The sequence below is a fragment of the Anguilla rostrata genome, chromosome 18 (assembly GCF_018555375.3).
Source record: "Anguilla rostrata isolate EN2019 chromosome 18, ASM1855537v3, whole genome shotgun sequence".
Classification (NCBI taxonomy): domain Eukaryota; kingdom Metazoa; phylum Chordata; class Actinopteri; order Anguilliformes; family Anguillidae; genus Anguilla; species Anguilla rostrata.
Window position 1 is genome coordinate 28,643,309 of NC_057950.1, and position 72,089 is coordinate 28,715,397.

The window sequence follows — 72,089 nt, forward strand, 5'->3', positions numbered from 1 at the left end:
TGATGTAATGTAATGATGTGAGGTCCTACTGAATAAAGTAATGTGTGAACACAGGGCTCATACTATTAGCCACTGTAACCAGCCCAACAACCCTCTGCGGCAGATTGGGGGTGGAAACCCAGTCAAACCTTGCCTAATTGTTACTGAATGACTATCTGCATCTGGTCACCTAATAATCCCCTTTATCTGACTGCCTATGCAATCCCTTGCTTTACCTGTTTTACCTGCACATTGATTCCCTAGGTTGGCATTCAAAAAGAGAATGGAGTCCTCAGAACACCTACCTGGGTAAAAAAAAGGGTCAAAACAGGGATAATTCATAACTACAGTGAATAACAAAAAAATAGCAAACAGGATACAGGAGAGGCAGTCTTAATTTCTCATTCTCTGCACTTGAAGTTCCTGTCTTTTCCTTTGAAATGGAGGGGAACTCTGCCGCATCGTACTGCGCGGTGCGTGTTTGGGATGCTGCGCCTTGTGGGAACAGGCCTTCCCGCTCCTGTATGAGCAGTGGTTATTTTGGTTTTATTTGCTCTGTAAGTGATATTTGCAGAGCGGGATGACTCCTCAGATAGGAGTCATGTGATATCTCCAGCAGGCCCCTGCCTTTCTGCAGTACACTGGTGCCCGAGAGCTGCAGAGTGCTGCTTTATTATTTCTCTAATGATACAGCAATGCTGGCACAAGCACTTTCATAACAAGCAGCCCAGGCCACCTCTGATTTTTAATCACTTTTTGTAAACCGAAACAGAAAACTTCCACTGTGTGTGTGTGTGTGCGTGCGTGCGTGTGATAAATGAGACTGTGGTGGGCGTGCAGCCCAAACACACCCAGGCTCTGAGTTTGCCATAATGCAGGAAAATGTTTTGAATTTCATTGAATGAAATCAAAATTCATCAAAAAAATTAGAAAAATTTTAACTCCTAGGTTCAAATGTAGGTGAAGGTATGTTTGCTGGTCAAGAATGGTCTGGGTGCAATCAGGATTTTCCCACTGTGCATAACAATGAAAATGAAGTGTAAATATTTATTGATTTATTTACTTACTTATGCACAATTATTATTATTATTACGAGAATTAGTATGATTATTTTATTATTATTAGTATTATTATTATTATTATTATTATTATTATTATTATTGTGTGTCAGTTGGGTGTGCGAGCACAAGCAGTAACAAACAAAAACAGAAATTAGCTGTGAATTGAAGGAAGACAGCAGAAAATGGTGGATGGTGGTTCCTGAGTGGTGCTGAGCATTCATCCTCATTTTTGTTGCCTTGATTAGCCCAAGGCCTGTACCACAGAGCAGTGAAGGTCTTTACCACAGAGCAGTGCACACATAGGCCTGTACCACAGAGTAGTGCGCACATAGGCCTGTACCACATGCCTCTTTTCCACCAAGGCGAACCTAGTTCTGGTTCTGGGCTGGTTCTAGTGCCGGTTCGCAGTTGGTTCAACTTGCGAACCTTCTAAGACCCGGTTTGCTTTTCCACAGGTTAGAGAGCCACGTCATTACGTCACTGTATACCTCTGTATACACCTCCGCTTTCCCAGCAACATCGTTACCTATTAAAATGTATGTCCTGTAGAAATACACATAATAAACTGTCTAAATGTAAAAAAAAAAAAAAAAAAAAAAAAAAAAACAACTTCATACATATACATTTGGTTATATTATTACAGCCTTATTTAGTCGCTCCAGTTTTTCGCGATTCGGAGTTTTCTGAATTCAACACAACATCGAAATGCCGCATTTTCCCCAAGGCTGCATGATTCGTAAAAATAATTTGCCCTTTTATGAATTATGCAGCGTCGGGAAAATGCGGCATTTTGTTTAAGTTGTGTTGAATTCCGAAAATTTTGAATCGCAAAAAACTGGAGGGACCTCTTATTTACTATATCAACTTTAAGACAAGCAACGCGCTCGGAATTATCTCATTCGCGACCGATTAAATCCAATGGCACAGACGTTGCTTCATAATTTAAAACTGCTTTCCTGACGGCTATTTTGCATCCTGCGACTTGGGTTACAACATTGAATATCAGATTCCTAGACGTACTGATAGGGACCACGTCGCAAGACAGGACACTTAAACTGTATGCTAGCAAATTTATGTAAAGTTCAATTCATTTATATGGGGAGGTCGATAAACGTCCCCTTAGCAACCAAAAGCCTGTCCAATCGGGGCTGGAGTGTACCACCTGACCTCTGCACAGTCAGGGGAGGAGCTGAAAAATAAACAAATTCAGTTATAGTCTATAGTATAGAGTCCAGTTTTCGGTGGTCTTCATGTCTTCGGTATTCAAGCATTTTTGACTCAGTGGTGTTTTTCATTCATTCAGTCTTGTAAAGGGTAACACTGAGAGCACATCGAATGGGTCGCACAATGGCATCCAATGGCACAGACGTAGCTTCATAATTTAAAACTGCTTTCCTAACGGTTATTTTGCATCCTGCGACTTGGGTTACAACAGTGAATATCAGATTCCTAGACGTACTGATAGGGACCACGTCGCAAGACAGGACACTTAAACTGTATGCTAGCAAATTTATGTAAAGTTCCATTCATTTATATGGGGAGGTCGATAAACGTCCCCTTAGCAACCAAAAGCTAGCGCTGGACCACCTCTGACTTATTTGCCGCACAGAAAAAAATTGCGAAAGTACTGAAAAAATAATCACTGGAGGATAACAAGGACATTTTTTCCTACATAACTAGGTCCAGGTTGTTACCAATATTTTGCCTATTTCATATATAGTTGCAAATCAGTTTACGTTTTCCTGTCTGTCGGTCTCACTCTACCTGGCGGTCACAAAGCTGCGTTTCCACCCAAAGTACCGGGAACTTTTAGTCCCAGGAACTACTTTTCAAGGAACTAAAAGGTTCCTTCAGCCCACTGTTGTCTGCGTTTCCATCGCGGTCTAAAGACCCCAGACGATTAGACAAATTAGTCCGCTGACGTATGTAAAAGCGACGTTGTCGTCGGTCCATCTGTCCTATGATTTCTTCTGTAACCCCATACCACCGAAGTACATTATTTTCCAATAACCGGGACAACCGGAGGGGTTTATTCCACTTATACAACAGGTTGCCAACAATTACTATATATGGTTACTTTAGTATTTATTGATTTTTATCGACTTAATCACCTGAAATTGAAATATTCTTCCACGGCCGTTTGGGCATATTATTTTACCGTTGTCAAGCAAAAAGCTCTCGTTGGTAGTTTGACTTGGACCGTTGTTATGCAACAAACAGGATATAACAGGCCAATATACAGATTGTAATTGTTTTATATATATTCTCAAACACATTCATTATGTTTTTATGCGAACATTCACTTTCATGTCTTGACATCCAAGACGACAGAATGAATTCACATTCCACAAATAACTGGTAACAACAGCAGAAATCATGCACACGTCGTAAACAATGTGTTGTTGAATTGATTCGACTCTTATCGTCATTTCCAATATCGGCTAATCGCAAAATGACAAGAATAAACAGAATGACAACTCGGACTTTAAAATTTAAATTAATATTGCAGTGGTACAGCCACCGTTTGCTTTCCTTGAAAGTTACTGCTAGCGAAGCAGCGAAGTGTGCCCTCCAGATGCAAAACATGCACCATAAATACAGTCCATTGTCTAGTCTTCCTGGTCTTTTTGTGGAATTGAAGAATCGCAGAGTGAAATTATGGCAGTCTGAAAAAGCAAAAGGGACGATTACCAGAATTAACCTGTTATTTTACCCTGACAAAAAGTGCGGAAGCTGATTTCTAGTTTGCTTTTACTGCATCCCCAATGTAAATTACGCAGAACTACCGCATACCTCACATAACTGTGCAAAACGTTTTGAGACAAATATAACGGACTAACAAAGAAAATCCGGAAGAAAATATTCAGCAACCGAATTAAACCGTTTGAATGTTTTGGGAAGTAATATGCTGCCCCAGCACGAATGCTTAACATTTTATAAACGAATACTAAAGCAAGAAAAGAACAGAAGAGCACACGTTATAATCCTCAATCTTAATTTCTTATTTGTTCCAAGACGTTGACAGGCCATAACCAAAAGTAGGCAACTGCGCTGCATAACATACAAGTTTGAATTCAAGTTATTATTATGAAAATAAATCGGTTTTTAAAAATGGCGATTGAAGTAAAATACTGCGAGTAGTCGACCAATCAGAAATATTCAGCGCTTGCACCCCACCCCAAAAGTTCCGGTACTTTTGGAAAGTACTACCCCCCGAGCAGGGACTTTTTTGGGGGTAAAATAAAGTCCCCGGAACTTTTAGACCCTGGTTCCTGCGGTGAAAACGCACTCAGTTCCTCAAAAGGTTCCTAGTTCCTGCGGTGGAAACACGGCTATGTATTCACCTCATTCAACTCCTGCTGGATTTTATCATTCACAACACGTTTGTATGAAAGGCCTAGTTTGTATGCCAGAAGCTGTGCTTTCATTGTATATGGACTTTTACAGCTTGTGTTTTATATTTAGTGCAAACCTCTACAGATTATTACTGTTTTGACCAAGATCTGGCCGTTGTTAGTTCTACATATACTTCTTTTGTTAATAATATACTCCATCTTGGTGGTGATGGTTGGTGATCTTAAATGCGTTTCCTTCCCATATGCCGCTTTGGAACCAGTTTTCCCGGCCAAGAGCCAGTTTTTTTGCTGTTGAAAACTTAAGAACTGGTTTGCGATTAGGCACCGGCTCCGAACCAGCCCTCGAAATGCCTTGGTGGAAAAGGGGCAACAGAGCAGTGCAACTCTTTTCCACTGAGCAGCGCAGGTCTTTACCACAGAGTAGTGCGCACACAGGCCTGTACCACAGAGCAGTGCAGGTCTTCACTACAGAGTAGTGCACACACAGGCCTGTACCACAGAGCAGTGCAGGTCTTTACCACAGAGTAGTGCGCACACAGGCCTGTACCACAGAGCAGTGCAGGTCTTCACTACAGAGTAGTGCACACACAGGCCTGTACCACAGAGCAGTGGACACACAGGCCTGTACCACAGAGCAGTGCACGCATAGGCCTGTACCACAGAGCAGTGCACGCATAGGCCTGTACCACAGAGCAGTGCACACACAGGCATGTATCACAGAGCAGTACATGCATAGGCCTGTACCACAGAGCAGTGCACACACAGGCCTGTACCACAGAGCAGTGCACGCATAGGCCTGTACCACAGAGCAGTGCACGCATAGGCCTGTACCACAGAGCTGTGCACACATAGGCCTGTACCACAGAGCAGTGCACACACAGGCCTGTACCACAGAGCAGTGCACGCATAGGCCTGTACCACAGAGCAGTGCACACACAGGCCTGTACCACAGAGCAGTGCACGCATAGGCCTGTACCACAGAGCAGTACATGCCTGTACCACAGAGCAGTGCACGCATAGGCCTGTACCACAGACCAGTACATGCCTGTACCACAGAGCAGTGCACACACAGACCTGTACCACAGACCAGTACATGCCTGTACCATAGAGCAGTGCACACACAGGCCTGTACCACAGACCAGTACATGCCTGTACCACAGAGCTGTGCACACATAGGCCTGTACCACAGAGCTGTGCACACATAAGCCTGTACCACAGAGCAGTGCACATATGGGCCTGCACCACAGACCAGTACAGGTGTTCCTCCAAGCTAAATGCTGTGTTGGATTTTGAGCTGGTGCAGATGGATGGATCTTAAGAGAGTAAGCTGAGGTGCAGTTTGAGTGGGTAGAGTGGGTCTGGCAAACTGCTGGCACACTTCTGGGACCTGGGCACATAGTCCTCTCCGCAGGGCATGTATTCAAAATCAAACTGTCTGTCCTGACTGTCTCACAGGCTCTGCGCAGTAATGTTTAAGTGTTTGTTTAAGATACCTGTACGGTAGAGCCTAGGGGTGTATAATATGATACTCAGCATTCATACATATCCACACACATTAATTTACCCAGAAATACTAGTCTCAATATGTAATGAGTACATTAGAAGTAACATGTTGATGCAAGAGAACGTGTTCCGTTGAGTTTACACTAATGAAAATATATTTTTATTAGCCTATGTTTTTTTCCTGTCCGCTCATATCTTATCTTATCATATCTGATCTTCTATGTCTTATTTAAGAAGTTGCACATAACGGTAGTAAAGCTTTGTAAATTCACTTAGCTAATTGATTTCAGCTCCTTCCCTCAGAATCACGCTGCCTACCGTCATGTGATTACACGGGTCTTGCCTGTTAATCGGAGTGGGCGAGTATTTCCTATTAGGCGGAAACTACTGTGAAAGTGTACGACTCGAATGCCGCGCGGGTCGTCCCTGCGCGTCACGTTAGCGAGTGTGTTCAAAATCCGCTGGCTACGTCTGCCTTCTGAAAGTACTGGTAACCAGAATGTACTAAAAAAAAGTTTAATCGAGAAGACATCTTCCTCTTTTTTATTTAATCGATTGTACGGGAACATCTGTTATAAGATAATTCCTTAAATGGCGGAAGAAGTGTTATTAACGGCCCCAGGGAAAATTACGTCGGTAAGTATTATTTACTGAATAGTCTGTAACGTATGGTTTGTACACCAGTTGGAAGAAAGTACTGAGATGGGGGAAATAATGCACATCATATCATGATTGACAGCTTAAAAAGCAACTGTTCTTTATGAGTAATATACAATTATTTAACTGCCGCTGATTCCTGAATTTTTTGTACACTTACAAACATTGCGTTTGCAGGTTTACTTCTGCCTCTTAATAATCGCCTTTGTATATCCCCAGAAGTTGGTTTTCAGTTTATGATTCTCGTTCTGTATGAGGTGCTGAATGTACAAGTATGTTAATATGACAGCTTGTTTTAACTGTGATACTGACGTAGTATGATTGATCAATCTCAAATGGAGAGAGTGTACTCTCTATGATATACAACGCTTAATGTGTTAGGGCTATGGCCTTTGCAAATAAAGAGGTTTCTGTGCTCCAAATAGCTACGTAACTGGAAAATAGTGAATTGATCAGCATGTTTCTTAAATTCCATGACTTGTTGTGATGGCATTACTTGGTTTAAAAATACAACCAGGAAATGTAACACCATTGTTGTTGTTATTATTATTATTATTATTATTATTATTATTATATTTATTATTATTATTAACAAGATTACAGCTTGTTTAAATAAAATTAGCGGTAGCCTATATACGAAGAGCTATTTAACCAGGGCCAGAGTTTCTGTTTACATAACTACTACAAATTACAATAACTGCTTTATCAGGGTCATGCTGAGCTCTGAATGCCAACAGGGGGTAAATGTCTGGAATGTTTTTAAATATAACATTTTCTTAATAATTCACTGGATGTCATGTTGCAGCAAAATTATGAAAACTGGAAAACTGACCTGGTAAAGTGTATTTTATGAAAATTGTGGGGTGCTTACTTTTTGGTGACCTTTTCAAGCAGAAGCTCAAGCAGTTGTCAGTGAATTTTGGCCTGTGCAGCCATCTTCTAAAGATTCCATTTACATTGAGTGGATGACTATCATTGAGTGGAAGTCACAAGACCACATTGTCCGAACGTCCGCTCTCACATGCACATGAATGAATAAGTAGCTGCATCTTACCATTTACCGGCTAAATTAGGTTTTCAGCTCCTGACGCTGTGTGCTGTCATTGTTCCCCAATGTGTCTGTGCTGTGTTGTTCCCTGTGAAATGAAAGGTTAACTTTCAGTTATACTTGGACTATATAGGGCCTAAAAAAGAGCGTAGGCCTATATAATTACTTCAAGAGGATTTTGCTTTAGGCAACAAAAAAAAACATTCACATGTAAACTGCACATGAAACATTCTGTCTTTCTGGACCAGGGGGGTCCAATCCCATCTGAAAAGGGCTGTTGTGGAGGCACATTTCTGTAATAAAATACCTGATTCTACTTACAAGGTCTTGCTTGAAGAACATGATTAGTTAATTGGATATAAAACACCTTAAGTTTTTCCCTTAAATGTTTTACTTAAGGCTGCGACTTTATTGGTCACTCTGACAAATGCGTCATTGGTATGCGCCGTGTTTACCTCCCTGACTGAAGGCATGCACATGATCATCTGTGGCCGGTTGCATAAAACACCTTAAGTTTTTCCCTTAAATGTTTTACTTAAGGGATTATTTCCGCTTACCTAAGGGGATCTTGTAAGTGCGTTGCTTAAACCCCTCAAATGTTTTCCATAGGTAAGGGTAATTCTTAAGTATTTTACTGTATATGGCGTATCGCCTTACGGTAAAAACAGGGGAATCCCCATGTTACCATGGAGATGGCTCGGATGTCCCTTGTTGAGGACGTTACGTTAAACGGACAGTAAACGAAGAAACCCAAATTGGTCAGAAGAGGAAAAAATAATACTTTTAGAAGAATACTCCAAACGAAAAGATACATTGACAGCTAAATTAAATCCAAAAATTACATCTACCACAAAACAGAAAATGTGGCAGGAGATAAAGTAAATTTGAGACGTGTAACTGTAAATAGGACAATAATTGAAATTAAAAAGAAATACTAGAGTTTGACTGTAAATGCAAAGAAGGAGGTAGCCTATCGAAATTTAAAAAAGAGGCAGGATAAACAGGTTAGTCGTCTTTCTAGCCTATCGATGGCCAACTATCTATTCAAGTTAGGTATGCTATATTAGAAGCTAGCTGTACTTTAACTGTGGGTAAAATTGGATGCTAAATTCACTGTATTTCTAATAAGCAGTGATGGCTGGAGGTATGTGGATACGTAGCTAGCTAATACTGATGTTTTACATCCCCTGATATGTTTTATTTTAAAAACAATAAATGCCTGTGCTGGGTTTGACGGCTGAAGAAAGGGTGTCATCAGCCATGGTCGGCATGGATATCCACTGTCTCCAGGCAAGACTCCTTTACGTCTTCCCTCTTCAAAAACTCTGCCAATCGTGCGCTCTGACAGTATTCTGGCATCGTACGCGCTCCCAGGCCAAGATGCCACAATGTTTGTTATTTTGCAGTTTGGATCACAGATGCACTGCACGTTAATCGAATTGTAGTGTTTCCGATTCACGTTTGTGTCTTCACGTTGGCTGGGAGCTTGAATCCTGATGTGTGTGCCATCAATGGCTCCACATACACGAGGAAATCCAGCAACTGAATAAATCTTTTAGGCAAATGCACCTTCTTCTGAGTGGTCAGGGAACATTATGCTGTCTCATCCTCTTGGTTAAAGCTGTTGCGACTCTGTGGACAGCTCTGCTCACCGTTGAGTTGTGCACATGAACTACTTCCCCCAACACTGATTGGAAGCAGCCACTTGCGAAGAAAGGCAGTGCAATCAAAGTTTGTTGTACTGGCTGCAGGGAATGGTTCCTCATTGTTTGTGGCATCAAGTCCTCCTCCAGCATTTCAGAGAGGTCATATGTTTTTTCTATTAAATCTGTAATTATCAATTAGCTGTTGATCAGTCATTGTATCAAGAGGGGTTTCTCCATCTCTAAACACTCTTTTTGGTACCTCAAACTCGGTGTCTTCTCCAAAATCCATGAACTCAGCCATGGTGAGAAGTGTTTGTTCCTCCACTGATAACTTAACAGTTTGGTTTAAGGGACCTAGAAGGGACTCCTAAGTTTTTAAATTAAAAACTTTCCTTTAGGTGTTTTCTGCAACTGCCAAATTATTTAAGGGAAAACTTAAGAGGACACAAATACTTAAGGGAGAAACTTCAGTAAATCCTTAAATACATAGTTAAGTAGTTTTATTCAACTCACTTAAAGTTAAGGGAATATTAAGAGAAAGTTAAGGGGAAGTTAAGGTGTTTTATGCAACCAGCCACAGGTGTCTTAGTGCTGGGCTAAAACAAAAACCTGCACCCACACCGGCCATTTTCAGATTAGACTGGACACTCCCGCTCTAAACAGTCAGTCCATGTGAGTGTATTGCAGATTTCTGACAGAGGAAGATGTTTCTGTGAGGAGTCAAGAAGTGCTGTACGTGAGCCATAGGGAAGGTATTCTGTGAGTCAGGAAGTGCTGTATGTGAGCCATAGGGAAGGTATTCTGTGAGTCAGGAAGTGCTGTATGTGAGCCTTAGGGAAGATGTTTCTGTGAGTCAGGAAGTGCTGTACGTGAGCCATAGGGAAGGTATTCTGTGAGTCAGGAAGTGCTGTACGTGAACCTTAGGGAAGGTGTTCTGTGAGTCAGGAAGTGCTGTGTGTGAGCCTTAGGGAAGGTGTTTCTGTGAGGAGTCAGGAAGTGCTGTGTGTGAGCCTTAGGGAAGGTGGTTTTGTGAGTCAGGAAGTGCTGTATGTGAGCCTTAAAGAAGGTGTCTCTGTGAGTCAGGAAGTGCTGTGCGTGAGCCTTAGGGAAGGTGTTCTGTGAGTCAGGAAGTGCTGTATGTGAGCCTTAGGGAAGATGTTTCTGTGAGTCAGGAAGTGCTGTGCGTGAACCTTAGGGAAGGTGTTTCTGTGAGTCAGGAAGTGCTGTGTGTGAGCCTTAGGAAAGGTGTTTCTTCAGACACTTCTGGCCCCCAGTTGCTCTTTGGCCTCTATGAGGCTGATTTATAAATGGACGGTTTGTTCACTCAAGCATGTTCCCTGGCTGACTTTTTCCCATAAAGCCCCTCTGTGTGGCTACAGCAGAAGCCTGAGGGCCTTCTGTGAACCCACCATGGAGATGAAAACCACAAGCATACATATATTTAAATCTATTATTATTATTATTATTATTATTATTATTATTATTATTATTATTATTATTATTATTATTATGGCCAGTTACATACACTGCATTGGTGGTTTGGGAGAGCAGAGCACACATGAGAGCCTTGTCTTCATATCTGTATGTGCGATGATCAGAAATGTAGCTAATAAAGGTGCTTAATTCTATAAGACAAATGGGTTTGAGTGTACAGAGAGACTGCAAGCCTCCCTGTTTCTGGTTCTGATGGGTCTGAGTGTACAGAGAGACTGTAAAGTAGGCAGTATACTTCGTACGAAGTAGAACTTTTTGAGCAAAACGAGGCAATCAGAACAACTGACGAACAAAAACGCGCGGTGTTGTGTGTTCGTACGGTACAGTGTGCGACGGCCTCCAGGGAGAACTTTTCAAAAAGTTCTTTCTTGTTCTCCGACCTCCCCCTCTCAGCTATTGGTCAAAATATCACATAATTGGTTACGTCACGGTTGAGGGTTCAGAGGGCTGAAATCACATGCTATGTACGAAGAGTCAACGTCAATCTCTCTTCTGTAGAGATGGGAATTCTGTGAGTTCCCGCATGTTTGACGAATGGTGCTACTCGTTTCAGCAAGTCATCAAAACGCCAGGCACACATTCGGAAATAAGAGAAAGTGGACCCCCTTGTTTAAATTTGCATTTGCTGAATGTACAGACAAAACTCTCCATTCTCCGTCCTACTCTGATTTAGAGGGCGAACGTACCATCTTCTTCGCCTTTTTTTCTTCTTTTGCATAGATAGATAAACTAAAGTCACTTTAAACACTTTAAACTTTTTGTTTTGTGTTGTGATCTCACGTCACCCTTCTCTTTGTACATCCATGGCGTAGCCGCAAGACGGAGGTCTGGTTGAGATTCCAGCCCCGGTTAATAGCTGCCTCGTAATTATTCACGCCCCAGCAGTGTGGAGTGACTTTAAACGGTGCGGTGTTCTCACTGAGTATACCGACAACAGTGTTCGTGGACATGTTCGCCGGTGGTTCTCAATCCTGAAGTTCTTTCTTCTTACTGAGTATACTGCCAGCTTAAGCCTGCCTGTTCTGATGGGTTTGAGTGTACAGAGAGACTGCAAGCCTGCCTGTTTCTGGTTCTGATGGGTTGGAGTGCACAGAGAGACTGTAAGCCTGCCTCTTCTGATGGGTTGGAGTGCACAGAGAAATTGTAAGTTTGTCTGTTTCGGGTTCTGACGGGCTGCAGTGGTCCAGTTCTCCAGCAGAATTCCTGCTCCGTGTCTCTCAGTGCTGAATTCTGGCCCTGTGAACACTTCACACATTTAAACCTTCTGGAGAATATAGTGGCACGGAAAGTGGGCCAGACCTCGCACAGGCCAGGCAGGAGGCCAGGGCATTTATTAATCACTGCATGTAGTGTAAGCTGTTCATCAGCAGAATCAAGCACGCTTGTGTTGGCCTGATGTGTGAAAGCTTTATTCTAAACCATGAGCAATTAATACATTTTTACAAATGTAGGCGGCAGTGTTCGATTCCCCGGTAGGACACTGCGGTTGTACCCTTGAGCAAGGCACTTAACCTGCATTGCTCCAGTATATATCCAGCTGTATAATTTGATACAATGAAAGTCGCTCTGGATAAGAGTGTCTGCTAAATGCCTTTAAACTGTAAAACAAATCAAAATAGTCATCCTCCATTTCTTCAGCTTTAATCGATGTACACCGGCTGTTTTCACCTGTTGCACAAGGCAATTTTAAGCAGGCTGATGAACACATCACATGCAACCTTTGGTCCACACCTGGGATAACTTCTCATTGATTCATAGAGACCTTTGTAGAGAACTCCAATTACTCAACTCTGATTAACCTCAGGTTACTGCCATATATTAACAGATTTAGTTAGCATTGGTCCTCTTTGAGCTTACATCTTCTAATAAGCAAATAGGCAACAACGGCATCTTAGCTAATATTGCTTGGGCATAATTGAATAGTGTTCTCCTTTGCAAAACACAATATTGTGAATTGTGAATATTTATCTGTCTGATTATTATTCCGTTAAAGTTGCATACTTTTAATAGGGGCTATGCTGATGCATTTATTTTATTATCTGTCATGTTTTTCAATATAGTCATTAATTGAAAATCAGTGTAATTTTAGGGATTTTTGTAAACAGACCTGATGACTATAGGGTTTGCTATTTTTAGCACCGTTACAAACAGTGCAGTGGATTTCTCCCAATTCTCATGTGGAACATGTGACCTTCCCCTCATCTCTTCTATTCTAGAGCCACTGAATTGCTTCTGAGAATTACGCAGTTGTATAAATGGATTGTATATAAAAAGAATGTAAGTTGTGTAAGTTGCTATGGATAAGAGCACCTTCTGAATGCATGAAAATGTGAATAATTCATATTTTTTCAGTGTGTCCTAGAGTCGGGGTCAGATGGATCTCCAGAGCACCTTCTATCCCAGCATGCTTAGGGGCAGCCGCTGAGAGGTTTTGTTCTTTCTTTCTTTCTTTCTTTCTTTCTCTCTTTCTTTCCTTTAGCACCTGACCTCCTCCCTGCTGGCTGTGGCCTTCCTCACCTCCTTCGGCAGCTCCATGCTCTACGGCTTCAACCTGGCGGTGGTCAATTCTCCTGCAGGAGTAAGTCAGTGGGTTTACATGATGCTTGAAAAAGTCAATTGATTATATTAGTCCGGCTAATACTGGACTTTTAAAAATCATGTAAACTTTGTAGTCCGACTGAAATCGAACGAATTCGAATTTTTCAAAGTCGGACTAACATACCTAGATAATACGGTTGGGGGTCAATTTACTACGGCATGTATACGCTTCAATAGGCCAAAAATTGGCCTAGGCATTCTGCACATTTTCTGTAATTTACATAGCAACTACTGTGACCAAGCAGAGTTGATAACGTTTCTGAAAATATATAACTTTTAAAGATTTAATTCAATCTTCTACTGGGACTTTTGCCGTTTATTGAGGGTGTCAGAAAATTTAGGTGTTTTTCACATTTACCGTTCGACTGAGAAAGTACATTTTTATGGGTTAGTGCTGTCCGATTGTGCTAGCTACTTCACATTAACCTTGTACGGCGATCAATAAAGGATAACAGTATCACTTAATTATTGTCACTTCTATCACCACTGTAATGAACTAAAAAAAGGCAACAAACGACCTTTTCTGTGAGAAATGCATTGTCGAGCTCACGCGCATGCACTGCTGGCGACATTCTAAAGCTCTGTTTTGCCCTCCCTATTATCATGGTGAAAAAAACATTTCTGGACCGACGAGGAGACCAACTTCATGCTATCGGAATTAAAGTAGTTAAACATCCTAAAATACATGGATGGAAGAAAAAAGCAGAATGGCGAACTATTCAAAAAATTAGCGACAAAATTGGAGGAAGCAGGATTTATAAGAAGCCTTCGTCAGACACACCTCCGATCAATAAATCAATTTTTTCTCATCTTCGGCCAAATCGAGCTATTAATATAGATCAATTTCAACTATGCATGTAAACGCACTGAGTGTGTTGTGCTGAGTCACACTCACATACAACACGTGTGCAGTGTGCCACACTGTTTCACACTCGCATACAACACGTGTGCAGTGTGCCACACTGTTTCACACTCACATACAACACGTGTGCAGTGTGCCACACTGTTTCACACTCACATACAACACGTGTGCAGTGTGCCACACTGTTTCACACTCACATACAACACATGTGCAGTCTGCCACACTGTTTCACACTCACATACAACACGTGTGCAGTCTGCCACACTGTTTCACACTCACATACAACACATGTGCAGCCTGGGTCAGCCTGAGTCAGCCTGGGTCAGCCTGAGTCAGCCTAGGTCAGTCTGGGTCAGCCTGGGTCAGTCTGAATCAGCCTGGGTCAGCCTGGGTCAGCCTGAGTAAGCCTGGGTCAGCCTGGGTCAGCCTGAGTCAGCCTAGGTCACTCTGGGTCAGCCTAGGTCAGTCTGGGTCAGCCTGGGTCAGCCTGAATCAGCCTAGACCAGTCTGGGTCAGCCTGAGTCAGCCTGGGTCAGCCTGAGTCAGCCTAGGTCAGCTTGGGTCAGCCTGGGTCAGCCTGGGTCAGCCGGGTCAGCTTGGGTCAGCCTGGGTCAGCTTGGGTCAGCCTGAGTCAGCCTGAGTCAGTCCACAGATTCACAGGAGCCTGACCAAGGAGGTTGTGACATAAATTCAACCCTGTGCCTTTCAGTTTGTCAGCCGTGAAAGGTCAAAGCTGGAGCAATATGTTTTCATGACCTTTGTTCACGGCATGTTCGATGAAACACGATTAGCTATGGAGGTTATGGATGCTCAGTTATGGAAGCACATTCAAACCCTAGTTCTGTTTGGACCATTCGTTTGGCATCATTGTCTCTATTTGGTAAAGCAACGTGGTCCAGATCGTCCGGCCACCACTTGTTCCGAATGTATTGTGTTTGAGATATAATAGTGTATAATAGCGTTATGTTACGGACTAATCGGCCCAAAATGGCATTAAAACATGGTATTTTTAACATAGAAAGCTTTGTGGTTAGTTCAGCAAGCATGTGTTATGGGGGGTTGTGTGCATGCTGTGCTGCTGGGGAAGATTGTGGGTTACACTGGATGGGATGAGTGGGTTTTTTGATCTCATGCCTGTTCAATTTATGAAAATGTTTTGTCATGTCATTTCTCTTTATAATTATAATTCATCACTGACAAATTCAAATAGAGGTAGACATCTGCAATGTCATATTTTACTAGTCAGTACTTAACAGTACTTAGTCTTACTTATTTTGTTTTTTACTACATTTTTTTAAGGTAAATGGCTTCCTCTCTTGTTTTGAGTAGAGTAAATCTATCAGTTTACATAAGGTTACACTGTAGTTTGGTAAATTGTGATTATTATTCCCTAAATCCATTGGAGTAGATTGATTTAGCCCATAGATCTTTTTACTATAGTTTAGAGCGCTTAGCATCTTCTCTCTGATCAGTAAATAGGCCAGAGGGTTGTCCTATCGTCACGTGTAGACTGGAAAGCTGGGAGTTGATTAAGAGTCATTTAAAGCCTCTTCTGGAGTAGAAGGACAGGGGCCAGCTGCTAGGGCCCATATAACAGTGTCTCAGATGAAACTCACCAGCAGAAAAAGAAGTGAATTGACAACATGCCGCCACCACTGCCCCCTTTTCATCCTAAAGTGATTAGGAAAAGGATAGGAATGTAATGTAATGTAACCGGAATTTGATTTCTCTGTGACCTGAAAACTCCTGGCTGGGGGACTGCAGTGGTGGTGCTGGTCACGAGAGAGAGTCCTGACTCCTGCTTGGCTGTGCTTCTGCATCCCCTGGGCATTCCTGAGCAAAGCCGCGCACTTCCTGACTGTGGAATCGGCGGCACTGCCCTGCTTGCGACCCGGACTAATGTGCAGACAAATTTCCCCACGGGGACAATAGTATAATGTACTATATAGAATATTCAGTGGGTTCTGTTAGATGTGCTAGACACACTTTGGCTCTGCAGTGGGATCTGTTAGATGTGCTAGACACACTTTGGCTCTGCAGTGGGATCTGTTAGATGTGCTAGACACACTCGGACTGTAGAGCAGAGATTCAGTGACTCTGCAGTGGGATCTGTTAGATGTGCTAGACACACTGGACTGTAAGCAAGATTCAGTGGGCTCTGCAGTGGGTTCTGTTAGATGTGCTAGACACACTTTGGCTCTGCAGTGGGATCTGTTAGATGTGCTAGACACACTCGGACTGTAGAGCAGAGATTCAGTGACTCTGCAGTGGGATCTGTTAGATGTGCTAGACACACTCGGACTGTAGAGCAGAGATGCAGTGACTCTGCAGTGGGTTCTGTTAGATGTGCTAGACACACTTTGGCTCTGCAGTGGGTTCTGTTAGATGTGCTAGACACACTCTGACTGTAGAGCAGAGATGCAGTGACTCTGCAGTGGGATCTGTTAGATTGTTAGAGACGGGGGAGTGAGGATTTATGCCCCCCAATACGAATGGAGCTGCAATGAGCAGAACAATTTACTTATCTGAACAATTTAAAGGTTTTTCTTTTCACAGCAAAATTCAGTGATTGGTTCAAAGGACTGAGTCACCAATAGCATATGTAGCTGTACTGTAGCTCTTATCTGTTTTTCTTTACATTTTGGAAACCTCGTGTTCCCCTCACAAGTGTTAGTTCTAGTTTTTGTGTTTAAGCAAAAACCACAAAATTAATCATTACATTACATTACATTATAGGCATTTAGCAGACGCTCTTATCCAGAGCGACGTACAACAAGTGCATAGTTTCATGATGTAGAGGTGCAAAAGAAACACTAGAGTGAATTAGAGCAGTTTAGATGAGTGGTTGTAAATACAGGAACACGACTGATTACACTGGGCTGGTCAGACGGCTTCCCCCCTCTATAGCCAGGTACTCCCCAAGATTTATTCCCATCTGGGAGTTTTTTCTTGCCATTGTTTGAGTGTTTTTCATCCTACTGGGGAGTTTTTCCCTCAATATTTCACTTTATGGGGGTCCAGGCCTGGTTTTTGCCTAATTTTCTTGTGTTCTTCCAAACGTCTTTGTGACAGTGTCTCCATAAAAAGCGCTATACAAATAAAATTGAAATTGAAATGAAAATGAATTGCCATGAACAAGCCATTCGAACACCATGTACTTATGTAAAGTATACTGTAATAACTGTGTGCTCTCTTTAGCCCTATGAGGCATGCCTGTCTCTTTTGAGCAGTCCTTCACGTGTTGTGATCTTTTTGAAATCACTGTGCTACAGAGGACGGAGTGTAGCACAGTGGGTAAGGGACTGGGCTTGTAACCGAAAGGTCGCAGGTTCGATTCCCGGGTAGGACACTGCCATTGTACCCTTGAGCAAGGTACTTAACCGAAATTGCTTCAGTATATATCCAGCTGTATAAATGGATACAATGTAAATGCTATATAAAAGTTGTGTAAGTCGCTCTGGATAAGAGCGTCTGCTAAATGCCTGTAATGTAATGTAATGTAATGAAATGTGCTGTGTGTTCCCTGGTCTCCCCCTCCAGTACATTAAGGACTTCTATAACCGCACCACGGTGAGCCGCAATGGCACGGGCATGAGCCAGGAGGCGCTCACGCTCCTGTACTCCCTCACAGTGTCCGTCTTCGCCATCGGGGGGCTGGTGGGCTCCCTCATGGTCGGCATGCTGGTCACCAGATTTGGGAGGTGAGCGGGTACGCCCAGCTGGCACTGGGTGTGGGCTCATATCAGGGGTGCAGAGGAAGGGCTCTTCTGTTTCGGGGCTCCATGGAAACTTCTGTTCTGGCTTATTTAACCTGGTTACTTGACATAATATGTGAAGTAATGTTCTGTGGCTATTATTATAATTAAGTCTATCTGAACTAATCTTATGTATTTTTCTTATGTTAAAGCTCCCACTGTTTAAGTGCATTTATAATAAGAGATATAATAGAGGCCTGCCCATTTTCAGTCATTCCTGATTATGTACATTAAATGCAAACCAAAGATTAATGATGTGCTATCATGTTCGTTGCAATTATCAGTGTTAACACAACCAGATATTAATACGGGTTTGAAGCGTTTATGATGTCAATCTCATCTGACTGTAAATCTAAACAAGGTTTTATTGTCAGAGAAAGAATTGTTTGTGAAGTCTTTGCAGTTTTACAGCGTAGTTTAGTCATGGGAGATCACTTTTCTGTTTTTGTTGTGTTAATCGCCTCCCTTTCTGCCCGTAATTATCTGTGATTAACAGACAGTGACCGGTGAGCTAGCAGTGCGGTTTCTCCTTTCAGGAAGGGCACTGTGTTGAACTCCACGGTGCTCGTCTTCATCGCTGGCTCGCTGATGGGGTTCAGCCGGATATGCGACTCCCCAGAAATGGTCATCTTAGGCCGCTTTATCACAGGAATACACTCAGGTACAGTTTCCACGCACATGCAGTCGCCATTGGCCACTTTGTCACTAGTAGATGCTTACATACACTGTTAGCATGTAGTACTGTTTTAACTGGTCCAGTGTCCCACTGGTAGATATTTACATGCACTGTTAGCATGTAGCACTGTTATAACTGCTCCAGTGTCTCACTGGTAGATGTTTACATACACTGTTAGAATGTAGTACTGTTATAACTGGTCCAGTGTCCCACTGGTAGATATTTACATGCACTGTTAGCATGTAGTAATGTTATTACTGGTCCAGTGTCTCACTGGTAGATGTTTACATGCACTGTTAGCATGTAGTAATGTTATTACTGGTCCAGTGTCTCACTGGTAGATATTTACATGCACTGTTAGCATGTAGCACTGTTATAACTGCTCCAGTGTCTCACTGGTAGATGTTTACATACACTGTTAGAATGTAGTACTGTTATAACTGGTCCAGTGTCCCACTGGTAGATATTTACATGCACTGTTAGCATGTAGTAATGTTATTACTGGTCCAGTGTCTCACTGGTAGATGTTTACATGCACTGTTAGCATGTAGTACTGTTATAACTGGTCCAGTGTCCCACTGGTAGATGTTTACATCCACTGTTAGCATGTAGCACTGTTATAACCGGTCCAGCTTTTTACTGGAAGATGTTTACATACACTGTTAGCATGTAGTACTGTTATAACTGGTCCAGTGTCTCACTGGTAGATGTTTACATACACTGTTAGCATGTAGTAATGTTATTACTGGTCCAGCTTTTTACTGGTAGATGTTTACATACACTGTTAGCATGTAGCACTGTTATAACTGGTCCAGTGTCTCACTGGTAGATGTTTACATACACTGTTAGCATGTAGCACTGTTATAACTGGTCCAGTGTCTCACTGGTAGATGTTTACATACACTGTTAGCATGTAGTACTGTTATAACTGGTCCAGTGTCTCATTGGTAGATGTTTACATACACTGTTAGCATGTAGCACAGTTATAACTAGTCCGGCTTTGTGTTGTGCCACAGGGATCGCGCTCAGTGTGGTGCCCATGTACCTCGGAGAGATCGCTCCCAAAAACCTGAGGGGGTTCCTGGGCCTCATGCCCAGCATCTTCATCTGCGTCGGGGTGTTCACCGCCCAGATTCTGGGGCTCCATGAGTTACTGGGACAGGTACTGACCTGTGCGCGTGCTCCCTGTGCAGCCTGCAAGCCGGCACCCTTTAGGCCCCTGTGACAGGGTAGTTCTGTGGAACCCAGGGAAGCTTTTGCTTGGACGTTCCTTTGTAAAGGCCGTTTACTCAATGTGTGCATGGCGTGTGCAGCTTAATTTCCTAGTGGTAGTTCTATTTCCTTCCTTTCATCAGATAATTTTATTCTTAACAACATTTAAAAAAAAATAAGAATCCACTTTAACAGCAGTAATCTCAACCAGCCAGTGATGCGGGGATGATCGTGGATTGCATTTATATAGGATATTGCATCTATGCACTATATGACACAGGGAATGGGAGAAACTCACCTGAACCCCAGCCAGCATGCAGAGATCATCAGGACAGGTCTGTTGTTATGGCGACGAGTGTATACCGGTATATGGCCTTGTTTCGCAGGAGGAGTACTGGCCTTTATTCCTGGCTCTGGTGGTGATACCCACTTTCATCCAGTTGATGCTGTTGCCATGGTTCCCAGAAAGCCCCCGGTACTTGCTGATAGAGAAGCACAATGTCCATGCCACCATAACAGGTGAGTTTACAGACACTGACTAACTGAGTACCCACAAAACTGAAATCCCACGTAGACAGTTCCCTGGTAACTCTTTATCAGAAATTGTAACTAATTAACTGCGTATAAAATGTTAACATTTATTCATCCTATTAAAGCAGAATAGTTTGCAATGTTGATTTACATTAAGGCATTGTATTGCTGTGTCTGTTATGAAGTGGATATTATACATCTATCATAAATTACATATGAGTGTTCATCTTTGTCTGTGAGACGCTGGTAAAATATTTTATGAGCATTGTTTCACGGTGCCAAATCGGAAAGCCATTTATTCCAAGCATGTTAGAAATGTAAAAACAATTTGACACCCGGCTTATTAAAGTGAATCAAGCAGTATTTGGTGTGCATGACTACCAGACCAGACACAAGTATAACAGCACATGCACTTAGCAAGGCTGGATCTGCCTGAATAAAGAGGATGATTGTTGCCGGGTGGGATGTGCGCCCTCTACAGCGCTCAAGTGGTACCGCGCCAAGTGCAACCTGCAGGCTGAGATCGAGGAGATGCAGGAGGAGCAGCGCTCGCTGTCCTCGGTGCGGACGGTGTCCGTGCGGCGCCTCCTGGTGGACTCCTCCGTGCGCTGGCAGGTCCTCTCCGTGGTGGTCATCAACATCGGCATGCAGCTGTCCGGCATCGATGCGGTGAGGTGCCCCGCCCGCTGCCCCACCCGCTGCCCCGCCCACTGCCTCACCTGCAGCCCCGCCCACTGCCCCGCCCGCTGCCACACCCACTGCCTCACCCACTGCCACACCCGCTTCCACGCCCACTGCTACACCCGCTTCCACGCCCACTGCCACCCCCACTGCCCCGCCCACTGCCACACCCACTGCCCCGCCCGCTGCCCCGCCCACTTCCCCGCCCGCTGCCACACCCACTGCCTCACCCGCGCCACGCCCACTGCTACGCCCGCTGCCCCACCTGCTGCCCCGCCCACTGCCTCACCTGCAGCCCCGCCCACTTCCCCGCCCACTGCCACACCCACTGCCTCACCCACTGCCACACCCACTTCCACGCCCACTGCTACACCCGCTTCCACACCCACTGCCCCGCCCGCTGCCACACCCACTGCCTTGCCCACTGCCACACCCGCTGCCACGCCCACTGCTACGCCCACTGCCACACCCGCTTCCACGCCCACTGCTACATCCGCTGCCCCACGCGCCGTCACGCCCACTTCCTCACCAACTGCCATGCCCCCTCCCTCGCCGGCTGCCCTGTCCCCTCCCTCGCCCGCTGCCATGCCCGCTGCCACGCCCCCTCCCTCGCCCGCTGCCATGCCCGCTGCCTTGCCCGCTGTCCCGTCCCCTCCCTCGCCCGCTGCCATGCCCCCTGCCACGCCCCCTCCCTTGCCCGCTGTCCCGTCCCCTCCCTCGCCCGCTGCCATGCCCCCTGCCACGCCCCCTCCCTTGCCCGCTGTCCCGTCCCCTCCCTCGCCCGCTGCCATGCCCGCTGCTACGCACACTGCCACGCCTGCTGTCCCGCCCACTGCCACACCCGCTGCCAGGGGACATATGCGCGGGCCTGGGGCTCTTAGTGCGCTTCGCTTTAGTTCACAGGCACAGCGTATTCAGGATAATGTCACACACAGAGGAGTAAAAAAAGCTTAATACTGCTGTGCCTGAATGAATAATATTGATCAAATCTTACGCCAGCAGGGCCAGCTGAGAAATGTAATAGAAGTATAACTGAAAATCATCCCTGGAATTTGGCAATCAAGAACTGCTCATTTTAAAAATGGGCCATTACAAAAACAGAACAGTTCCAGCGCAGCCCGCGATTGGACACTTCAGGAGCCTTGGTAATGTAGTGCACAATGAGATTAACTGATCGTTCAGTTATACAAGTTATTCATTGATTATGTCTCTAATGTGGCCTCCAGGAGGCTGGTGGCATACGTAAGGAAGGCACTGAGATGTAACTGTAATGACAACGAGTGGCTTAAAATTACTCAGTATCTGAATGTAGGCATTCACGAGCCAGTGAGTGGAAAGCACAGACCTTTATTTACATCTTTCTGCTGCTCCATTTCCAGGTATTGATTTATAAAGCCATAAAATGGAATTTCATTAGTCATATTGTTTCATCTTACTTCGCCTATCAAGTCTTAACTTTATTCTCTTCATGACAAACGACAAAGGACTGTGTGGTAAAGTTGGTTTTGTACAATACACAGTTTACATTTTTGTGTTTGTCAGATGCAAATGTAATTTTGTAGAAACAATTTAGAATTCATGTCTTTATTATTTTTAGTTGTTTCTGTACAAATTTGCCTGAACACATAATCCTCTTTGTTACTTACCAAATGCATTCATAGCACAGTTTTTTATATATATACACTGGTAAACAGAACTGCTACAATGAACATCAAAATATATAAATAATGTTGTGATTTAAATGGATACAATTATATCTGAGAAATGTTTGGTAAATGTGCTAAAAAACACAATACGTCTTGCAGACTGTTTAGAATGATTGAATCTGTCACACAGATCTGGTTCTACACCAATGACATCTTTGAGAAAGCTGGAATCCCCGCCCCTCAGATCCAGTACACCACAGTCGGGACAGGAGCCATCGAGGTGGTCGCAGGCCTCATTGGGGTGAGTCCTTTCCAGCCCCCAAAAAATCTTCCCCTCTACCAATGTGTGAAATGAAAAAAATAACAGAAAAAATAAGCCTACAGATATGAAGTATTGTTTTGAGCAGTTATTCACTGACAGAGGAAGCTACTGTTTCTCTTCATTTATCTTCATTTTGTATTCCAGCCCTTTAATAAATGTATTAGCCCATACAGTGAGTTCAGAAGTTGCCCTTTGCACTACAGAAGGGAGGAGTTACAAGGTACTTTTCTCAGAGGAGGGGTATATTAAAACAACGTCAAAAATCCATATTGGGAAAAGTTTAAAATCAAGAACATGGGGCCCTTGTTCTGGACCAATCAGAGACAAGGCTCATATATATGCCGCTTACTAACCTGATATATATGTAGCTTATTGACCTGATATATACTGTATGTAGTTTACTAACCTGACATGCAGTATATGTAGCTTACTGGCCTGATATATATGCCGCTTACTAACCTGCTATATATGTAGCTTATTGACCTGATATATACTGTACGTAGTTTACTAACCTGACATACAGTATATGTGGCTTACTGACCTGATATACACAGGTCAGCCACAACATTAAAACCACCTGCATTTTTATTTTTTCTGATTTAATATTTTATTTTCTGTTCGTAATCAACCAATTCACGTGTGGTCAAAGCGCAGACTCAGAGCTTTTATTAAAGGGTATTCTTATACGCTTTGTTTTCACCATGTAGTAGTTACAGCACTTTTTATACGAAGTCCCCCATTTCAGTGTTTTAGACAAATTAACATAATGTAAAATAAAAGAGTCATGTTTTACATTTGGTTGCATATCCTTTGCATGCCATGACTTCCTGATGTCTGTGACTTATCAACATCATCAGAGTCTGGATATCTTATTGTCAGGTTGTCCTACAGGCGATACAAAAACTCTGCATTTGAATGGATCTCTATGGAAACTGGGGGGTGAGACTAGATTCAGCTATAAATTATGCTGATACAGTATAGAACGCATTTGTTGGCTAAATGGCTTTAAGTCATCAAGGGTCAAAGGTATCAAATGAGCCTCAAACCACCATGCTGCTGCCAGATATGCAGTAGATACTACAAGCATTGTTTCTCCTGAATATTATTTCCATTTAGTTCAACAGGGTTTAGTCCTGAGTGTCTGACAGTATGAGTGTGTGGGTTCTCCTGTATGGAGGATTTAGCCCTGCAGTCTGACAGTATGAGTGTGTGGGTTCTCCTGTATGGGGGATGAGTGCTGTTGGCAGGATTTAGCCCTGCAGTCTGACAGTGTGAGTGTGTGGGTTCTCCTGTATGGAGGATTTAGCCCTGCAGTCTGACAGTGTGAGTGTGTGGGTTCTCCTGTATGGAGGATTTAGCCCTGCAGTCTGACAGTATGAGTGTGTGGGTTCTCCTGTATGGAGGATTTAGCCCTGCAGTCTGACAGTATGAGTGTCTGGGATCTCCTGTATGGAGGATTTAGCCCTGCAGTCTGACAGTATGAGTGTCTGGGTTCTCCTGTATGGAGGATTTAGCCCTGCAGTCTGACAGTATGAGTGTGTGGGTTCTCCTGTATGGAGGATTTAGCCCTGCAGTCTGACAGTATGAGTGTGTGGGTTCTCCTGTATGGAGGATTTAGCCCTGCAGTCTGACAGTATGAGTGTGTGGGTTCTCCTGTATGGAGGATTTAGCCCTGCAGTCTGACAGTATGAGTGTCTGGGATCTCCTGTATGGAGGATTTAGCCCTGCAGTCTGACAGTATGAGTGTGTGGGTTCTCCTGTATGGAGGATTTAGCCCTGCAGTCTGACAGTATGAGTGTGTGGGTTCTCCTGTATGGAGGATTTAGCCCTGCAGTCTGACAGTATGAGTGTGTGGGTTCTCCTGTGTGGAGGATTTAGCCCTGCAGTCTGACAGTATGAGCGTGTGGGTTCTCCTGTATGGAGGATTTAGCCCTGCAGTCTGACAGTATGAGCGTGTGGGTTCTCCTGTATGGAGGATTTAGCCCTGCAGTCTGACAGTATGAGCGTGTGGGTTCTCCTGTATGGAGGATTTAGCCCTGCAGTCTGACAGTATGAGCGTGTGGGTTCTCCTGTATGGAGGATTTAGCCCTGCAGTCTGACAGTATGAGCGTGTGGGTTCTCCTGTATGGAGGATTTAGCCCTGCAGTCTGACAGTATGAGCGTGTGGGTTCTCCTGTATGGAGGATTTAGCCCTGCAGTCTGACAGTATGAGCGTGTGGGTTCTCCTGTATGGAGGATTTAGCCCTGCAGTCTGACAGTATGAGCGTGTGGGTTCTCCTGTATGGAGGATTTAGCCCTGCAGTCTGACAGTATGAGCGTGTGGGTTCTCCTGTATGGAGGATTTAGCCCTGCAGTCTGACAGTATGAGCGTGTGGGTTCTCCTGTATGGAGGATTTAGCCCTGCAGTCTGACAGTATGAGCGTGTGGGTTCTCCTGTATGGAGGATTTAGCCCTGCAGTCTGACAGTATGAGTGTGTGGGTTCTCCTGTATGGAGGATTTAGCCCTGCAGTCTGACAGTATGAGTGTGTGGGTTCTCCTGTATGGAGGATTTAGCCCTGCAGTCTGACAGTATGAGTGTGTGGGTTCTCCTGTATGGAGGATTTAGCCCTGCAGTCTGACAGTATGAGTGTGTGGGTTCTCCTGTATGGAGGATTTAGCCCTGCAGTCTGACAGTATGAGCGTGTGGGTTCTCCTGTATGGAGGATTTAGCCCTGCAGTCTGACAGTATGAGCGTGTGGGTTCTCCTGTATGGAGGATTTAGCCCTGCAGTCTGACAGTATGAGCGTGTGGGTTCTCCTGTATGGAGGATTTAGCCCTGCAGTCTGACAGTATGAGTGTGTGGGTTCTCCTGTATGGAGGATTTAGCCCTGCAGTCTGACAGTATGAGTGTGTGGGTTCTCCTGTATGGAGGATTTAGCCCTGCAGTCTGACAGTATGAGTGTGTGGGTTCTCCTGTATGGAGGATTTAGCCCTGCAGTCTGACAGTATGAGTGTGTGGGTTCTCCTGTATGGAGGATTTAGCCCTGCAGTCTGACAGTATGAGTGTGTGGGATCTCCTGTTAATCATAAGAGCTCAGTGCTGTCAGTGTCCACCGCCCCACTCAGAGGAAGGAAATGGGGCGCTAAGCACGTGTGGAGATTGGTTATAAAATTACAGCCATTCATTCTGCTGTCTTCTCTCCCTCTTCCTTTCAGTCAACACTGTGTTTTAACGCCGTTTAGGAAACTGAAGTGCCCCCTTCCCATCAGGTCCCCTCCATCTTTTTCATGAGCTGCAGTGACTATAAGGGGCGAACAAAGCTGTTTGATTAGTTATTTGCACCGAAGGAGCGTAGGGTCATGGTCATGTGGTTACGCAGCTTGATGCCCTCCCGTTGTGTGCCCTAGCTTAGTGTGCCACTGGGGGGCGGCGCCCGTTTCATTGGTGCGTTCTCCTGGTGGGCGGTACCCTCAGAAGCAGGCAGGCCGTTTCATTGGTGTGTTCTCCTGATGGGCGGTGCCTGTTTCATTGGCGCATTCTCCTGGTGGGCGGTACCCTCAGAAGCAGGCAGGCCGTTTCATTGGTGTGTTCTCCTGGTGGGCGGTGCCTGCAGAAGCAGGCAGGCCGTTTCATTGGTGTGTTCTCCTGATGGGAGGTGCCCGCAGTGGCAGGCAGGCCGTTTCATTGGTGCGATCCCCTGGTGGGCGGTGCCCTCAGAAGCAGGCAGGCCGTTTCATTGGTGCGTTCTCCTGGTGGGAGGTGCCTGTTTCATTGGTGTGTTCTCCTGGTGGACGGTGCCTGCAGAAGCAGGCAGGCCGTTTCATTGGTGTGTTCTCCTGATGGGCGGTGCCCTCAGAAGCAGGCAGGCCGTTTCATTGGTGTGTTCTCCTGGTGGGCGGTGCCCTCAGAAGCAGGCAGGCCGTTTCATTGGTGCGTTCTCCTGGTGGGAGGTGCCTGTTTCATTGGTGTGTTCTCCTGGTGGACGGTGCCTGCAGAAGCAGGCAGGCCCTTTCATTAGTGTGTTCTCCTGGTGGGCAGTGCCCTCAGAAGCAGGCAGGCCGTTTCATTGGTGCATTCTCCTGGTGGGCGGTGTCTGCAGAAGCAGACATGCCGTTTCATTGGTGTGTTCTCCTGGTGGGCGGTGCCTGCAGAAGCAGACATGCCGTTTCATTGGTGTGTTCTCCTGATGGGCAGCGCCCTCAGAAGCAGGCAGGCCGTTTCATTGGTGCATTCTCCTGGTGGGCGGTGTCTGCCGAAGCAGACATGCCGTTTCATTGGTGTGTTCTCCCGGGTCCCCAGTGTTTCACCATCGAACATCTGGGCAGGAGGCCGCTGATAATCGGAGGCTTTGGGTTCATGGGACTGTGCTGTGCCGGGATCACGTTCTCTCTGGTCCTGCAGGTACGTCTTCACCCAACTGGGCAGCTCTGTCATCCATATACATGTTCCCACTGACGGCACACATATTACAGAGCATGGCAATGATGCCAAACTCTGCGTATGCACCCAGTATTAATATTAAATGCTGAACACTTTTGTTGGACACAGTTTATTTAAAGAGCCTGTTTACAGTGTTAGAAAAGATTTATTAAATACTACACTTGTAATTTTACAGTGCCAAGCAGTTTATGTTTCAGTTGTTTGTGTGCCACGTGTCAGAGTGTGGTTGCTCTCAGCTTATTCACACAGTAAATATCAACAACTTTCAACACAATAAATATACAGACTTGCCTAAATATACAAACACATCTAAATTATTTCCCCTTCTTAAATTATATATGTATTTCATATTTGTAACATCTCACTTTCTTTGCATATATTTCTTCAAAAATAAATCTGTGCTTACCAATGTGTTTCTAACAGTATGCATGTTCTCTTTAAATTAAGTGAAACTGTTTTTTGGTCTTCAGGAGCACGTCTCTGTCATGCGCTACGTGAGCGTTGCCTGTGTGGTGGGGATCATTGCTGGGTTCTGTATAGGGCCAGGTAGGTTCTTTAGACCCCTGTCCATGCACTATGTGGGTGTGGGCTGTGTGGTGGGGATCATCGCTGGGTTCTGTATAGGGCCAGGTAGGTTCTTTAGACCCCTGTCCATGCACTATGTGGGTGTGGGCTGTGTGGTGGGGATCATCGCTGGGTTCTGTATAGGGCCAGGTAGGTTCTTTAGACCCCTATCCATGCGCTACGTGAGTGTGTGCTGTGTGGTGGGCATCATCACTGGTAGGTTCCATTTCAAAACTGTCCTCTGGATGTGACCAAAGTTCAGATGAACCATGTATGTAGGTTTCACACTGTATTTCACCCAAAAGCTCTTTCTCGTTTTCCCCTCTTTGCTTGTCACAATATTTCCCACTTGGTTGGCTCTGTATATGTATACATACAGCACTGTATATGCACAGCCACTGGGTTTTACTCCGGTGAAAGGTTGGGGAAAGGTTGTCTGAGAAGCAGGGAAATGGTGACCCCTGGAGGTGAACTGTGGTATATTTGAAACATTGATAAAATATCGCTTACTCTTTTAGAAGCTACATTGCACGGAAGATTAGTCAGAATAATAAAAGCAGGCAGTTAACTTCAGACACACAAAGTGTCAGTTCTGAATAAACCTATTCTTTTCCTCCGAAACTTTATTCATGTTGCCCTCTGGATAGCTTTTTAAGGGAGCCATTTCTTTAAAAGGTCATTACCATCATTAAATATAGTGTGTTTGACGGTGATTTATTAGAATGCGTAATGTGCGCATATAATAGTGTGATAGACTGGCTCATATATGGAGTGACAGTGAGCATGTGTCATGTCTCTCTGCCATTGGAGCAGAACTGTTATTTTCCCACATTGGCTGCATGTCTGTGCCTGTGACCTTTTGAGACTGAGCTGTAGTTTAACACAACAGCATGTGAAGGTAAATATGCCCCTCAGATAGAGCTGCTGTTGTGTGTCCAGTAGTACTGATGCTACTCCACTTGCCAGTGGATGCTTAAATCCTATAGCGGCCTCTAATTGTTATTTTATTTTACTGTCCGTTGAGCCAGCTATATGCCCCCTCCCCAACTGTTCGTCCCAAGTCCACTGTCGCACAAAAATCCAAATCCACTCAAAGTATTGATATTTTTTAATGCCATGTTGTAGTTATATATTTTCCTGATGTCTTCCTGTTTCTCTGGAAGATTGCGTCTGCCTTGTGTTTACCTGAGAAACAACCCAATTACAGGAAACAACAGTAAATCACGGAGCCCGTTAGACATTTAGAGTTAAACCACGGACTTAGAAACACGCTGAAATACATTTCCATCGAAAGAAAAGTTTCGTTTTTTTGTTTATTTCATTCTGTAGCAACAACAGCTTTGAATAATTTCCCCCGTTCAGCAGAAAGCAGCGTGCTGCCTAGCCACAGACGCGCTACACAGTGTGCGGATAATAGATGGGGGCTCGAGATGTTTACGAAATTGATGGATTATCAGGCCCTCGAACAAATCTATAATTCATTCTCTCTCCACAATTTCTTCTGCTGTAATTACGTCTTTAATTAGGGGTGTTATGGCTCATTGTTCATAAACAATGATGAATATGGCTTTTTATGACAAAACCATGCGTGCACAATGGGCTGAGGATGGGGTGCCTTATCGGTTCGACTGCATTAAGACTCCCCTTGCAATTATCATGCACAAATAATGAAGTTGCCAGTTTGCTTGCGCGCAAAATGCATTAGATTTGAAAAAACACCTTGAGCCACAGCATTTTTCTCTTGTAACCAAAAGGGAGTAGGAGTTAAGCACTGGAACATCCATACTTCTGTGCATTGAGATAATGAACAGCACATTCATCCATTCTAATGTTCCTTTGCCCACCACTGCAATATTGTGCATTTTCAGGTACACGTACATTTTTACATAGCTAAAATGTATTCTTGCATACACTCACCGGCCACTTCATTAGTTGACAGGAGTGGCACCCGATGTGGTCTTCTGCTGCTGTAGCCAATCTGCTTCAAGGTTTGACGTGGTGTGTGTTAAAAGAAGCTGTTCTGCATACCTCAGTTGTAACGAGTGGTTATTTGAGTTACTGTTGCCTTTCTATCGGCGCGAACCAGTCTGGCCATTCTCCTCTGACCTCTGCCATCAACAAGGCATTTTTGCCCAGAGAACTGCCGCTCATTGGGTATTTTCTCTGTAAACCCTAGAGATGGTTGTGCGTGAAAATCCCAGTAGATCAGCAGTTTCTGAAAAAGTCAAACCAGCCTGTCTGGCACCAACAAACATGCCACGTTCAAAGTCACTTAAATCACCTTTCTTCCCCATTCTGATGCTTGGTTTGAACTTCAGCAGATTGTCTTGACCATCTCTACATGCCTAAATGCATTGAGTTTCTGGCACGTGATTGGCTGATTAGATATCTGTATAACGGGTGCAGTTTGCAGTTGAACAGGTGTACCTAATGAAGTGGCCGGTGAGTGTATATTTTTTACGTAATACACAATCGTTTTGTCTATAAGGCAGCAGAATAAATATCTCTAGATTTTAAAATACATCTGTACTTGAGTGTAAATTACTGAATCATGGTCACTGTCCATTGTCTGTACATAAAGTACTATATTCAATTACAGTTTTTATTACTATATTAAATTACATCAGAGGAATGCTGAAGGCTTGGGCTCCTTGTTACTCAATACGAACTATCTGAGAATGGAATGTGCATACACACACACACACACACACACACACACACATATACACGCACACACATACACATATACACGCACACACACACACACACACACATACACACAGATATTTAAAAAACCACAGCAATTACATTACATTTTACTTTTTTTACAGTTTAATTTCTAGAATGGCTTACATGTGAGGTTCCTAATAGTTGCCAAATAAGACACATGGTTGGTGAATGACTTCTGTACGTTACTCATAAAATATGAAATTATCCAGAGGCACGAGCAGGTGACAGGGACTGAGCAGGAGACAGGGACTGAGTGGGACACAGGGACTGAGCAGGAGACAGGACTGAGCAGGAGACAGGGACTGAGCAGGACACAGGGACTGAGCAGGCGACAGGGACTGAGCAGGAGACAGGACTGAGCAGGAGACAGGGACTGAGCAGGAGACAGGACTGAGCAGGAGACAGGGACTGAGCAGGAGACAGGACTGAGCAGGCGACAGGGACTGAGCAGGAGACAGGACTGAGCGGGAGACAGGGACTGAGCAGGAGACAGGGACTGAGCAGGAGGCAGGGACTGAGCAGAAGACAGGACAGAGCAGGCGACAGGGACTGAGCAGGAGACAGGGACTGAGCAGGCGACAGGGACTGAGCAGGAGACAGGACTGAGCAGGAGACAGGGACTGAGCAGGAGACAGGACTGAGCAGGAGACAGGGACTGAGCAGGCGACAGGGACTGAGCAGGAGACAGGACTGAGCAGGAGACAGGGATTGAGCAGGAGACAGTATTGAGCAGGCGACAGGGACTGAGCAGGAGACAGGACTGAGCGGGAGACAGGGACTGAGCAGGAGACAGGGACTGAGCAGGAGGCAGGGACTGAGCAGGAGACAGGACAGAGCAGGAGACAGGGACTGAGCAGGAGACAGGGACTGAGCAGGACACGGGGACCGAGTCGGACACAGGGACTGAGCAGGAGACAGGGACTGAGCAGGAGGCAGGGACTGAGCAGGACACTGGGACTGAGTCGGACACAGGGACTGAGCAGGAGGCAGGGACTGAGCAGGAGACAGGGACTGAGCAGGAGACAGGGACTGAGCAGAAGACAGGGACTCAGCGGGACACAGGGACTGAGCAGGAGACAGGGACTGAGCAGGAGACAGGACTGAGCAGGCGACAGGGACTGAGCAGGAGACAGGACTGAGCAGGAGACAGGGACTGAGCAGGAGACAGGGACTGAGCAGGAGACAGGGACAGAGCAGGAGACAGGGACTCAGCGGGACACAGGGACTGAGCAGGAGACAGGGACTGAGCAGGAGACAGGACTGAACAGGCGACAGGGACTGAGCAGGCGACAGGACTGAGCAGGAGACAGGGACTGAGCAGGAGACAGGGACTGAGCAGAAGACAGGGACTGAGCGGGACACAGGGACTGAGCAGGAGACAGGGACTGAGCAGGAGACAGGACTGAGCAGGGGGCAGGGACTGAGCAGGAGACAGGGACTGAGCAGGAGACAGGGACTGAGCGGGACACAGGGACTGAGCAGGAGACAGGGACTGAGCAGGAGACAGGGACTGAGCAGGAGACAGGACTGAGCAGGGGACAGGGACTGAGCAGGAGACAGGGACTGAGCAGGAGACAGGGACTGAGCGGGAGACAGGCCTGAGCAGGAGACAGGGACTGAGCAGGCCACAGGGACTGAGCAGGTGACGGGGACTGAGCAGGAGACAGGACTGAGCGGGAGACAGGCCTGAGCGGGAGACAGGGACTGAGCAGGACACTGGGACTGAGCAGGAGACAGGGACTGAGCAGGAGACAGGACTGAGCGGGAGACAGGACTGAGCAGGAGACAGGACTGAGCAGGGGACAGGGACTGAGCAGGAGACAGGGACTGAGCAGGAGACAGGACTGAGCGGGAGACAGGCCTGAGCAGGAGACAGGGACTGAGCAGGCCACAGGGACTGAGCAGGTGACGGGGACTGAGCAGGAGACAGGACTGAGCAGGAGACAGGCCTGAGCGGGAGACAGGGACTGAGCAGGACACTGGGACTGAGCAGGAGACAGGGACTGAGCAGGAGACAGGACTGAGCGGGAGACAGGACTGAGCAGGAGACAGGACTGAGCGGGAGACAGGGACTGAGCAGGAGACAGGCCTGAGCAGGAGACAGGGACTGAGCAGGAGACAGGCCTGAGCAGGAGACAGGGACTGAGCAGGAGACAGGCCTGAGCAGGAGACAGGGACTGAGCAGGACACTGGGACTGAGCAGGAGACAGGACTGAGCAGGAGACAGGACTGAGCAGGACACGGGGACTGAAGAGTGACTTTTGTCCTCCTGTAGCGGGTGTCCCGTTCCTGATCACTGCGGAGCTGTTTAAGCAGTCTCACCGTCCCGCTGCCTACACCGTGGGGGGGGCCCTCAACTGGATGTCCAACTTCACTGTGGGCTTCGTGTTTCCCTTCCTGCAGGTCAGTAGCCCCGCCCCACCCCTCTGCTGGCCACTCATCTTCACTCCAACCTGTACTGTCCTGTTCCTATGAAACTTCATTCCAACCTGTGCTGTGCTGTGCTGTTCTTATGCAACTTCATTCCAACCTGTACTGTCCTGTTCCTATGAAACTTCATTCCAACCTGTGCTGTGCTGTTCTTATGAAACTTCATTCCAACCTGTACTGTCCTGTTCTTATGAAACTTCATTCCAACCTGTACTGTGCTCTTCTTATGAAACTGTATTCCAACCTGTGCTGTGCTGTTTTTATGAAACTTTATTCCAACCTGTGTCGTCCTGTTCTTGTGAACCTTCATTAGAACCTGCACTGTCTTGTTCTGATGCCCTGCCCTGTTCCTGGAGATCTTTCATCCTGTGGGTTTTCATTTCAACCCTATTTTGACACACCTGACTTTACTAATTAGCAGCTCAAAGAGATCTCTAGATGTTGAATGGGGTCTGCTTTATTAGGGTTGAAATGAAAACATAGAGGACAGTAGGTTTCTCCTGGAACTGGGTTTGGCTGAACCTGCTTTTAGGCAATTTATTCTGATTTAATAAAATGGCAAAAAAGATTAATGCCTGGAATCTTAATGGGACATAAATATATGTAACGTTATGCCGACACAGAGGGGTTTGTGTATGTAAATGAGCTCTGGCTCTCGTGTGTGTCCCTGGTGCAGATGTCGGCCGGGGCCTACTGCTACCTCGTCTTCTCTGGGGTCTGTCTGGCCGTGGCCACCTATGTGTTCCTCATTATCCCTGAGACTAAGAACAAGACCTTCATGGAGATCAGCCAGCTCTTTGCCTCCAAGGAGTCTGTGATGGAGAGCCAGGGGCCCGGGAACTCTGACCAGCTCAAGCTCCGGAAGATGAACGGCTATGGAGCCCTGGAGAACGGATCTGTGGAGTTCGACAGCTCTATGTCCTGTCCCTGAGAGAGAGAGAGAGGGTGGGGGGGGGGTGGTGTGAGAGTGAGAGAGAGAGAGATGGAATGAGAGAGTGAGAGATTTTCAGCAAAGCAATGCGCACTGTTGCAAGTTTGTTTCTGTGTCTTTATGTGAATGTAGGGAGTGGCGCTGGGGAAGGAGGAAGCGTGATGCTCTTACAGCTCACCTTTCTATCAGCACTGCTTCATGAGACATCACACTTTGGCAATTTACATTTGACCATAAAAGTGTACTTTACGCACGTTTAAATAAAAGCTTTAAAAAGATGTTCAGCACAATGTTCATGAAAGTATCCTTTGCCAGGTATTCCAAGCAAGCTAAATACCTTTAGTTCTTTTAAGATGTTTGTGGAAGGTGCCAGTGAACAACTGATTAGTGAGGTTTGTTCATACAAACATTTTTCAAATGCAAGTGTTATTTACAGAAGCTTTTAATTTGACAAGGTCACAGGAGAGCCACCGCAAACTCTGGGACCTGCTTCTACACACATTTGTTTCTTTCGTAATTAATTTCTGTCAGGTAATTAATTTTTATGGAAATCTAGTGTACATTTCAGAGTTTTTAGATTTTCAATCAAGCTGCTATTATTCCATAGCTTCGCTTCAGCCCTCCAAACATATCTTGAGCAGTGTGTATGTAAGTCCGAAATTGAAATTGATTTTTGTACCGTACACGCATACATTCTAATGGGTTCAGAACTGCATATTGCATATGGTGCTGCTTATGTGATCTTTCTGTTAACAGTACAGCAGATGCTTTTCGGGTGCCTTGACGTTTACAAAGGTCACAGTATCCCAGCTGCTTGCGTGACCTGTTTATGAGTAGGTCTTTAGATTGTTTTACAATGTTGGATTTTAACAAAACTTTTTGTACTCACATTACAACAGTGGGAATGATTTCTCACATGTGCCTTTGAACATTTGATTAATATTTTATTCCAATATTGGAACGATACTCTGGTGAGTCATTTTGTTCTGTATCGCTAAAATGTGCAAATAGATGTTTAACCACCACCAGCAGTCTTAAGAGCTGTTATGTGTGTGTCTTGTCCAGCCATATTCATTTTAAGCTCAATTTTTCTTTATTTTTACATGCCTGCATATACTTTCTGTTCTATTAAAATCTTCCATTAATATTTAATACCTTGTTGTGAGACTCGTGTGATGAGAATATGTAGTCTACGAGAAGACCCTGCATCCGAGTCTTCTGTGATCTTTTCAGAGTGAAAGTGTTGTGCGTGTGACAGAGTTTGGTTTGGTCAGCCTTGGTAGGGAACAGTCTGTCATTATTACCAGGCGATCCCAGGTTAGCGTCTGTGTCAGTCATTGTTCCCTTCCTTTGATTGGCTGAGCTTCAGTACCACTGCTGAAGTTATCTGTAACCATGACCGGAGGCTTTAGATACCAGCCAAACATGTTCAGGATATCATGGAGTAAAATGTGTTTTATGCAATCTTGTTTTTAAAAAAAAGATTTAAAAAAATAAATGCCATGTATATATACAGCATTTGTTATACTTATATATGCAAATGCATATACCTACATCTGTGCTGGATAATGTATATTTTAAAATACTTTATTATGAGGCTATTCAAAACTGTAAATTACAAATAAAAACTTTCTGAACACATTTATGAGCTTCATTAATGCATTTACTGTCTCTCTCTCCACCTCTGCTGATGTGTGGGGAGCGTTCTGAAGCCAAATGGCCGCTCCACCTCATCCAGCTGGCTGTTGTGCATTATCCCCCTCAGACAACACAGACAGGAAGCTTCAGCATTTACATTTTTTACATAATACGGTCTGGGATGACTGAGAAAAAACATGTAGCAGTGAAAATATTTTCAAAAATATTGTTTTTAATTTTTATTTAATGTCCCTTGTAGTGTAGGTTTCAGAATAGTAGAATATGGACAGTAGAATATGGTTCTTGAGAATAAGATCAGTGACTCATGCCCCCTACAGGGACAGAAAGGAATTGCCGGGGTTTAAACCCTAAATGCATTCATTATAAAAATTTGAAAATTAATTATTTGGGTTTACCTGTTTTGGTTTTGGTTTTCCTCGCCAAGCTGAGGAATGCAAACAGACGCATTGTAATTGTGATCAAACACTCAGCAGTTATTTTCCCATATACTTACACATCGCCGCAATTTCTATCGTGATTAACTGAACACGAAGACATTGACAGAAAGCATTATAATTATCCCTTACAGACATGGCTTAACTCTAAGGGCAGAGTGTCACAGCGTTTAGGCTGCGGTCCCCCTCAGTGTCTGACCCTCCGTACAGGGCAGGACGGGCGCAGACGTGACAGGTGAGGACCGAGCGAACGAACTCTGCGAGGCTCGGGGACAGCCTCATTAACTCTCAAAGGAGACAGGATCAGGGCTTAATTAATGAAATGGGCCGTGTCCTCCCTCTGGATGACTGATCAAACCTCATTACACACCGGCTTTGCGAGGACCGCGAGCGCGTCCCCAACTCCACTCCGGCTCGCTATCCACAGGGGCGCCAGAGAGTTTCCGCTAACAGCGCGGGACCACTATGCACCTCTGCTACGCTGCTCCTCTCGTCCCACTGTTTTATTGTAAATGGGGATACAGATCAGCTCGCGCATTCGTTCCTGGAATGTTCAGACACATCAGCAGGTGCTGGAGGGTGAGTTCAGGTTGAACCCCCGGTTGCAGGCTGATGGCAGCTTCCATCTCCTGATTGCTGAAATTGAATTAACAGTTTAAATAAGTGATACTCCTGCAAGCAGAAGCCAGTAAGTTCACAGCTCTCTGCAGTCACACTACACTGATATTGTCCAAGGCCCCCATTAAAGGCATATCTCCCCATAGAATACAGTCCCTTTCCTCACACCTCTATATAGCTGAGTTCTTCCCACCAGAGCAGTCTTTTCTCAACATGGTTTGACCGCTCAGGACCACTCATAACCCTTCAAGACCATTCATAACCACTCATGTCCACTCATAACCACTCAAGACCACTCATGACCAATCAAGATTGCGTATGATCACTCATAACCACTCATGACCAATCAAGACCGCGTATGACCACTCATAACCACTCATGACCAATGAAGACCGTGTATGACCACTCATAACCCCTCAAGACCTCTCATGTCCAATCAAGACCACTCATAACACCTCAAGACCACTCATGACCACTCGTGACCAATCAAGGTAAGACCATGACGCTCATGTCTTTCTGCTGAGCACTCATCCACACTCGCTGTTGTAGTGTGCTTGACCTGAAACTTACACTCCAGAACTTTTTCCACAAACAGAACGTGCACGGTGCATGCAGTTAGTGTATTTTACAATCATACTCTCAATTATAAGAATGCAAAACAAGTGTGATGATTATGGAGGTGGGGAACCAGTGGTATTTTTCTTTAAGAACACAGAAATAACCTGCCTACTGTCACAACTGTTTATTCAACTGTAAACTGAATCGCAGAGTTTTATTTAGATTTCCCGAGAGTGATATTTCCTCACCTGTCAGATATAACTCAAATCAGGGGAGTGAAAGCAAACAGTGTTTCTTAGAAAGAAAGCATATGCCTTCCAGCGCATGTGAATCAATAGAATGCATTCAATACAGCCACTTTATTTTTATTTTTTTAAGTAATGGAAAGAAATCATAGTGATTATTTAATATAATTCAGTCCATTACCATCTATTTATGCACTGGTTTTGTAACATCACAGACTCTTTTTCATATTATTGAATAAACCACTACCATATCTCTCGTAATATCCTTCTCAAAATAACAGTCTAACAGTATTGAGCGAGCTAGCACATTAACATTGCTGATAGTGCGAACAGTGGCATTACCTACAGTGACAAACAAAACTGGTCAGATGCCATCTCTGTGGTCTCTTCGGGTGATGGAAGGGGGTTAGGGCAGGGGTGCACCACGAGGGCTGATTCGTTTCAGGATTTTGTGCCAGTTTCTTTAATTAGCTCAATATTATCTTGATCTGACATTTGCATAAACACTAGTTATAGCCATAGACTGCAAGCATATCCTAAAGATCTCACTTAGCTCCATTACATGAGTGGACCAGCATAGTTAGAGAGCTGTCAGAAAACTAGGTGACTTATCAAATAATCGTGCGAGTAAGATGTGCACGCTCGTACAAGGATAACCGCAGCTGCTTTCATGATCTATGCTCAGAAATTTCTATTAAGAAAGGCCCCCCAGTGAACCGTACATGGTTAAATTATCTCTTTAAAACCTCACCGGAAGTGAGTGCTAACCGCCATATAATTTCTTAATCGCAGTAGAATAGAATAGAATAGAATAGAATAGAATAGAATAGAATAGAATAGAATAGAGATACATTACAGAAGGAGTGACCGCTCCTTTATCTGTATGCGGGTCTGGAACTAGGGTTTTTAAATGGTTCACATCGACGTGAATGCCAAAGAGTGAATGAGGCGTCTGCTCATTCTTTACTGGGAACTAGCAGCAACCGGAGGTGCCAGAGCGAGATTCATAGCTCCCCGTTACGGCAAATGATTGTCCGCAGTATTATGAATAGTGCCAAGTGCCCCGAACCCAAGGGTGGACAGTGCTTGACTGTACAGAAATGTGGTACCGCTCGGTCAGCTTCCCTTTCCAGCCTAAACTGACTTTGGTAAACCGAGCGGTATCAACGGACAAGCCACCCAGTAATCTCTACACTTAAAATAACCTTTCTATGCGGAATGTAGAGTTGGGCAAATCTACACAACTATGTCTCATTCTGTTCGCAGGTTACCAGCTTCCTCGTGTTTGTAGCATGTATGTATTAGTAATTTGCGACAGAAATAATATGCCCTCTAATTTATTTTGCGCCCGTGAACATACAGTTATAGTGAAATCACATTTCATTAGAGATTACACCTAATGTCAAAATGAAGCAGTGTAAAAGGACGTTTTTAAGCATTCCTCCATTTTACTTTTAAACGGTCGTTTTAAAATTCTCAATTCACTGATTTTACTTGTTCTGTTGCGTCTGCCGTTCTGGTATTCCACCGCTTGATTATGTCCTTTATGACCATAAGTAAATAAGTATGACCAAGCGTAAATTTACATAATGTCAAGCAAGATCACACTGATTAATTTAACACTTCATATAAATTTGCATACGAATGCTTTTGCGCAGTGCAGATAAAACGGGGCCCGTGCAGCAGACGCAACTCGCGTGACATACTTTAAAACTTTCTATCAAGTCAGTGGGCATTCTCACTTGGTTAGGGAATAAGGAGTATTTGTCACATCGCCAGCAGAGGGTGCTGGTGCTCATTTTTCACCACTTATTTGCTCAGGCTAATTCGTCTATAACGTGTCGGTGGCGTTCTGCCATGAGACTTGAGAACGGTGTTATCAGCTCACTAAAGGGAACATAAACATAATTTATTCATTTCTAAGCAATATCAACAAAACGGAAAAAATCACAGCATACCATTTTGCGCACGTCTGAAGATGTAGGAATTGAGGTGTGTGGTTGTTTTCCCCTCAAGATAAGAACTTCCCAGTTATGCCACTAGAGGGACGGTTGAATCGGCCATTGTAAGACTATTTGTTTGCATGAAATTGGCCGTGTTCATGAGAAAAACAGGCAAAAACCGTAGTTGTGGTAAACATTTGAGTTGCTTATTTGGAAGAACTGTATGGCCAGGCTTAGACAGGCATGGTTAGCTGACAAATCGTTTTTGAATTTGTTTGGTTACAAAGAAATAAAAAAAAAATCACCCAACGTATAAGCAGCAAAAAAAGAGCTGATATTGAACAGATGTCAGTTAACTGCATTAGTATGTAGCATTTCATTCCAGGTCCATTCATATTCTCTGGATCTAACCTGTGTTTAGACATGCAGATCAGATTGCTTTGCATGAAAGGGCCATTTGCGAAGGTATCATCAGTGTCCCCGAATGTCCTGCTTCATTTTGTGAAAGTCCAGCATTTCAGAGTGCAATATGTGCGAACGACCAGGGACACAATCAAGTCAATCAGATAAAAACGGGTTTGATTTGGGCCGCATATTTGACAGTTTAAACATTGCAACGGTCTCTGTGACAAAGCTAATATAAACTGTGAAACATATGAAAAGATATACAAACATAAGCATTTATTTACTTGCCATGTTCTGGATGTTTGCCAGTGAAGAAATTAGCCTCTCATCTTGCCAACTATGCAGAGCTTTCAAATACATAAAACCACCTGAGATACCAGTTGCACGAGCCTCAGGCAAACAAAACTCAACATGTAAAGATATTGATTACCTATGGACTGATTTATTCTTTGGGACAATCTACATTTCGGGAGTTAATTTTTTCTCATAAATGCTTGAGTGTGAAATTTAACTCATTCAGTTTGGTAGGTAGTCTGACTGCTCCATCATAATGCTGTCAATCATAAAATCCAGATCAATTCTCGCTTTAAATTTTAATTAAGATTTAGTCAAGAAATTAATTAAATGTGCTGACTAGCTCTGTTTAACTGGTGCACATTGATCTGAATCGATATTTGCCTTTGTTAATTGTTATTTATTAAGAAATAATATACACAAACAAATTAGTGCTTTGTTTGTGTATTCCTGTTCAGTTCTGTGTGTGTATGTGGGCATTTCTTGCACACACCTAGCATCAGTATTTGTACACAAATAGAGATGCTAGATTATTATGAAGTTGTATAATGTGACACACAGCCAATATTATAGGCATTTAGCAGACGCTTTTATCCAGAGCGACTTACATAACTTTTACATAGCATTTTACATTGTATCCATTTAATGCCTGCCTATCTTCTGACTGCACCCGAGGACCCACCTCTACTTGAGGACCCACCTCTTCGGTCTGTACCTGAGAACCCACCTCTTCGGTCTGTACCTGAGAACCCACCTCTTCAGTCTGCACCTGAGGACCTACCTCTTCAGTCTGTACCTGAGAACCTACCTCTTCAGTCTGCACCTGAGGACCCACCTCTTCAGTCTGCACCTGAGGACCCACCTCTTCAGTCTGCACCTGAGGACCCACCTCTTCAGTCTGCACCTGAGGACCCATCTCTTCAGTCTGCACCTGAGGACCCACCTCTTCAGTCTGTACCTGAGGACCCACCTCTTCAGTCTGCACCTGAGGACCCACCTCTTCAGTCTGCACCTGAGCCACTTCAGTGATTATACACTGAGGACCTGCTCGTCAGCTGCACCGATGACCCACCTCTTCAAGTTCTACCTGAGTACACTCCGTCTGCACATAGGGCCCTTTAGTCTGACCTGAACCCATTGTGATCTGCACCAGAATGCCGCCATCTTCAGCTGCACCGAGACCCACCTTTTCAGTCTGCACCTGAGGACCCACCTCTACTTGAGGACCCACCTCTTCAGTCTGTACCTGAGAACCCACCTCTTCAGTCTGCACCTGAGGACCCACCTCTTCAGTCTGTACCTGAGGACCCACCTCTTCAGTCTTTACCTGAGGACCCACCTCTTCAGTTTGTACCTGAGAACCCACCTCTTCAGTCTGCACCTGAGGACCCACCTCTTCAGTTGACCTGAGACCCCTCTTCGTCTGCACCTGAGGACCATCACACCTGGACTCCTCTCAGTCTGCACCTGAGGACCCGTCTTAGTCTGCACCTGAGGACCCACCTCTTCAGTCTTTACCTGAGGACCCGTCTCTTCAGTCTGCACCTGAGTACCCACCTCTTCAGTCTGCACCTGAGGACCCGTCTCTTCAGTCTGCACCTGAGTACCCACCTCTTCAGTCTGCACCTGAGGACCCACCTCTTCAGTCTGCACCTGAGGACCCACCTGTTCTGACTGCACCTGAGTATCAACCTCTTCAAGCTGGCAGTACACTCAGTAACCACCGGCGAACATGTCCACGAACACCGTCGTCTGTATACTCAGTGAGAACACCGCACCGTTTAAAGTCACTCCACACCGCTGGGGCGTGAATAATTACGAGGCAGCTATTAACCGGGGCTGGAATCTCAACCAGACCTCCATCTTGTGGCTACACCATGGATATATAAAGAGAAGGGCTACACAAGATCACAACACAAAACAAAAAGTTTAAAGTGTTTAAAGTGGCTTTAGTTAATCTAGCTATGAAAACAAAGGAAAAAGGCGAAGAAGATAGTACGCTCTCTAAATCAGAGTAGGACGGAGAATGGAAAGTTTTGTCTGTACATTCGACAAATGCGAGTTTAGACGAGGGGGTCCACTTTCTCTTATTTCTGAATGTGTGCTAGGCGTTTTGATGACTTGCTGAAATGAGTAGCACCATTTATCAAACATGCGGGAACTCACAGAATTCCCATCTCTACAGGAGAGAGATTGGCGTTGACTCTCCGTACATTAGCATGTGAATTCAGCCCTCTGATCTCTCAACCGTGACGTAACCAACTATGTGATATTTGGACCAATAGCTGAGAGGGGGAGATCGGAGAACAAGAAAGAACTTTTCAAAAAGTTCTCCCTGGAGGCCGTCGCACACTGCACCGTACGAACACACAACACCGCATCTTTTTGTTCGTCAGTTGTTCTGATTGCTTCGTTTTGCTCAAAAAGTTCTACTTCGTACAACTGCCTGAAGTATACTGCCTACTTCAGTCTGCACCTGAGGACCCACCTCTTGAGTCTGCACTTTTTTCTTCTTTTTTTTTCTTTTGCCATTTCTCCCATTTTCTCCCCAATTTTAGTCGTTATACCAATTCCCCGTGTGTATCACGGTCCTGGTCGATGCGCTATCCTCTGTCGGTTTAGGGAGGGTGTAGACTGCCACATGCCTCCTCCGATACACGTGGAGTCGCCAGCCGCTTCCTTTCACCTGACAGCGAGGAGTTTCACTGGGAGAGCGTAACACGTGCGGAGGTTCACGCTATTGCCCCCAGATCCCCTCCCTGCTGGACAGGCGCCCCGACCAACCAGTAGGAGTCGCTAATGCAACAATCATTTACATCATAAAAAATAATGTAAATGACATGGATGTGATGTTAATCATGTTATATTAATATAATTTAGGGTTTAAGCATATTGGCACAATCAAATATTTGTACAAACCATTCATAACCTCTGATAATTATTATCATCAATCAGGAAGTAGTGTGTATTATTCTGTTTGATTTTCCACTACCAGTATTCAATAGCTGTCTATTGACCCAAATTGACAGAATTCAATGCCAGTAGTTTCCAGATTTTAAACACTTTTGAACACCAGTGACAGTGTTATCAGCCTGCAAAGAAATAAATTCCATTTTCTAAATGGTTACAATTTTCAAAGGCTTAAGGCTAGCGTTGATCCAAAAACCTGAATGACAAATTGATCTCCTTTTTTCAGAAAAATAAGTCACAATGAGCACCATGGGCAGGTCCACACTGTGCACTGGAGCCTGTGGCAACAGCTTCATCCAGGGAATGAGGGATTCATTCAGCTAGAATGAGCATGTATTGTTGCTCAATAGTGACCTCTGGTGGTCAATTGAGTGACTGCAGTATGCTGACCGAAGCTGCATGTGAGTTGTCTTCCTCTGATTCATGTCTGTCAGTGTTCAACTGGAATTTGGTGTTAAAAGAAGGAACGTGTTTCATATGTATTGGAGGTGAGCATGTGGTCGTCTGTGTCCTCGTGAATAGACAGGAAGCCTTGAAGCAGTGAGGAAAGGGGGACGGTGTTTAAAAACGAATTTACACAAAGTTCTCTTTAATCTCCTTTGACAGGCAACCTTGAAGATCTGTAGTTAACTCTATTTTCCAGGCAAAGGCTGCCTTCCTCGCAGGCACAGTTGCGTAATTCCAGAGGATCTCAGCTTTTCTCTGTGGAGCTGACGCTAATTAGAGCGCTAGTCTGAGGGAGTGTATATTTCACAGAGAATTGCTGCTCTCGGGGAATTATTGTCTTTTAGCGGGTCAAGAACAGTCAGGCGCCTCCCCTTCATCAGATGCGCTAAAAATCTGTTACATTAGAAGCGGTCATTACTCCCGCATAGTGCCTGTATAGCACTGAAGCCTGCAGACCAGACACACACACAAACATCACAAACAGACACACGCATGCATGCAGCCGCGCACCTGAACACCAACACACCCACGCTCTCACACGTACACACACACACACACACAACCAAATGCAATCAGGGCTTCTCACAAGAAGGTATGAAAATAAGAAACATGATCTGTACTTCTGCAAAGCCTATAGCTCTTTTAATTTTCCATCAACCACCTTATTGTTTAAGCTGCGTGTATTTATAATCGAACGATATTAACTGCACCATATTGAATAGGTTTATTGTAAATATGTTGATTAACAGGTGCATTCTTTGACGAAAGCGCACCTGGCATATAGCCTACAAATAACCTTCCTGCATTGTAGTGACATTGATCGATATGGAATTTATTTCCTTTATTATTATTATTTATTTTATGCAATTACCAGCTTTCATTTTGATTTTGCTCATGCTAATCGAGTTTTCGAGCGTGATGTATGGTGTACAATATACGCCGCACATGCTCAAGAGTGCACTTAACTTTTGCGACTCAAAAACCGAAACACGGAGAACATTACACCCCCACCGAGCAAAAACATACCAACAAACACAGCGATCTGCCACAAAACAATCCCGCCGCACACGCTAACATCTTAATTAATGACAGCAGATTCTCCGCTCATAAGTGCTTTAATGTGCGCTTATTGCGGTACCGGTCCCCTTGGCTGTGGAAATATTATGTTGACGGATGTGCTCTGTCGCCGGCACTCCCTCGATGGAGCCAGCTGTCAGCCCGAGATGATAACATTAACACGGAGGGAAAGTGATGACAAATGCCCGTTATCAGCGAACGAGGCTGGTGACAAATCGAATCTCGGCTCCCATGCAGCCCCATTACACTGTAATAAAAAAAGATTGATGGCCCTTCCTGTCAGGACCTCGCTTAATGCGATTTCGACTGGTCTCTCTGGCTCCCAATTAAGGCGGGGAGGGGGAGAGGGAGCCGAGGCGCGTGGAAGCAGCCACGCGGGCTGCACTAATTGTCGGCTAAAGGCATTCTCTCGCTTTTCATGCACGTGCTGTTATTACGCAGTTTAAGGATTGATGGAGGGTAGACACTGATGAACACAGTTCCTCCCCCATGCCAAGGGACAAATAAAAAAGATGCACAGACGGGAGGAAAAAGAGAAAAATCTGCGCGCAATGAACAGTTCTGACAGATAGATTGACAGATGCGCAGACCGACAGTGATGACGCCATAAAATAGGCTGGGCATTGGCTGCAGTCATTTATAATTTCTCTCCCTGATTTGCTATTATTTTTCCCTTTCCCCTTTCATTCAGACGACAATCATCATCAGTCCCTCATCAGAGAACGCATGTAGTCTAAGGCTGAGTTTCATGGCGGGAATTTTTAATGTACAGAATTATGACCCCAAACAGACTGATTCTATTCAGAACTCCCAATATGGATCAGACGGGGATTCCATTGGATTTTTTAAACTGTTATTTTGTATATGTCGCCTTAGCTGGCAGGAGAGCTCATGCCATCCTGGATCATACATGGTCGGGCAATTATATCCCGGTACCCCGTAGCGGGGGGGGTCCGCCCTGCAGAAGGAACCGTCTTTTGATGGTCCTTTTGGGGCACGCGACGGAACACGAGCGCGTGCCTGCTGCTTATTACAGTTAACTTATTTTGCTTCATCAAAGCGGGAGCCAGAACCCACTCGTCATCTTCCCTCCCAGACCCGCTTTTCACACGTCACCGTACGGCGCGGTCCTCTGGGGGGGGGAGAGAGCCGACTGCCGCGGATGATGTAGCGACCCCCCACCCCCCACCCCCCAGAACACGGAGCTCGCTCCTCACAGCACACCTCCGGCCCGGCCGGCCCCCGAGTGTGATTCCGCGTTTAGAGGATCAGCTGAAGGATATTGAGAGATTCCTTTGTGGCTGCCGTGCTGTATCTGTCTTTCGCAATTTAACCTACAGGCCACGTTCTGTCACCGGGGCAGCGCTCTAAAATCCAGTCGTTATAAAGAGAGGAACCGGGGACCGCCCTGCTCCATAACTCTCCGCCCATTATGTGTCTGCGAGCGAGAGATCGAATCAAACTTCTGTTCCTATATGAGACCAGGACGAGCTACAGTAAATTAGACAGTAAATTAAATCTCATGAAAGATACAAAGCTGGGCGTGAACGTGAATGCTCACCAGCTGCAGGAGTCCTTGGGCTGTGGGTTTCATCCTCTTTAAGCTTCAAAACATGAGTAAAAACGAAAAGATTCGAGCAAACCTGGAATATAATTTGAGACATGAACAGCTGGCGTTTGAATGCAGGTGCTGGCCTTTTAAGAGGAGCATAACCCTGCCATATGAAATTGTGTTCCGTGTCCACTGTTGCTTTCCCGACACTGTGCACGGCCCAAAGAATGAGAGGTCAAAGGTCACAAAAGCAAGAGCAAGGCATCATTATTGTGTCTAAAATAAACGTAGAACAAAAACAGCAGGTTACCGCTTTAAAATGGAAGCGCCGCCTCCGCGGTGCTGGACCTATAACCACCTCCCGGTCACAGACCGCATCATTAAACTGCCAGTCTGATGGAAGGCCCAGGACTCACCCGACTTCCTTGTAAAACTTTGAATGATGGCGGGATGGCAGCGTATGGATCTGCAGGATCGATGCGGGGGGCGGTTTTATTATCCCTGGAGCTGAGCGCCACCCTCTGTCCTGGCAGGCTGGGGGCGGAAGAGCACAGGCCAGATCACCTCTGTGATCCCCGGGGCCTGGGCATCGCAGAGCCAGTCCTGGGCCCCAGTATGATGTGATCATGACAGTGGGAAATCTCACTGTCTCGCTCTGTACAGTGTTTTGCAGTCAGCTTATTAGCCAGCCCCCTTTGTGTTTATATGTTTAATGTAATTATATGGATCACATTAGCGGAGTGCTCAGTACAGTTCAGTATTCATATGGGAAGACATTAATACAGATGCACACACACACACACACACACACACACACACACACACACGCTCGCACACACTCACGCACACACAAACACACACACACAAACACATGCTCACACACACACACACACACACACACACTCGCACACACACTAATGCACACACACGCACACACACACTCTCACACACAGTACACACACACACACACACACACTTCTCACACCATACTCGCACAGAACAGCACAAGACACCACACACACACACAGACACACGCACACACTCGCACAAACACACAGGGAGAGAGCGTGCTGGGTGATGGATGTGGAGATCCTGGGTCATGTTCCTGACAGCGACAGTGAGGTGAGGGGCAGGAGAGGGAGAAATTAGGCATGAAATTAAAACGGCATCGCTGACCGCCGCCTGATCCCCAGCTCTCACTCTCTTAAGAGCTCTCTGTGATAACCCAGAATGATGTCCATTCGGTGGGAAAGTGTGTGTGTGTGTGTGTGTGTGTGTGTGTGTGTGTGTGTGTGTGAATGTATAGTTCGTGTGTGTGTGTGCGTGTACAGTGTGTGTGTGTGTGTGTGTGTGTGTGTGTGTGTGAATGTATAGTATGTGTGTGTGTGTGCGTGTACAGTATGTGTGTGTGTGTGTGAATGTATAGTACGTTTGTGTGTGTGTATGCTACAGCTGAAATTAGCAGACATTATTTATACTGCTTTAGACCGAGTGCAAGGTCAGAACCGACTGCCTGCTATAAATCAGCTCACTACTGCAGAAGCCAAGGTTAGTGCCACTGACAGCCATCACTGTGGGCCAGTGAATAACTAAATACATCAATAAATAAATACATACATAAATAGCACACACAAGGCCAAGAAGCTTCAAGGGTAAAGTGACAAAATGTGCATATAAAAATAAGTGATTAAATATATCTGAAATATTTAGATGAATATGATGGGGAGTTAGGTCTCCTCCCTTTAAATTGCCCCCATGCAGAAGGACATGCAGCAGTACCGGCCGTAGCAGGTAGGGGGCGGTGTAGGCACCCCTCCCCTGTAAGGTGGAACCGATGGACAGGTTTTCGCACTTAATTCATCCCTATTTAGATTATTTTCCAGAAAGATCCCACTCTGTGTTTTTCATTTAAGATGAGGCTAAAGATTAATATGGTTCAGGTTATTACTGTTATCAGTTAAACTGTGTTATGGAATGGTATAACAGACTTTTCCCCCTGATGCATACCAAATTTCGGCAAAAGCAAAAAAACAAAAACAATATAAAGAAGTTTCCAAAAATGTAATGAAACAAAAAATGATATACAGAAATGTTAACGCTTGTAATTATAATTAAAGTTATAGTTCCCCATGGTTCCATATTACATGAAGCAAAAATAAATGTGCTACAGGGAGGTGAAGTTTATTTAAACTGCCACACTTGCAAATCATTAGCAGCAGTCAAAATAAACCCTGTGTTTATGGATGTTTTCAGTTCCCTTATGTTAATGTCACAAGCTTAAAAAGGTGCTTTCAGACGTAACCCTGTGGAAGGTGGGGTTATTTCATACTGAAATCAACCTGTAAAATACAAGTATGTATACAGCCTTACTCAGATCCCTGAGCCAGCTCAGTCCCATCCCTGGCTCAGCTACAGTAGCTCAGTCCCATCCCTGTCTGAGCTACAGTAGCTCAGTCCCATCCCTGTCGAGCTCAGAGCTCAGTCCATCGCAGTACAGTAGTCAGTCCCATCCCTGCCTGACTACAGTAGCTCAGTCCCATCCCTGCAGAGCTACAGTAGCTCAGTCCCATCCGTCAGCTACAGTAGCTCAGTCCCATCATGTCGAGCTACAGTAGCTCAGTCTCATCCCTGTCTGAGCTACAGTAGCTCAGTCCCATCCCTGCCTGAGCTACAGTAGCTCAGTCCCATCCCTGTCTGAGCTACAGTAGCTCAGTCCCATCGCTGGTTCAGCTACAGTAGCTCAGTCCCATCCCTGTCTGAGCTACAGTAGCTCAGTCCCATCCCTGCCTGAGCTACAGTAGCTCAGTCCCATCCCTGGCTCAGCTACAGTAGCTCAGTCCCATCCCTGCCTGAGCTACAGTAGCTCAGTCCCATCCCTGCCTGAGCTACAGTAGCTCAGTCTCATCCCTGTCAGAGCTACAGTAGCTCAGTCCCATCCCTGGCTCAGCTACAGTAGCTCAGTCCCATCCCTGTCTGAGCTACAGTAGCTCAGTCTCATCCCTGACTGAGCTACAGTAGCTCAGTCCCATCCCTGGCTCAGCTACAGTAGCTCAGTCCCATCCCTGCCTGAGCTACAGTAGCTCAGTCCCATCCCTGCCAGTCGTATTATGTCTGTCTTTTGGACGAGCTGCCGAAGCCAGGCCCTGATTCAGTGCGGTCATTAAAGAGCCCGCGGCACGTATCGCATAGGGGTGTTACTCCGCTACTCCGGGGCGAATTCCCGAAGCGGCTCTATCGACCCGGCCGTCTAATCAGCCCGGGTCTAATTGGCTCCATAAATCTGCGGCTCCGCGCTGCTACTGCGAGAGCTCTGCTGCAGAATGGCCGCTCCGGATCGCCCAGGCGGCCGAACCGCGGTCGCGGTCGCTGAGGGGAGAGCCGCTTCGCTGTGAAACACTCAGAGACGCTCAGACGAAGGACAGGACACGAACACGCACGCGGGTCATTTGTCTATGACCACGAAATGCACTTTTTGTACGTCGCTTTGGATAAAAGCGTCTGCCAAATAAATGTAACGTAATGTCATTACTATTGCACTGCTGGTCTTGTGTAGCCTATATCACTTTCCGGGATATTTTGAAATGAAAGTACGAAATGTAATGATCAACAAGGAAGAAGGAACGAATACATTTAAAATTGTACCGGGTATTCTGCAGAGAGAGAGAGAGAGAGTGAAAGAGAGAAAGAGACAGAGAGAGTGAGAGGGAGAGGGAGGGGGATATGTCTATGTAAATAAAAAAATTTTGTATTTATTTTGTCTACTAATGCGCTGCAAGTTGTAATTTGAAAGTCTGAAAGTGTATCAGACACAAAATGACTATTCCAAATATATGGACTGGTGTTATGTGTCCTTGCACAAATAAATAAAAGCCTTTCTAACACATGCCTAATTAAAACATTTCACAGTTTGTACCTGTGGGTAACAACAAAAACGGAGGCTGGTCAGTTTTATTATTATCCTGTATTTTATCTTTTCCTGTGGCTTGTAGAGCAGACACTCCCACAATGCATTGCTTCCCTCCAAATCCTGTGATATTGATGAACAATTTCCGTTATTTGTAGTAATGAAGTGAAGTCACTCATTCAACTATTCCACCAATGAGAATGTTTTACAGGCAGTGAGTCTTTCTGGGCCCAGGTGTTAGCTTCAATACTAATGTTCTGAGCCATTCGAAATAAAACAGGAAGCAGGTCCAGACACATCCATCCATCCATTAACCTGCTTATTCCTAGGTTCAGGCAGATGTGCTGCATGTTCATACATGAATAGCTTTCCAGTGTTTGGCCACACAGCTTCAGTCCACACCTGTCCAGAGATGAGAGGGAAGGAGAGACTATAATCAGTGATCATATTTAATCAGTCCTGAGATTCAGGAAACATTCTTCTGCATTACATTTACTGAGTAAGAGACACCAGCTAGACTTCATCATGAGCACGCCGGTCTTTCAGGTTTCCAAGCTGAGGCTGCCTGTGTATTTATACATACTTGTTGGCGTCATGTGATTAAGTGACACCAGCCGCTACGCAGGTGCGAGTGGCACGTGTGCCCAGGCCTGCTGAAGCGTGGGGCGCCACCTGTTGGTGGGGTATCATCACTGGCAGTTGAACAGGAGCATACATTACATTACATTACATTACAGGCATTTAGCAGACGCTCTTATCCAGAGCGACTTACACAACTTTTTACTTAGCACTACAACAGAATATCATACATTCAGTCAGTCCATTTTTTTAATTAACCTTGATATTTACTAATGTTGAATAACATGTGTGCACACTTTTCTGTGTTCTGAGAATGTTCGACAGCAGTCCGGTAATTGTGAGTGTACTTAAGTGTGTAAGTGTGTGTGTATAGTATATGTGTGTGTACAGTAGGTGTGTGTGTGTGTGTGTTGGTGTTTACAGTATTTGTGTATGTGTGTGTGTGTGTGTGTGTACAGTATTTGTGTGTGTGTGTGTGTGTGTGTGTGTACTGTAGGTGTGTGTGTGTGTGTGTACAATAGGTGTGTGTGTGTGTGTGTGGTGGTGTTTACAGTATTTGTGTGTGTGTGTGTGTGTGTACAGTAGGTGTGCTTAGGTGTGTGTGTGTGTGTGTGTTGGTGTTTACAGTATTTGTGTATGTGTGTGTGTGTGTGCATTAGGTGTGTGTGTGTGTGTGTGTGTGTTGGTGTTTACAGTATTTGTGTGTTGTGTGTGTGTGTGTACAGTAGGTGTGTGTGTGTGTGTGTGTGTTATGGTATGTGTGTAGTTGTGTTGTGTGTACAGTAGGTGTGTGTGTGTGTGTTGGTGTTTACAGTATTTGTGTATGTGTGTGTGTGTGTGTGTTGGTGTTTACAGTATTTGTGTATGTGTGTGTGTGTGTGTGTGTACAGTAGGTGTGTGTGTGTGTGTGCGTAGTTAAGGGAGCAGAGGTACCTCTCTGGGCAGATAGCATGTCTGCCGTGTTTTACAGACACTAAGCAGCACACAGCGTGGCCTGGCTCACCCCTGACTGACCCATAAACAGCCCCCTCCACCTCTTCCCCCACCGGGTCGTCAGCCTGCTAATCTCCGCCTCCTTCATATGAAACTCAGGGATTCACCATCTTCGCAATTACTTGTTACCCCACAGCTGAATTTTCCAGGCCCTCGCCCCCCTGCCCAATACGCCGTCGGTCCTGTTTATAATGAGGCTCCTGTCCCCCAATCCGCCCCCCAGGAGAGCTCCATTTGAAAAGCCGCCCAGCTGGGTGCGTCGGTGAGCATGGGAACCGAAGCGGGCACAAAGGACTGAGACTCAAACGGCGTGCCTGTACTGGAACCCGCAACCCCTGCATTTCATTTCTCTTTTTTCACAACTGCCGCCGTCGCAGTGTTTCTCCTATTTGTAAACATGGCAGCAAGTACCTGTCGAATGTGGCACTTCCCCGTTACTTTGGTTCCTGCTCCCCGACCTCTCGCTGGGACCGTTTGGAGCAGACGGAGAGACGGGGCGGGGCGAGGGCGGGGGTAAGGGGGGATGTGGGTCCTTTCGGTACATGCGGCCGTTCTTCGTCTTTGATGTGCTTGCGTTCCGTATGATGTGATGCTGAAAGCGTTCTTTTTCCCTCAGTATGCGTGTCTGTGTGATTCCTCAACTTGTTCAGAGACAGGGACTTTAAACCAGCAGAACAGGTCAGCTGTTCCCATGGGGTTATTGTTTCCTTTTAAGAAGTTTTAATGGAAAAGTGAACATTTTTTCCACTCAGAATTTTACTTTTGTTGTTGCTGCTGTTGTTGTTGTTGTAAGTACTAGTACTACCAGCAGCAGTAGTAGCAGTAGTAGCAGTAGTAGTACCAGTATTATCAGTCTTAGTAGTAGTAATAGTAATAGTGATAGTTTAAAAGTAATGATCAAATAGATTTAGTCACATTAAAGATACTGACTCGATTCACACTGCGCTGTCTCATTTTCTGTTTTAATATAAAAGGAAGTGATAGACAATATCCACTCCAGTGAAGCCTAGTCAGCTCTCTGTGAGAAGTCTTTCATAGCAACACTAGAGGGCACCCAAGGACTACATACAGGAGAGCTGTTAGAAACCATTACCCACAGTGAGGTCTGATTTCAGCACCTTGAATCATTGAATTGGAAGATTAGAAGTGGTGGTTTAGCTCTGAAGAAAATGTATTTTACTCATAATTCATTCATGTATTTTGTGTGCATTCAATGGTCTGATATGTGTGAATATTTTCTTTTGAGTCTGAAAATATTCATAATGAGCTGAGACGTTAGATTTAGCATATGTTTAATTACACTTTTGCATCCAGTAATAGTTCTAGATCATTTTGTTGCAAAAGAAGGTCTATTTTACAGTTTCAGGAAGAAAATTCTATGAAGAACAGAAAAGTATTTTTTATATTTACCATTTTTAAATATTCTTAATGAATCCCCATTTCAATCATGCTCCTTTTTGCTCATGTGATCGGCTTTCTCTTCTATGCTCATTATTCAGTGTTCAGTAACTGATCTTATTCTGGTCTTTTCATATTTTTCTTTTTTGTCAGTAGGAAAGGCAAACTTAGGTGTACTCGTGGATTCATATTAACTGATGGTTTAGTGAACAAATCAGAATCTCTTCTTTGCTCGTCATTTGAAAAGTTATGAAAACACAAAGGAGAAGTCACAGTGCAGGCAGTGGGCTTGGCCTGTCCCCATTAACTGAGGGGAAATGGACACATCCAGTCTTATCTGAATCATGCTGACAAACCTGTTTCTCTTGACACCCAATTAGCAAACAGAAGCAGATTTTGGAACATTCAAAATTATTCTGTTTTTAGAGCGTACAAAAATAGGAAGCATTCGTTTATTTTGTACATGGGGTAAGAGCATGTGTGTAACTATATAATATAAAATAATAAACATATGTAAAGAAGTGCCGGTCATTCGGAAATAAATAAACACAATGGACTCTACAAGAAGTACATTTAAAGCTTTCATGTCATGCCACATTTGAGATGGTAGATGTTGTTTCATATTGACGCAGATCGCAATAACTGTGCGTTAAGCTGAGCAGAACTGTTGGTGGGGTGATCTGTGAGCCCCAGTGCCAGTAGCACAGTCATACTGCACACACTCCAACTCAGAAACAGGGCTATCTCTGTCGTTCGCCTTGATGTGTCCTGGCAGTTAGCTGCTTCTGTGAATCCTGCAGAACTAACGCAGAGCGTTTATTTGAAGCGCTCGTCCCAAGCGGCGTAGGGGCTGGGTCCACTGTTCGCATTCAACTCGTTGCAGAATGCAAAATGCACAGAAGAAATACCTGAGGGCAGTCTAAAGCACACAGATGCATTAGGGCGCACTCATTTGAATAGTCGGGAGACGTTTCAGTTTGTTAATTTTGGGAGGAAAAAGAAAAAAAGACAACAAAAAAAGAAGCCAATACACAGCGAGAATACACAAGATACCTGCGTCTGTATCTTGTCTTTTCTTTTATGGGGTCCGAAGGGAGTTTACCTAAAAGGCTTATTTGAAGTCATTGTTACTCCATTCTTTTTGTGTACTGGGCCTAAACTTCAACAAATGGCGAGAGTTCACAACTACCTGTAATCCGGGAGTCCGCCCGCTGAAAAGAACTGCCTGTCTCCCCTCTTTGAATGACAATACGCGCTGTTTCCCAGTTTGCATTGTGGTCTGCGGCCAGCGAGTGTGACCGGTCTTTCTTCTCCGCTTCTCAGCCAATGAATCTCTTTGACTCTCTGAGTGGCAGTTTACAACTCTTTAAAGTGAAAACAAAAGCAATTGCATCAATATGTAGAATTTATCAGGAGCGTTGCAGAGTATCGGCTGTTTTTTTTACATTGTGGGTCCCCAGCATGACATGGGTACAAGTTGGTTTAAATATTTTATGAATGTTTTAGCATTTTGAATATTGAGGTGACGAGTTTTTCTATTTTGTTCTTGTTTCCTTCTTGGGCATAGATATATACAATTTTTTTTAAAATGGGAACAGGTGGGCATTTTTGTTCGAAGTTGGGGAATTTTCCACCTTGAACGCCTGAAGCTGAGTTTTTGTGCTATGCAGAGCTTCAGACTCTAGAAGAATGGCGGGACGTTGCTGTTGGCGACCGCGGTTCTCCAGATGTGCGGCAGTGGGGCGGCAGTGTAGTATAATGGGTAAGGAGTTGGTCTTACAACCTAAAGGTTGCAGGTTCGATTCCCCGGTAGGACACTGCCGTTGTACCCTTGAGCAAGGTACTTAACCTGCATTGCTCCCGTATACATCGAGCTGTATAAATGCATACTATGTAAGTCGCTCTGGATAAGAGTGTCTGCTAAATGCCTGTAATAATAATAATAGAGATGTCTGGGGAGTGTGGCGGTTTGGTTTTGCTCTCTCTCTGTCCCTGTATCCCTCACTTTCATTCCCCCCCCACCCCCCCACACACACAGGTGCTAATCACCTCCTAGGTGCACACCCGTGATAAATCGCTAAATCAGTGCGCTCAGAGAAAACTCGTAACCCATTCATTCTACGTGACTCCATGTCATCTTTATATGAATTCTACAGATTTATTGACTGTTTTACAGCATGTGTTAAGAAGAACTGATAAAAAGCACTGAGCAAAAGCCAACCAAGCAACCACTGTGAGTAGCAGTGAAGATTTTAGTGCAGCCTAATTATATAGACTACTTATGATAAAAGTAAAGCATACATTTTCACAGCTCCTAAAATTTCACTATTAAGTCATTTGAAGCCATGGCCAGTAGAACCGCTCTAAAAAGCAGCGACGATTGGAACGGAATTATTTCATCAATTTACGAGCTCTGCCGTGCTCCTTGTGCTGTCCACGGTGCTAAGCCTAACCACAGGCATTTTGTTCCCATCTCCATTAGCGGGCAAATAATCATAGACCAATTTGTCAGGACTGTGTTTGCAAGTCTACAGCTTTGAAATGACCAAACTATCTTCGTTCACAACAGAAACAATGTAACAACTAGTGGCCAAAAGCTGTGATGAAAATTGATGTACAATCTGACTACAGAGAGGACCACAGAATTACTGGTTCTCCTCCTCCCCTACCCTTGAATTACTATCATCTTTTTTTCCAGGATACACCAGTGACTTCTGCAAATAAAACAAACTCTGAACAGGGCTGAGCAAGCTGTGTCACTACGCAAATGCGAATCACATCTCTCCTCTTTTCCCTGGGAAATAGTATGCACGAAACAGCTTTGGAAGGTTGACTTTGTGATAGCGAGAGAATCCACAACCGCCCTATGAAAAGTCTTGCCGTGAGGTGCAAAGTGAAAATATCTCATTACACAATAGCTTGAAAACTCACGTATGTGTGTCCAAGGAAAAGCAACATTTTGTTTAACCATGACACAGTTAAAATTTCGAACCCATAGATCATTATTTCATTTCATTTTCCTTTATTTAAACAGGTAGTCTCATTGAGATTGAGATCTCTTTTTCAAGAGAGACCTGCATGTACATGTAAAAACATATATAAAACACATTCAACAGACAAGTGCATAAAAAAATAAAAAATAAAAAAAATTTAAAAATTTAAAAAACATTGGACAAATACAGATCATATCATAGGTACAGGAGTTGAGCTGTCAACTAACATACCGATCAAAGAAAACAATCACGAGCAATATCCAACATATCAGAGGTCAATATTTTAAAATCCTCTAACGGAACGAGACATTCCAGATTTAAGGTCTTCTGTAATTTATTCCATTTCCATGGGGCAAAGTATTTAAAACCGGTTTTGCCAAGTTCGGTTTTTACCTGTGGTACATCCAAAATGAAATAATCTTGTGACCTAGCGCCGTATCTGCTGTGTTTAAATGCAATCAAGGAGCAGAGATAAAAGGGAAGCCTCATAAGCAGGGCTTTATAGATAAATAAAATACAATTACTGAACTGTGCGACAGAGCATCCTCTCAGTGTCTGCATGGCATATGCTTTCAGTTTCATTTGAATCAAATGTTTCTCGTTTTCCTAAATTTCTGGACTAAGTTTCCCAGTTCCCCTGTGGATCTGCGCTGTCCTTTGTGTGTGCTGAATGCTGCTTCTTCCTCCATGAGTACACAGTCACATTGTAATTCTCTTGCATCACTTTTTTCTTAAACTGAGGCTAATAACATTGCTTTACTCTCTCCAGGAGTCCTTTCATGTGGTATTTATGAGGTAAATTCACTTTGCATATTCATTCTCCTGCTGGAAATCCACTGCCCGCTCCCTGCCCTCTCTGAGGTGTGTGGAGCTACCCAACGCTCTGACCCAGCACTGAAACTGCACTCCCACTCCCAATCAGAGGTGTGTGGAGCTACCCAGCACTGAAACTGCACTCTCACTCCCCATCAGAGGTGTGTGGAGCTACCCAGCACTAAAACTGCACTCTAACTCCCCTCGAGGAAGAAGCTTCTGTATGGCTGAGCTCATGAAACTGTTAAGTTAGGTGCTTATATAACACAGTGAGGTGGTCTTGGCAGGGCTGATCCCGGGTAAGCTGAGGCTAAAATGCACTCTAAGCAAGGAAGAAGCCTGCCTCTCTATGCTCTCATAACTCTCTCTCTGGGGTCGTTAAAATGCTTTATTGCAGACAATTCAATGATGTGTTGCCAAAGCTTTGTAAAAACACATTACAATGCATATAAACTATAGTGTAATGTCATGAATTATTAACCAGTAAACCCATAATAAATATGCACAAATACATAGACTAATGATTATTAGATTAAGATAATTCATAAAATAACAAATGACAATTCATCATAATTTCTGAATGTCAAAACTGTCCCTCAAGCTGTGGCAGGTAGCTACATATTTTGCAGCCAAATTTTGGCAGCACCTTTCCTCTCCTAGGAAAATTTGAATTTTCTCTTACTCTCTTCCTTTCATTCACTCTCACACTCTCTTTTTCTCACTCACTCTCACTCTCTCTCTCTCACTCACATTCACTCTTTCTCTCACTCACTCTCTTACTCTCTCTCAATCTCGCTCTCTCTCCTTCTCTCTCTCAATCACACTCTCAATCACACTCTCTCTCACTCTCCCTCTCTCTCTCTTTCTTGCTCTACTTGTCTGTCCCGTTCCCCATCTCTTTCTCTTTACCTCTCGCCCCATCCTGTCAGCCCACACACACACACACACACAAACACACACAAACATACACAAACACACACACACACACACACACACTGCTCCAGAGACTCTTTGGAGTAATGCAGAACACACTCTAATTGGTTGCTTCTCATAGGTTAATTAATGCGGTGAGATCCTCCTGATACAGATCACTCACTTCCCGGGCCCATCAGCTGTTAGCCTTATCCAGCCAGAATGTGAGATCGCCACTCGACACATCAGCAGAGGCAGGGAGGGGGTAAAAGGGACAGCCGCTCGGATTGGGCAGGAAGGAGAACTCTAATCCCCCAATGGTACGCCTTCCAACACAACAGCAACAAACACTGTGACCTCTCTGTCCTCACTGTGGGTGTTAAAGGAGCCCGAACATGCCAGGTAAGAGTGACATGTAAGAGTGACACGTCAGAGTGACATGTAAGAGTGGCATGTAATAACAACCCTGGCACTGTCAGCATGCCCACCATACCTCTGCTCTCTCACACACACACACACACACACACACTGCTCTCTCACACACACTGTACCTATGCTCTCCATACACACACACACACTGCTCTCTCACACACACTGTACCCTCTGCTCTCTCACACACACACACACATACACACACTGCTCTCACACAGACACTGTACCCTATGCTCTCACATACACACACACACACTGCTCTCACACACACACTGTACCCTCTGCTCTCACATACACACACACGCACTGCTCTCACACACACACTGTACCCTCTGCTCTCTCACACACACACACACATACACACACTGCTCTCACACACACACTGTGCCCTCTGCTCTCACATACATACAAACACACACTGCTCTCACACACACACACACACTGCTCTCTCAAACACACACACTGCACTGTCGTCTGTATCCAATCACAGCTGGCCTGGGCTGTGACGGACAGCTCAGCAGATACAGGGCTGTGATTGATAAGCATCTCCTGCTATTCCTCTGACAGCTCTTGTCGAGTCGCCAGCAGGTCCTGCATCAAATGTATCAACTGGTCCCCCAAGGAGGTCCATTGCAGCCGACTGTCAAACGGCCTATGACTCACTTAATGTCACACACTCACTCACACACACACACGCACATGCACATGCACACACTCTCACACGCGCGTGCACACACACACACACACACACACACGCACATGCACACACACTCACACGCGCGTGCACACACACACACACACACGCACACGCACATGCACACACACTCACACGCGCGTGCACACACACACACGCACATGCACACACACTCACTCTCACACACACACACACACGCACATGCACACACACGCATGCACACACACACACACGCACATGCACACACAGTCACACTCGCGTGCACACACACACACATACACACGTATACACACACACACATCCACACTTGCACACACACAAACACTCACACAAACACACGCACACACACTCACTCACACTCACTCACACACACACACACACACACACACACAGAAACACACATACACACACACAGTGAAATACATTTTTAAATAAATGCTTACAAGGTTTTTTTTTTTTATCGTTCGCCGAACCGAGGTTTCAATGCACTGAATAATACACAGAAATAAAAGGCCACGTCAATAGTATTTGTATTGAGTAACAGACAGCGGCACCTATGGCCCTTATTGGCTTGTGTGGCTATTCTGGGGGTGGGTTTGATAAGGAGAGGTGCGCAGTTTTGGGGAGGGGGGGGGTTAAAATAGCACAGCGCGAGTGGAGAAAGGTAAGCTGAAGAGCAGTGCCCGGGCAGAGGGGTTATCAGCAGATTTAAAACATGGGGGGCCCCCCTCTGTCAGCGGGTCGGGAGCGATCGGCACACCGGCGGCTACGCGCGGGCGGGGAGGCCGGGAGTGGGCGGGGCCAGAGGGGGGAGAGATAGCGCGCTGACTGACGCGCGGAGAGCGAGCGAGGAATGCGCCGGCGTCCCAGCCTCACGTTCCCCCCTCCGTCCGGCCCGGCACATTCCTAAAAGCATTCCGGGAGCTCCGGCCCGCCCCGAACTGAACCTGTTTACCTAATTAGGAATAACGGGAAGAGAAAGCTCATCAACACGGCCGCATTCTGTAAGGCAAATCAAAGAGCCCGCCAGGTCATTCTCTGTAACTTTGTTGCAAATAATACATTAAAAAAATAAAATATGCGAGACACGCATTGATGTTTCATTTTTTGGCTACTTGGTGTTGTCTCGGGCCAAACTGTATGCCCTGCCTTATTTGACAAAAACAGATCTGATTTTAATTCAAACTGGGGCTCGGATTCACACACGGTCATGGCAAACTAGTTATTATGCGCGAAAGACAATGACATGCACATATGTTTGAAACATGACAAATAGCCGTAGCTGCAAGTTCCCCTGCGGTCTGACGTACACGTACATCTCACAATGATGAAAAGAAAGGTTCTTTGGATTGCATCCTCTCCAAAAAGCTGTATTTATATATTTATATGTAGCTATATTTAAGGCTACCAAACCCAGTTTACACTGATATTCCATGTGGTAGACAAGCATGCACTGTACACACACAGGTCTTTATAAAAATGGAATATAAGGCATAATTGCACATACAATATATCTTATATTGTGCATATACTAGTGCAACATATCATAATAATTCTGGACTTGTCTGGAGAATATCATTTAAATACATTTAACAGCAGTATGATATCGCAATATCTAAAAAAATACAGTAATGCATAATATTGCATATATATTGCGTTATATAAGTGTTATATGCCAATATAATGGAAATATATTTGAATATATGTATGGCGTTTGCATATGGGGCTCCTGCTCAGAGGCTCCCAGGCTTTATCATCCTTAATGGAAAGAGCTTTATTTCCCACTTAATTGAACACAGTGGCAGTGTTGAGATAAGGGCCCCAGTCTGAACACACTGACTACTCAGCCCCCTTATCAGAGGAAAGGGGGGTGGGGGTGGCTTTAAGCACATTCGCGTGCTAAAGAAGGCAGCAGGGCTATCAGCGTGGGGGTGTCGGGCCCCCCCCCCTCCTCCACCGAGGCCGGCCCCCTTCGGGCCCCCGACCGGGCTTCTGCGAGGTCAGCTCTCTCACCGGGGGCCAAGCGGAGCCACACGGGCCTCGGCACAGCCGCCTCGCCTCTTTTAATTGGTTCCCCAGCTTGTCCGGGCCGCGGCAACATCTTGTTTCCACGGTGCTGCATCGCGGTTTTTTTTTTTTTACGGCCGGGGCGAGACGGAGGGTGCCGGGGGTCAGGGGAGGTCTCGGGGCAGGCCGGGGGGGTTCAGGCCGCCGCTGCTTCGATGGCAAACAAAGCTGTGGGCAGCCGTGACAGTTTAATGACCACTTCACTCCGGAGTCCGGCTAAGTGATTTCTGTAACTCCGCCTTCAAATATCCAGGGAAGATGGCAGACATGCTGCTTTTATACTACAGTACAACCGTATGATATTCAGTGCTAATTAAATTCAAATACAGTTCATATGGACCCAGTAGGGATCAAACAGTCTACTAGAGTTGATTTAACCCCGAACATTTTGCAGTGTATGACCCTTTGCTACAGGGGTTATACACATACTCATGTATGTGTCAGTGTGTATTTTTGTACAAATATTCAGGCTGAAAAGACAACGATCACGATCTCGGATTCCACAGATTTTGTTCGGTTCTGCACTGTCATCATCGCAGGCTTCAAACCGTTAATTCCGCTACCATCTTACGTGTTTTCCCATCTAAAGACCCCAGGATGTGTGACACACTCACATTAATAGCCGCGTTTATTTGTACATAGCTGTTGGAAAGGCAGTTCTGGATGTCATGGAGAGTGCAGTTCACTTCACACCGCAGATTTCAGGCCTTTATTTCACCGCTTCACGCCGCAGCTCACCTGGCTGCCTTACCTGTAGCCACGCTCGTGCACCGCACCCCGCTCTCTTACCTCTCCTCCACCTCAGAACGGACTCCACCATGTTTACCGGCCCCCTATCACACTCCCAGCCTCATGTCTTATTCATTACTCATGCAATCGGCTCAAACCAACCGCAGTCCCGGGGGGGGGGAGGGGGGGTGGGGGGGAGGCAGGGGGGGTGCTCCATAGGCAAACACGTCAACGATCATTTTCATTTCAAAGTGATTCGGATAACTGTTTCCAAGCGCTGTGGTAAATAAACCAGAAAATCAATTTTAACATCGCTCATAACTGGGACGTCCGTGTCTACTTAACGTCCCGGGGAAGCCCCCCTGTAGCTGGTGTTCAGTCCTCCTGCCCCCTGGCTTTACCACTGCATTCCTTCCCTGTTTTCTTTTTACCTCAGGACTCATCATCCCGCGCTTCATTCCGCTCTGCCATGAGGTCTAAACGTAACGACAGCGAGCAGGCATTATGGGAAAAAGAGACTTCAGATCGAGCACATGACCTACGGTGAACGTTTTCAAATGAACAAATGCAAAGTCTGAGGCTCTGTGGTGGGGATGGCAGGGGGTTAAGCGGCGAATCACAGGACAGCGCTTTAACCTGCAGTCAGCGCTGCTGCGACGCGCGGTATGGAAAAATAATTAGGCCGTCCTTTGAAGGAAACTACATAAACACAACAGCGCTCGACGCACCGCTTTCCTCTTTCCAGCTCTCCTTTCCTCCGAATTCCAGCCAGACCCGCTCCCTCTGCTTTTCCACTTTGCTCCATTTCTCACTCCCTCTCTCCGTTTTATCTCCCTCTCACTCTCTCTCTAGCTCCCTCTCACTTTTTATCTCTCTCCGTCTCTCACTCACTCACTCGCTCTCTCTCACTCCCACTCACTTTTCATCTCTCTCACTCTCTCTCCCTCTCTGACTCCCTCCTTCTCACTCCCTCTCACTTTTTATCTCTCTCCGTCTCTCACTCACTCGTTCTCTCTCTCACTCCCACTCCCTTTTCATCTCGCTCTGGCTCTCTCTCGCTCTCTCTTACTCCCACCAACCTCACTCTCTCTCACTCTGTCTTTCTCGCTTGCTCTCTCTCTCTCTGACTCCCACGCTGTATTTTCTCTCTCTTGCTCTCTCTCGCTCGCTCTCTCTGTAGATTTCGGGCTGGGTCTCGGCGGGCTCGTGCGCGCTGGTCGCGTGTGTTCGTATCGTGCTGCTCAGGTCCTGAAGGACGGACGGTGAGGACGGATCAGGGCTTTTCTCTGCCGGAGGGGTACGCTACATAGGCTCTGAAGCATATGCTATTCCAATCAGCCGCTCTTTCCCTACCTCATACCAGCGTGGAAGGACACCTTTATGAGCTAATCATCCTTTGCACCAAATTTACGGGATCTTTTTAAACACAAAATTATTATTATTATTATTATTATCATTATTATCATTATTATTATTATTATTATTATTACATTACATTACATTAATCTGGATAAATGTAATGTAATCTGGATAAGAGCGTCTGCTAAATGCCTGTAATGTAATGTAATTATTATTATTATTATTATTATTATTATTGTTGTCATTATTATTGTTTCAGTATATGGTATATTTAGTATACATTTAGTATATATAATAATAAAAATAACTAATAAAAATAATAATAATAATAATAATAATAGCAGTCAAAGTACAAGAAGTATTTTAACAGCAACATGTGAATTTGTGTATTTTGCTCTTAACACCCTAAAACACAGAGTCACTCATTCGCTCATTATTGGGCAGCTCATACTTTCTGAGCAGCCCAAAATGGAGCGGTTAATGGAAGCTCAGAATTTCACTGTCGATTAAAATCAGCTCCAGTTCATATGAACCAGGGGATAAAAAAATAATTCCATTCAAGCACTGCGACACATCTCACGCACACATTGCGTTCGGAAAGATTCCATTGCACAGAATGCAGTGAATCCATTTTCACAATGTTTACTGCTGTGAACTTTCACCTTTGAATGTTTCAGTAGCCACGGAAACACAAAAGGCACATTAGCCACATGACAGTTTTAGCCGCGACAAACAATAACTCCTGCTGTGTTTAAGGCTCAACTTGTCCTAGGCTTCAGGGGTCTTCTAACCCAATCCCAGGATTAAGGTCAGAGGCAAACGTTTAATTGCATGAGACCTTTAATTAATTTTGTTTGCCGTTTGCTTTAATGGGCCCTTGATTTAATTTTCCTCAGGCTCCTGTGCAATGGAGCTGGGGCAGCAGGGTGGTGTGGAACAGACCCCCCCCCTCAAACTCCCTCCCCACTCCCCCCCCCCCCCACCAGTTGAAATGTGATCTGTGTAAAGAAGAGGTGGAGACGTACCCCTCCACCCCCTGCCCCCACCCCCCAGCCGCTGGAGATAGAGAAGAGCTGGCCTCCCTGCGGACTGCTGAACATCCTTTCTTCTCTTCCCTCTCCCCCCCCCCTCATCCCTTCCCTCCCCAGATCCGCACAGCTGTTCTGGGACAGACGAGTGGCGGGGGGCTTCGCTGCGTCTTCTGAGGCCAAGATTAAAAAGAGCCGATTTTACAGACCAGGGGAGAGGACTGCAAAATGCATTGCTGTGTGTGTGTGTGTGTGCACGTGTGTGTGTGCGTGTGTGTGTGTGTGTAGGAGTGTGTGTGTGTGTGTGCACGTGTGTGTGTGCGTGTGTGTGTATGACTGTGTATGTGCATGTATGCCTGTGTGTGAGTGTGTGTGTGTGCACCTGTGTGTGTGTGTGTGTGCGTGTGTGTGTGCGTGTGTTATGCAGAACGAGAAGGGGAAATGGACAGAGGCAGAGCTGTAAAGGGGTCTGCTTGCCGTGACTGTGTTAAAGTGTGTTCAGTGGCGCTTCCTGTGTGTTCATAAGGCTGTGCACCGCTCCACAGGCAGGAGTCAGGGGTATAAGGAGGCACAAACTGATCTGCAGGGTAGCAAGCTATTCTGAGTGAGGCGTAGTTTCTATGCGACCCAGAACAGTCAGTGTGTGCGTGGGTGCATGCGCGCATATGTATGTATGTGTGTGTGCGCACATGTTTGCGTGCGTGCATGCATGCGTGTTTTCTTTGTAGAGAGAACTAAATGTCATTAAATAGGTACCAGAATGCATGTTTGTGTGAATTTGAGTGAAACGTAATTTACATAATTTTTCAGCTTGTTCAGCTTTGTAAATGAGCAAGCAATACTGAGCATGCAACAGATGGTAATCCTGCACTGCATGAAACTGCTGACTCAGCTGCACATAGCCTTTTAGAATTATACCCTCATATATTTTCACAGGTATGAACTCTTTGGTCTGAATTACATAAAACCCTGACTAGTTTTGAGCTGCAACAGATACAATGCCTGTCAGTCAACCTGCGACAGCTTGTAACTCAATACCTGTCAATCAAGCCGGTCTGCTGCACGTCAAAGTGTTTGTCCATAGTTAACATACTATAAGCTGCCACTCTCACACACATTCAGTCACTCACATCTATCTGTCTGTTTGTCTACATGTCTGTCTGTCTGCCTGTCACACAGCAAGGAAAATTAAGTCTCTTTAGTATGTTGAAACAGCAATGCTCATTCCAAGGGTCTGTAATGAAGTCCTCATTAATGCGATTTTATAAAAGGGTCATTAAACAGTATGTGCCAGTGGGTGACATCACTATCAGCACTGCTGCACAAGCTGGGTCAAATTTACCCGGGATTACGAGACGCTCCGTCTGCAGAAAAACTCATCTGAGCGCTGTTTCCGAGGCTCGCTCAGGCTACGCTCGACCCGGCTAAATTCCCACGGTTTTTCTGCCGTGTTAGAAGCACAACTCCCCATCACATCGCCGCACCCCGTCCCGCAGTTATATGTGTTTTTGTTTTATGTCTCCTGTCAGCTCGGGGAATGACGCTCCTGCAAATTGAATCTGCCCTTAGCCGTCTCAGACATGCAGTCAGCCTTCCTCTAGGGCCCAGCGGCGCTGGCCGTGCCAGGGGTTTTATGGCCCTCTCCACTGCCGTGTGTGTCGCAGTCCGTATCGCGCACCGTTCGGCAGGGGGATCAGATGTGAAACGCAGCCCGGTCTGCCGGGGCCCGCGGCCGCTCTGGCAGGAACAGGGCAGCGCCTGGACTGAGTCCAGCCCCAGAGCTCCACAGCCGGGGGCCCGGGGGCCCGGGGGCCCGGTCCCCAGCATTAAGCGCACAGAGAGGACGGACCTCCACAGCAACCCTGCAGCACTCACACTGGGCTCTGTCAAAGCTCTGCACGTACCCTTGTACCCCAAGCGCAGAACATCGTTTCTCCTGCCCATTCGCAGACCTGTTCCCACACAATGTCTTTCTCTGAGACCGGTAAACCTGGCTTATTCCCCCTGGTACCAGTAAACGAGCCCCATTTTCACTCCATAAACTCGCAGCGATGTCCCAGGGGGCTGATGTTCCTCAGATCAACGGCCTGGTTCCCATTCTGTGTCTGATGTGACAAGATGCCGCTTGTGATCATTTACTACGAATAAAGATCACCTGCAGAGGCACATCCCTACATCAACATCATTGAGCAAATATTTGGTGAATGATGTTGAGCAAACATAGAGCTTCCACTACTAGAGCTGGTGCTCAGGTAAGCAATAGAGGTAGAGCTGGTGCTCAGGTAAGCAGGAGAGGTAGAGCTGGTGCTCAGGTAAACAGTAGAGGTAGAGCTGGTGCTCAGGTAAGCAGTAGAGGTAGAGCTGGTGTTCAGGTAAGTAGTAGAGGTAGAGCTGGTGCTCAGGTAAGCAGTAGAGATCGGGGCAGAGCTGGTGCTCAGGTAAGCAGTAGAGGCAGAGCTGGTGCTCAGGTAAGCAGGAGAGGCAGAGCTGGTGCTCAGGTAAGCAGGAGAGGCAGAGCTGGTGCCCAGGTAAGCAGGAGAGGTAGAGCTGGTGCTCAGGGAGAGCAGTAGAGGCAGAGCTGGTGCCCAGATAAGCAGTAGAGGTAGAGCTGGTGCTCAGGTAAGCAGGAGAGGTAGAGCTAGTGCTCAGGTAAGCAGTAGCGGGAGAGGCAGAGTTGGTGGCCCTGTTATGCAGGGGGTTTTATTGAGGCGGTTAGCGGAGGTCAGAGGTGAAGCAGTACCTCTGAAAGTGTGACCTCCCCTGTGAGGTCAGAGGTCAGCAGGAGAGAGGAGGTTCTCTGCTGGGGGCGGGGGTCAGGGTGTGTAATTGGGAGAGTGTGTCGGGTGGGGGCTCTCTGCTGGGGGCGGGGATCTGGGTGTGTAATTGGGAGAGTGTGTCGGGTGGCAGCTTAGGGTTGTTGGCCCTGCCTGGTTAACTGTGATCAGCAGGTCCTGACAGGCTGACAGGCGCAGGACTACCACCCACACACACACTAACCACAGCATGACCGCACACACACTAACCACAGCATGACCGCACACACACTAACCACAGCATGACCGCACACACACTAACCACAGCATGACCGCACACACACTAACCACAGCATGACCACACACACACTAACCACAGCATGACCACACACACTAACCACAGCATGACCACACACACACTAACCACAGCATGATCGCACACACACTAACCACAGCATGACCGCACACACACTAACCACAGTATGATCGCACACACACTAACCACAGCATGACCACACACACACTAACCACAGCATGACCGCACACACACTAACCACAGCATGACCGCACACACACTAACCACAGCATGATCGCACACACACTAACCACAGCATGACCACACACACTAACCACAGCATGATCGCACACACACTAACCACAGCATGACCACACACACTAACCACAGCATGATCGCACACACACTAACCACAGCATGATCGCACACACACTAACCACAGCATGACCGCACACACACTAACCACAGCATGACCACACACACACTAACCACAGCATGACCGCACACACACTAACCACAGCGTGACCACACACACACTAACCACAGCATGACCGCACACACACTAACCACAGCATGACCGCACACACACTAACCACAGCATGACCGCACACACACTAACCACAGCGTGATCTCAACTGCTCTGCTTTTCAAGGCCCAGCCTACATTTAAGCCACGCAGGGGTCTCCTTCTTTTCCAACACCCCACACCGTTTCTCCACACGTTGCCAAAATATAGAGCAAATATACCATGTCTATTTATGCTTTGGATAAAAGCGTCTGCCAAATAAATGTAATGTAATGTAATGCAATGCTTCAATCATAATGATAATCCAATTCCCATTTCAGATCAATAGAGCAGAACTGACTAGGATAGAAGACATTTCTTGTACATGTGCATATAAGGGAGAGTTTAAAACGTACAGCAGATTCACTGCCTGAGCTAGTCCATGTTAAACCAGTCAGAGAAACAGCTGTTTCCACAGCAACCTGGAATTCTCCAATCAAAATATACGTTAACCTAAATGCAATGTGGTGAAGGTGTTTGCTCTCGGGCCAAATGGAGGGAATGCGTATTAAAAGAGAGCCGGTCTGTGAGACAGAGAGCCGGTCTGTGGGACAGAGAGCCGGTCTGTGGGACAGAGAGCCGGTCTGTGGGACAGAGAGCCGGTCAGTGGGACAGAGAGCCGGTCTGTGACACAGAGAGCCGGTCTGTGGGACAGAGAGCCGGTCTGTGAGACAGAGAGCCGGTCTGTGGGACAGAGAGCCGGTCTGTGACACAGAGAGCCGGTCTGTGGCACAGAGAGCCGGTCTGTGACACAGAGAGCCGGTCTGTGACACAGAGAGCCGGTCTGTGACACAGACAGCCGGTCTGTGACACAGAGAGCCGGTCTGTGGCACAGAGAGCCGGTCTGTGGGACAGAGAGCCGGTCTGTGAGACAGAGAGCCGGTGTGTGGGACAGAGAGCCGGTCTGTGGGACAGAGAGCCGGTCTGTGGGACAGAGAGCCGGTCGGTGGGACAGAGAGCCGGTCTGTGGGACAGAGAGCCGGTCTGTGGGACAGAGAGCCGGTCTGTGAGACAGAGAGCCGGTCTGTGAGACAGAGAGCCGGTCTGTGGGACAGAGAGCCGGTCTGTGAGACAGAGAGCCGGTCTGTGACACAGAGAGCCGGTCTGTGACACAGAGAGCCGGTCTATGACACAGAGAGCCGGTCTGTGGGACAATGAGCCGGTCTGTGAGACAGAGAGCCGGTCTGTGACACAGAGAGCCGGTCTGTGGGACAGAGAGCCGGTCTGTGGGACAGAGAGCAGGTCTGTGAGACAGAGAGCAGGTCTGTGGGACAGAGAGCCGGTCTGTGGGACAGAGAGCCGGTCTGTGAGCGAGCGAACGAGCGAGCGGCGGCCATTCCGGCTCTGCCGAACAACGACTGGCCGCTAGATGCTAAAACCATATTGTGTTACATGTTCATATGGAATACCTATTACCTACACGTTCAATGAAAAAAGTATAAAATAATATCGGGGTGAACTCGACGTGGCAATGAAAGAACCGCTGGCTCAATGCATGGGAATAAGCTAATGCACCAATGGCTACATGCCAGGGAAGACTTTTTTTTCCATATGGATAAGCTTTTTAAAAACGTGTGTAATGAGCTGAATGTATGAGCAAGGGTGACTTTCCTTTCGTTGGACTGAAGCAGGCAGAACAGTGTAGAGGAGACCATGTACAGTAAAGGGTATGCTTGTTAAATCACTGAATTTCTCCAAGAACGTTAAAATAAAAATACAAACATTTAACACAGAGCTGTCATAAATGCATGGGTGGGTCCCAACCCCACGCAGACTTTATTGCAGGCGAAAGGGAGCTTGGTTAGTTCAGTGTTGAGTCACACACAGGGGAAAGGGTGCTCGGTTAGTTCAGTGTTGAGTCACACACAGGGGAAAGGGCGCTGGGTTAGTTCAGTGTTGAGTCACACACAGGGGAAAGGGTGCTGGGTTAGTTCAGTGTTGAGTCTTGCACAGGGGAAAGGGCGCTGGGTTAGTTCAGTGTTGAGTCTCTCACAGGGGAAAGGGAGCTTGGTTAGTTCAGTGTTGAGTCTTGCACAGGGGAAAGGGCGCTGGGTTAGTTCAGTGTTGAGTCTCTCACAGGGGAAAGGGAGCTTGGTTAGTTCAGTGTTGAGTCTTGCACAGGGGAAAGGGCGCTCAGTTAGTTCAGTGTTGAGTCTCTCACAGGGGAAAGGGTGCTGGGTTAGTTCAGTGTTGAGTCTTGCACAGGGGAAAGGGCGCTGGGTTAGTTCAGTGTTGAGTCTCTCACAGGGGAAAGGGAGCTTGGTTAGTTCAGTGTTGAGTCTTGCACAGGGGAAAGGGCGCTCAGTTAGTTCAGTGTTGAGTCTTGCACAGGCAAAAGGGCGCTGGGTTAGTTCAGTGTTGAGTCTTGCACAGGGGAAAGGGAGCTGGGTTAGTTCAGTGTTGAGTCTTGCACAGGCAAAAGGGAGCTCAGTTAGTTCAGTGTTGAGTCTCGCACAGGCAAAAGGGAGCTCGGTTAGTTCAGTGTTGAGTCTTGCACAAGGAAAGGGCGCTGGGTTAGTTCAGTGTTGAGTCTTGCACAGGCAAAAGGGAGCTCGGTTAGTTCAGTGTTGAGTCTTACACAAGGAAAGGGCGCTGGGTTAGTTCAGTGTTGAGTCTTGCACAGGCAAAAGGGAGCTCAGTTAGTTCAGTGTTGAGTCTTGCACAGGGGGAAGGGCGCTCGGTTAGTTCAGTGTTGAGTCTTACACAGAGGAAAGGGCGCTCGGTTAGTTCAGTGTTGAGTCTTGCACAGGGGGAAGGGCGCTCGGTTAGTTCAGTGTTGAGTCTTGCACAGGGGGAAGGGCGCTCGGTTAGTTCAGTGTTGAGTCTTGCACAGGGGAAAGGGCAGTTCAGTGTTGAGTCTTGCGCTGTGTGTGGTGTTGGGATGAGGGCTCTCTAACAGATGGCCGGGATAGAAAGGAGAGTGGGATCGCTGGTCAAACAGAATGACCTCGCCTGGAGGGCCCTGGAGGGCCCTGGAGGGGCCTGGAGGGGCCGCAGCACCACATTTGGAAAAGCATTTGCATTCGCTGATTGAAACCTCGACACATTACACAGTTTGACCATAATGGCCAGAAGTCATTCTTTCACTGGTGAAAAACACATTGGAAACTCTGAACGATTTTTTTCATTGACTACATGTTGCTGTGTTTTAGCTTTTATCATGAATATAACCCAAAAGGCTCGTATAATAAATAGTTTATTACAACTGCAGCTTTCCCATTGGATGCAAAATTTAAGCCCAAGATTTTTATATTGCTTCAGAATTCTTACAATATACATGCAGTATAACTACCTAATTTGATATATATATAGTCATTTGTGAAATTAATCAAATATGACAAATAGGTATTCTCACCATTTCAATTATGAATTCTTAGCCTTTTTCCATGTGATTGACTGATGTTTGTTCAGCAGTGTTTCTAAACGAAATAGCACTTGACGTGATGCATATTTTTAAAATATAATACAGTCGTTTACCATAGTTGGCACAAGCTAATGTGTTATGGCTTTGACTGACTCACTGATCCTTTTCGGTTATAGCTGTTGAAAAAATAATTTGGCAAATTAGTTTCAGTTTCATTTGTAATGAGTAAATATAAGCAAAGCATTTAGTGGCTGCATACATTGTGACGCTCTTTCACACTGGCTCCTGTCGTGGCTGCAGGTCCGATAGCTGAAAGCTATCTCCTCATCCGTAACTGACGCACGACACTCCCGTCAGCTTCCTTATCATGTGTTCCCAGCCCTCCCGCCAATTAGCATGTCCCTCGCTCCCTGCAGCTCCTGCTGTTTGTGTGCATTTGAGTGACACCTGTCAGTCAAACGCAGCCGCTCTGAAAAGAGACCCTCGGGTCCAAAAACAAAGCCTTGCTCTTATTGTTCCCCTGCTTTGGTACTCAAATGAGTTTTCCTCTGGGAAACCGAGCTCTCACCTCACAGTACAGTACAGTACTGTAGCTGAGTGTGTGAGTTTACCCCTCACGGTACAGTACTGTAGCTGAGTGTGTGAGTTTACCCCTCACGGTACAGTACTGTAGCTGAGTGTGTGAGTTTACCCCTCACAGTACAGTACTGTAGCTGAGTGTGTGAGTTTACCCTCACAGTACAGTACTGTAGCTGAGTGTGTGAGTTTACCCCTCACAGTACAGTACTGTAGCTGAGTGTGTGAGTTTACCCCTCACAGTACAGTACTGTAGCTGAGTGTGTGAGTTTACCCCTCACGGTACAGTACTGTAGCTGAGTGTGTGAGTTTACCCCTCACGGTACAGTAC

General features: G+C 45.7%; 1 protein-coding gene across 1 annotated transcript; it reads left to right on the plus strand.

The window, feature by feature from the left end:
* Positions 1-6,284: 6,284 nt before the first annotated feature.
* Positions 6,285-35,744, plus strand: slc2a15a (solute carrier family 2 member 15a). Its single transcript, XM_064317783.1, has 12 exons — positions 6,285-6,535; positions 13,224-13,322; positions 17,745-17,905; positions 18,496-18,620; positions 19,652-19,797; positions 20,234-20,366; positions 20,860-21,047; positions 22,896-23,006; positions 27,308-27,409; positions 27,919-27,994; positions 33,018-33,145; positions 33,849-35,744. Exons 1-12 carry the CDS (start codon positions 6,491-6,493, stop codon positions 34,101-34,103), a joined length of 1,569 nt encoding a protein of 522 aa, XP_064173853.1. The 5' UTR covers positions 6,285-6,490; the 3' UTR covers positions 34,104-35,744.
* Positions 35,745-72,089: the final 36,345 nt, after the last annotated feature.

Bases quoted from the DNA above. Each gene is read 5' to 3' on its own strand.
- slc2a15a (XM_064317783.1), top strand. From the start codon at position 6,491: ATGGCGGAAGAAGTGTTATTAACGGCCCCAGGGAAAATTACGTCG. The intron at 17,906-18,495 runs GTGAGCGGGTAC...TTCTCCTTTCAG, and splicing joins CTGGTCACCAGATTTGGGAG to GAAGGGCACTGTGTTGAACT. The intron at 33,146-33,848 runs GTCAGTAGCCCC...TCCCTGGTGCAG, and splicing joins TCGTGTTTCCCTTCCTGCAG to ATGTCGGCCGGGGCCTACTG.